The 70,248-nt window shown below is 51.1% G+C and overlaps 4 protein-coding genes and 2 pseudogenes across 4 annotated transcripts; 2 read left to right on the forward strand and 4 right to left on the reverse strand.

The window, feature by feature from the left end:
• Positions 1-3,030: 3,030 nt before the first annotated feature.
• Positions 3,031-3,957, reverse strand: LOC135999700 (olfactory receptor 14A16-like). The gene has a single exon (XM_065653258.1). It carries the CDS (start codon positions 3,955-3,957, stop codon positions 3,031-3,033), a length of 927 nt encoding a protein of 308 aa, XP_065509330.1.
• A 14,946-nt stretch (positions 3,958-18,903) lies between these two features.
• On the reverse strand, positions 18,904-19,834 carry LOC135999701 (olfactory receptor 14A16-like; annotated as a pseudogene).
• Positions 19,835-31,645: 11,811 nt separating this feature from the next.
• LOC135999608 (olfactory receptor 14J1-like) lies at positions 31,646-32,560 on the forward strand. Its single transcript, XM_065653171.1, has one exon. The coding sequence runs from the start codon at positions 31,646-31,648 to the stop codon at positions 32,558-32,560; it is 915 nt and encodes a 304-aa protein (XP_065509243.1).
• Positions 32,561-34,706: 2,146 nt separating this feature from the next.
• On the reverse strand, positions 34,707-44,081 carry LOC135999702 (olfactory receptor 14C36-like; annotated as a pseudogene).
• A 10,239-nt stretch (positions 44,082-54,320) lies between these two features.
• On the forward strand, positions 54,321-56,349 carry LOC135999597 (olfactory receptor 14A16-like). Its single transcript, XM_065653160.1, has 2 exons — positions 54,321-55,231; positions 56,307-56,349. Exons 1-2 carry the CDS (start codon positions 54,321-54,323, stop codon positions 56,347-56,349), a joined length of 954 nt encoding a protein of 317 aa, XP_065509232.1.
• Positions 56,350-62,395: 6,046 nt separating this feature from the next.
• Positions 62,396-63,184, reverse strand: LOC135999703 (olfactory receptor 14A16-like). Its single transcript, XM_065653259.1, has one exon. It carries the CDS (start codon positions 63,182-63,184, stop codon positions 62,396-62,398), a length of 789 nt encoding a protein of 262 aa, XP_065509331.1.
• Positions 63,185-70,248: the final 7,064 nt, after the last annotated feature.

Genomic DNA, 70,248 nt, shown 5'->3' on the forward strand with positions numbered 1-70,248 from the left:
ACCCTTTGCCATCTCCATCACAGGCTGTTCTACACCGTCCTACATCTGCCCCTCTTTCCCTGCAGGCTGCAGACACCCATCTCGCTTCCCCACCTGCTCTCACCCCAGCATTTCTGTCCCTTCACTGATGTGTCTGCACCCTCACTGGCTGTTCTTTGGAACACAAAGCCATGGGCTGATCCAGCTCCCTCTGCGTGACCTCTTGCACCACAGCCCTGCCCTTCCAGTCACATTTCTTCCTCCTGATATCCAGTCCTCACCTCCCAAGTTGCACTTTCTGACTCTTCCCTGCTTCTTCCCACTTCCAAGGAGAGCACGACCATCTAAGAAACTGCCCTTCATGCAGGGAACCCAACCTGTTAGGCTTCTTGTGGTTTTTTACCTGACCAGAGAGAAGTAATTTCACCACGATCTTCTAAATCCCGTGACTGCTGTTGGCCTTTCAGCTTCTCTGATAGACACGACCATGTTCCTGCTGCTGTCCCGTCATGTTCTCAGGTGGGATGGACATGACAAGCCATCTCCAAGGCCTCTTCCTGGGTAGGGCCTGTGGGTACCTTGGCAGAGATTCTTTCCCAGCCATGTCCCTACTGCTGGCCTGTCACCTCCAGAGACAGAACTGATCTCACTGTCCCCTTCACAGCCACACGCTTCTGACTGGATTATGAGATTCTGAGACACAACTGACCTCATAATACCAGCACCCATCCATCCCCCTCCTTAGCCAGGACCTGACCAAGACTGAAGCATGTTCTACGCAGTCCTACACCTGCCCCTCTTACCCTGCAGGCTGTAGACACCCATCTGGCTTCCTCACTTTGTTCAAATCCATCAAATAGATTTCCTACTAACAATGTGCATGAAAAGCACTCTTCTCTGGAACTGCTGTATTTCTGTTAACACCTTCTATATCTCCCCTTTTGCCTTTCTTTTTTTTCTACTATTCTTCTATGTATTCTCTCTCCAGAAACCTCTCCAAGGCAAAAAATCTTTCAAATCAGAGAATAACTCAGGTTTGAAGACAGCCCTTGTCTCACTCATCTTGTCTCACCCTCCTGCTCAAGGCAGGGTCAACCAGGTGAGGTTGCTCAAGGCCTCCACCCGGCTTTGCATCATCCTCAAAGGTGCTGAAAGTGCACTCTGTTACATCTTAGAGGGGGGAAAATAAAGATGTTCAATAGTGTTGGCCCAAGTGCCAGTCACTGAGAGATGACACTAGCAACTGGTTGCATGGAGAACTTTGTACCACTCATGATATTTGGGCTTAATGGTTCAGCATCCCACCCAGCATCCACTTCTTGAGCCCCATCGGCACCACCAAGGCTGAGGCCTTGCAAGCACCCTGTACACAACATGCCTTTCTTTCCCCTGTCCATTTGGGTCAAGCAATCCCTTCCTTCGCCTTCACATTCCAGGAAATGGGTGTAGGAGGACATGTCCCATCCCCTTCCCAGGGAGGGAGGTAGGGTGTCCAGCCTGTAACTCTCCCAGTTCCTTTTCCTGCTCTTCTTGAAGATGGGTTTGAGGTCTGCGTTTTCTAAGGACCCCAGAACCATTCTGGTTTCTATGGCACTTTTGAGAGCACAATCCGGAATCATGGGAAGGGTGACGTAGCAGACAAGAACACGTGCAATGAGCCTGTCCAAGGCAGCTGAGATGAATTTCACTGGTCAAATGGGGTTTGTTCCTGTAGTCAAACACAGAAATGTCCGGGTTCTGTCAGGTGTCAACATCTGAGCTGGCCTCATGGACTCCTTATGCACCCAGGGATGCTCAGAGACAGAGTCTGTCCCTTTTACACAAAGAGGCAGGTGTCACAGAGTCCCTCTCGACCTCCTGTTGCCACTCCCAAAGGGCAGGAGACACCTGAGCCCTGTGGTGTGTCACCCTGCTCTGCACTCATCTGACTTGTCCCATGGCAGGAAGAATGGACACAAGGAGCTCGCCTGAAGGAAGCACATCCCAGTGCTGCATTCAGGCAGTTAACAATGGGATGTTACTTCCAACACCAAGTGACCTCAAGATCTTGTCTGTCCCACAGGCCTTCATGGAACCCTAAGGAATAGTTGATGGTGTTTGTGATCACTCGGCTTCATGTCACCTCAAGTACATGACGTGCATGCTCACAATTCATCTGCACAAAGCTAACACAAACAGCTGAACTACTCATTCAGTGTCCATCCATGGAGGGAAGAACAACCTCTGTGGGTGAGAGGCCAGTGCAGGAAATGGTGGTTGTGAGGGGCCAGTGCATGATGATTGACCTGAGGCTCCTTCCGAAGGGGTGTCCAGTGCACAGGGGCACAGCCCAGCCCCTGCTCTGCTGGTCCTGCAGGTCTCTGGCAGGAGGCCTGGCTGTGAGAGGACACTGCTGTGTGCCCAGCCCTGCACACACACACTGTGCAGCTGCACAATGGTGTCTCATCTGTGGGCCACATTCTTTTGAAACTTTTCAAAAAGACCTAAGCCTCCAGGCACTGCCCTAAAAAGATCACTTTTCTTCATAGAAGCACTGTTACGGAGGCCAGCTCTGTCACAGCAGTGCCCACTGCCTGTCCCTGCCTGCGCTTACAGGACTGACACACAGCAGGACGGTGACCAAGCTGCCAGAGCACTCAGGCCTTGCACCAACACAAGGGATGAGAAGGAGAGTGTGGGAGTGGAACGAGAACAGCTCTGGAAGACCAAGGGCTGCTGCTCCCTGGCAGCGCTGCCAGGCTGGGACTCTGCTCCCCTCCACTACTGCAGACAGAAACTGTCCCTGCAGCTCCAAAAAGGCCTTAATAGAAGATCTCAGGGGAAAAATAAAACAAAATAAAACACTGCAGGGCCTTTTATTCTTTTTTTTAAAAAATAGAGAAAAGGGTTCCTCATTTCCATAGACACTTGGTCAGAAAAAAAGGCAGACAGTGAATTAGGAAAGGAATGACATTATCACCAAACAAAACCACAACCACAAGAAGAAATGTTGAGTCTGCAATGAGTTACACTCTAACTGCTATGCAGAGGGTGACACTTTGTTGCTGTTTCTTATTGAAAATGTCCAGTGATCAGTTTCCACAGGGCATCCTTGAGCTCCTGGTTCCTCATGCTGTAGATGAGGGGGTTCACTGCTGGAGGCATCACCGAGTACAGAACAGACACCACCAGGTCCATGGATGGGGATGAGATGGAGGGGGGTTTCAGGCAGGCAAAAATGCCAGTGATGATGAAAAGAGAGACCACGGCCAGGTGAGGGAGGCATGTGGAAAAGGCTTTGTGCCGTCCCTGCTCAGAGGGGATCCTCAGCACTGCCCTCAAGATCTGCACATAGGAGAAAAAAATGAAAATAAAACACCCAAATGTTAAACAGGCAGTGACCATAAGAAGCCCAGCTTCCCTAAGGTAGGAGTGTGAGCAGGAGAGCTTGAGGATCTGGGGGATTTCACAGAAGAACTGACCCACAGCATTGCCCTCGCACAGTGGCAGTGAAAATGTATTGGCCGTGTGCAGCAGAGCATGAAGAAACCCAGTGGCCCAGGCAGCTGCTGCCATGTGGACACAAGCTCTGCTGCCCAGGAGGGTCCCGTAGTGCAGGGGTTTGCAGATGGCAACAAAGCGGTCATAGGACATGATGGTGAGCAGAGAATACTCTGCTGAAATGAAAAAGAGAAACATAAAGACTTGTGCAGCACATCCCAAAAAGGAGATGGCCCTGGTGTTCCAGAGGGAGTTGGCCATGGATTTGGGGAGAGTGGTGGAGATGACACCCAGGTCAAGGAGGGAGAGGTTGAGGAGGAAGAAGTACATGGGGGTGTGGAGGTGCTGGTCACAGGCTACGGTGGTGATAATGAGGCTGTTGCCCAGTAGAGCAGCCAGGTAGATGCCCAGGAAGAGCCAGAAGTGCAAGAGCTGCAGCTCCCGTGTGTCTGCGAATGGCAGGAGGAGGAACTGGGTGATGGAGCTGCTGTTGGACATTTGCTGGTTTTTTGCATGTAGGCTCTGTTCAAAAAAAAGAAAAAGCAACATAAAATTAGGACAGACTCCTCTTAGCAAAGCCACACCATTTTTATAGATATCATCCCAACAGAAATGCATTTCCTTTCTCTGTTGTGTGCTGGCTGAGTGTGCTGTGAAGAGCAGGACCTCTGCCCATGTGCTGCCAAGCAGCCAGCTTTGCTCTGCTGCAGTAGGGACATGGGAGCTCATTCATGACAGCTCCAATGTTCGCTAGGTATGTCAGATGTAAATGAGCTTTAATGGAAATGTTCAATATCTGCACTCATGATTCTGTAGAGAGTGGGCTGCAGAGGAGAGACATAGCATGTCTTTACAAATATTTTATCTGTGTCCTTTATTTTCCACAACCATTTCTGGTGAGGGGGAGAAATCCTCATTTTAATAAGGGAATATGTGAAAAGTCTTGAGAGACGATAGGCAAAATGGCTCAGTTTGCTGTGGCTCAAAGCAGAGTCAGGAGAGCAGCAGTGTCCATCAGGATTGGACTCATCTGCATAGTGCTTTTGCTTGTGCTACCTTTAAAATGGTTTCAGACACAAATTAATCTTGGAAAACACCCAAACAACTGGACTCACACTGGAGAAGGAGAGCCCTGTTTGAAAGGGCAGATCTGCAAACTCTTCCCTGCCCCAGCCCAGAGGTGGAGATGTGATGGAGAGAGCAGGACACGACCCCTCACAGAGACAAGCAAAGGACCCTGGCAGGAGAGTGCGGACCCCAAGGAAAGGCTCAGCACTCCTGGCATCCTACAGCAGAGCTGGGCCTTTCTGGGGGCAGCTGGTGAGCCCAGCAGGACAGGCAGAGCAGAGTCAGGGCTCCTGGAGATGGGATGTGCTAAAGGGACAGTCCGATCATTGCCCAGCAGACAACCCCCAGCAGCCACCTGCAGAGCAGGAGCAAAAGAGCTCCTGACCAGCCCCTGCTCTGCTGCCTGGAGCTGTCCCTGCCTGCAGCTGTGTCTCTGTGCCCAGGTCTCCTCCTGTCAGTGTCACAGACCCCATCCCAGCCGCTGTGTGCTCAGCTCTGCCCTGCAGACCCCTCCCAGCAGCCGGGCACTGCCCAGGGGCAGCTCTGTGTGGGCCGGCTCTGATGGGAACATCAGACCAACAATAATGAGCATGGAAAAGTCATCCTGATACTGTCTATAAGCCACAGTGTGTTGATTTCTGGTAGAAACAGGCTTATTCACCCCAAAGAGTAACAGATTTGGAATTTCAGTTCATCCTCCTGAACTGAGATATTAATTTCTGTTTCCCATTGGCCACATAGACAACCCAGAGTATGAGACTGATTGAACAGGATTCTTCCTTTTCACAAAGCCCCTCTCTTGCTGTGCTTCTTTAAACTCCTCCTGGACAGGACATAAAGTGATCTGGAGCTGTGAGCAGCCCTGACACACACAACACCGACTTCATAGCAGGACCCTGCCCAGCTAGAGGTGGCTCCTTCCCCCCACAGCTTCTCCCCACGGCACCGTGGGGATCTCCCTGGGCAGGCTGAGCGCTGACCCTGGCAGGCGGCAGAGTCCCTGCCCCGAAACATCCCTGGGGTGCAGGGACCCTGCTCTGCAGGACAGCCCTGGGCACCCCTGGGTGCTCACCCGGCCTCACAGCTGTTCAACATTGCTTAAACAAGAGCCCCCTCCTTACAGATCCCACAAGCTGTGGCTGTGCCAGTTTTAGGAGACGCCTCCAGGAGCTACAGCTGCATTGCAGCACCCAGAGACTTACCATGTCAAGGGCTGCAAACAGTTCTCCTCCAGTGAGCTCTCAGTCATCCTCCCCATCCTGACCACCTTTAATCTCTCTCTGCCTTGCTCGTCTCCCTGAGATCCCCAGGCAGAGCCCTCAGCCCTGCTGCGCTTTGCAGAGGAGCTGCTCCTGGGCAGAGCTGTCTCTCTGCAGCGCTGCCGCTTGCCATGAGCTCCCTCTGTCCCAGGAGCCCAGCCCAGCTCAGCAGCACAGGAGCAGCCCCAGGCACTTTAATGACCCCTCTGGTGGCTTTGGTGCTGAGTCCATGAACCTCAGACCCTGAGAGGAATTGAAGAAACCTCTCAAGAAGTCAAACTCAGATTCAAACACCAATCTTTCTTGTAATGTTAATGGGTCCCATTGAGAAACACTACTGAGCAACCATCCGCAGGGTAAGTTAAGACAGAAAACTGAAAGCAGTGGTGACAGGTCAGGAAAAGCAAAGTACAGGTGGCTCTGCTGCTGTGTAAACCTGGATGTGTTTCATTAACCAAAGGCCCAAGCCCTGATCCCCAGACCCTGGGAAATCAGATCCCATCCCTCACACGTTGCCCAGGGCTCTTCCTGGGACACTGTGATGTGGGGCTGTGCAAGGCCAAGGGCAGGGCTATGGTCCAACACCTCCCAGGTTCCTGGCTGGGGACAAGGAGACCATGAGGCCCCTGTGCTGTAAGGACAAGGTGTCTCCTCACAGGCATCAGAGGTGGACACAACAGCCATCGCTAAGGGGAGAAGGAGCTCATGTCTCTTGGGGGCTTTCAGCCTTTTAACATCCCTTGGTCATCTCCATGACAGCCTGTCCTATGCTGTGGCATCGCCTGTACCTCTTTCCCTGCAGGCTGGAGACATCCCCCCTGCTGCCCCACCTTGCACTTGTCTGAGCATCTTCCTTCCTTTGCTGATCTCTCTCCATCCTCCCCAGCTGTTCCTTGAAGCACAAAGCCTTGGGCTGATGCAGACTCCCTCTGGGTGACCTGCTCCACCACAGCACTGCCCTTCCACTCACATTCCTTGCTGCTTATGTCCGGCCTGGACCTCCCCAGCTGCATTGTGTGCCATTATTCCTTTCTCGTGCTGTTTCCCACCATCTCTGAAACCACCCTTCAAGCACTCTCAGGCTTCTCTCCTATTACTGCAGCCTCCCCAGCACTGCTCACTTCTCCTTGTTCAGTTTCAGAACTTTCTGATGGGCGAATCCCAGATTTTCTTAAGGTCTGGACTCTCCCTTGACTGAAGGTCCATTTGCTCAGCTGTTAATGTTTGCATGCGGATGGCTTATCCTGACGAGGGTGTCTCTCCTAAGACAAGAGCATGAAGAGTTACAGGACACAGAGAGTGGAATTTTGCCTTCATGTGGGAGAGCAGTTGGAATGCATGGAGACAATGTCAGCTGAACGTTGAGGAGTCAGCGTGAGAGGGCAGAACAAAATGGGCAATGTTGTGGTGACTGGACATCAGCTACAGGCTCCTTGATCAGGAAGAGGAATTAGATGAGGCCTCCTTCAGATAAATGAAAGAAGCGTCATGTTTCCAGGCCTCATGTTTCCTTGTTGCAGACCTAAGATATTCCAATATCTGCAAGGTACCACGCGTTCAGGAGGGTTTTGGAGCTCATTGACAACATCTTCCTGACACGGGTGACTGAGGGGTCAGTGAGGTGAGGTGCCCTGTGGGACTTCACACCTACAAACCAGAAAGAGTTGGTCAGGGATGTAACAGTCAGGGATGAGAAAGTGGAGCTGAGGCTCCTGGAAGATGATAACTGGAGGATGGTGGGTGAGGTGGTGACATCGAAGTAGGTGTGAAGGGTGAAGGACCTCAGGAAATCTGATCGGCCTTACAGAACAGCCTGCTCCAAGCACAAGAATGATGTCTCCAAGTACTCATGAAAAGAAGCATTTATCTCGTGAGGCTGCTTGTCTGAACTGATGGAGCTCCAGGGCTAAAAGGCAGCACACAGGAGGTGGAAGCAGGGGAAGCTGCAAAGGGGGAATTTAGAAACCTTGTCTATAGATGTAGGGAGTGATGCCAAAGCTGCCCTGGATTTCATACCTGCAGGGGAGGCTGAGGGCAGCAAGGTGAGCTGACACAGCTTCCTTACAGTAAAAGAAGAGACAGGGCGATCATGAGCCTGATGCTGAACTTCCTAAGAGTAGAATCAGACAGGACTGAGGTACTTCATGGCTTCTTTGTCTCCATCTTCACCAGCAAGGTCTCCCAGGACATTGTTCCTGAAGGCAGGAGTCTGGAGAACACCCAGGAGTGGATGGGGCTCAAGTCAGGGGTTACCTGAGTAAACTCAAACACGATTACAGAAAAGGAGATGGATCATTTGACCAGCTCCCTGAACACAGGTATAGCTGTGCTGTGGCATCTGAGATTCCCAGGAGCACCCACCTTTTGGTCCAGAGGATGTGACTCCTCTTGAGGTGGCCTGGACTATCTCCTCACTCACGTGGTGATTTAGGCACCCACTTTTCTGACATATTCAGTCTTTATCAGGAGATGCTCCACATCCATATGAACTGGAGGCTGCTGATACCACCTGTTCTGGAAAGGGAGGGAAGGGCGAGCAGGGAAGGAAATAGAAGAAATGTGGCTTTATTGCTATTTATTATGGAAATGCTCTCTGTTTGGCTATTCCTGAAATCTCCGCAATCATTAACACCAGGCTTGAAGCCTTTAGGAAAATGATGCACAGAGCCTTGGCTGGTAAGGGCATTTTGGATGTTAATGAGCCCTCTGCTGCCATGATCCTGAACTGCAGCTGCTGAATGAATGAACAAACCTCTAATGAAGTGAAAGGCAGAAACAAACTGAAGTGTGTGAGGGTGTTTGGGACCCCACGAAGGGCCATCACTGACCCAGCGCTGAAGGAAACAAGCAGTCGAGGTCCCTGTCCCTGGAGGATGGTGAAGCAAAAGCCTTGAGACACTGGCTACAGGTGGTAAAGGTGATGTGCAGGTCGCTCTGATGCCAGGTGAGCCCTTCATGGCTGTTCATCATCAGAATGGTGTGGGGGACTACAGTGGGTCCGTGGATTCCCTGATGGAGGGCATGGGAACAGAGATCAGCCTTGATGATATTAAGGCTTACCCATGAGAAAGATGGGAGTAAAGGAGTATCCGGACATATTAATGTGTACCCGTGAGAGAGAAGGGAGTAGAAGAGTAACATTGATGACAGCAAAAGTAGCCAATGAGATGTTACTGCTGTAACTTGTAACCGATAGTAACGAGACACAGGAATTGCTAAAACTGTATAAAAATGCACTTGTGGCAATAAATGGCATCTACTACTTTCATCCTGGAAGAACTTGGTCGATGTCGTTTGTCTGTCTCAACCAGGACAGCAAGGCTGAGCCCTGACCCCAGGACCAGCCAAACGATATCATTTCTCTGATATTTCTCAGGCTCAGCCTGTGGTCATTGTGAAGGTATTTGTGTTTTGGATGTGGGTTTGGTGCCAGGTGCTGTTGCTTTATCCACAAGGCTCTGGTTTTCTGAGGATTTGGCAATGCCTGTGAGGTCCTCAAAACCCATTCAGCTTCTTTCATAGACCTGGCGATGGTTCTCGATCACCTAAGCTGTCCCAGTCCCAAACTTGCTTGAATCCTCAATTTGGATCCATGCCCCAGCACTGAAATGCACGTGTTCCTTCTGCTGCTGCCCTAAAATTAAAACCAAAGGCAGTCGATTCCACATTAACATGACCAGCCCATGCTCTTCAGGTCTTCTTCTTGCCTTTAACACACTCACTGCTACGCATAGACCACTCTCATCCTGCACTCCCATGTGTCTCACAAACCTTTCGCTCTTGTCATCCAGCAACAGGCCAACACTCCAGGAGGTTGGTGCTTCCTCCAGGCTCATGGATGATTCCTGAGGACCATCCAAGTGTGGGCAGTGCAAGAGAGGAGCAGAGCGAGGTCAGCTCATGGGCCATGACTGAGCACAGCCAGCCCCAGCAGCAGCCATTCCCATCTCCCAGGCACAGCCATGCCCACAGCATGCAAATGTCACTGCCTTATATGATTAGCCCAAGAGAAGCCTGCCTTCTTTCCATAACCCCCTAAAAATCTTGCTCCTCTTCCCCCACGACCCACAATCATCAACCGCATTCCACTTGCAGGCTCAGACATGGTTGTAAGGATCTACTAACATAGTCAGCCATCACCCTTTTCTACCTCACATCCCCTGACCCTCTCCCACACCACACATGGGCGGTCACTGCTGCTCAGGGCCTCTCGCTCTTCAGAAGATGACTTGAACTTCTTGGTTCCTCCTGGTGCTTGTTATAATCTTTCTTGCTCCCTGCAGACCTCATGGTGAGTTTCCTTGTTCATGTCAGGGCCTTCATAACCAGCTCTTATGGAATGCTTGTCTTTATGTGATCATCCGTGCAGGTGTTATCCCAGAAAAGTACCAAATATATCAAATCTGATGCTGAGTGAAATGCAATAAAACCTTGTTGAGCCACCTCCATAGCTGTGCCTTTCCAGCAAGGAGTTTCTCCTGAGAAAGGGATCCAGCCTCTGCCGCTCTCTGGAGAGGAACATGAGCAGTGTCCGTGCACCTGGGGATGCAAAGGGTGACTTTTGCAAGACCACCCTTTATCTGAACCACAGAGATATGTACGTATGGATGGGGTATCAAGCCTCTTAGTGCAGCAGAGATTGGAGTTCTGATCTCCCTTCATCTGCCCTGTGTGACAGCGTTTAAAATCAACTACCCCGGTCAAAAAGTTGCTTTTGATTCTCTTCACAGTCTGAAGCACCACATGGGTCAGGAGATGAGCCGAGATACTCAGCGAGGACTCACGCTTCTGTGTTCTTAAACTTTAGGTGTTCCCGGGAATCTCAAGACACAAGGCGTGTTGATTCCTGGGTTCAAGGAGCTGGTCGAGTTCCTCGTCTCCATTTCTGTAATGGTGCCTTTTATGCCTGGCTGATGTGCAGAATCTGTACATGGACGTTGACAGCTGTTGAACAACCTGCTCTGAAAGGATTAACAAGGTGGCCTGTTCTTTCTGGAAGGGTATTAGCACAGAAAAAAAGAAGAAGCTGGGTTGGGGCAAATGAAAAGGGATGCAAAAGTTGTGGTCAGGACTGTTTCTGGTTACTTGTAAAGCAGCCCTGTGCCTCATGTGAATGATTTCTGTGACCAGAGAGAAACTGAGAGTGTTCTCTTAATAGAAAACCTGAAGGGAAAGGAAGGCCAGCGTCATCCCGACTGGATAGGTCCTCAGAAGGTGTCTTGTCCAACCTCCTGCTCAAAGCAGGGTCAGACCAGATTACTCAGAGCTTTATCCAAACACATTTTGGTCACTTTCTGGGACAGAGTGAGTGTTAGTTCCAGTGATCCCTGACTTCATCCCCACCCACTGCTGGTTGTTCTGCTCCAGATTCCTGCCTCGAGTCACAGAGGCTTGGGAGACAGCAATTCCTCAGAAGAAAGACTCTTCCTTTGAGAATGCTGGTAGGAAATGTATTTTGCTGAGTAACTGGCAACACTTATATATTTACCAACACATAAATATATATTTTTCCTTATGATCACATAGAAAGACAGATAACACAGGTCTGTTGAGATCACTGCCAACATGGCCATCTTAAAAAAGAACAGTTCAATTAACCTTTTTCTCCTTCTTTCCTGCATCAGGCAAGAGTGGCCAAGAGCTTTGAGCACGACTCACTCTGTGCCAAGGGTAAAAAGGGGCATTGACAGTCCAGGGCAGTGGAGTTTTTGGTGCCTTTCACTCTGTGCAAGATACAAGGATTATCTCTCTTAATGCTGTAGGCTTTGGTAGGATAGAAATCTAGAGAACATTTTTTAAAAATGGAGGGAAAAAGAAACCAAATGAAAGACGTAGAGTGAAGGAAACGTCTTCTTGCAACTTTAAGCATCAAACATTGTTGGTGTTATAATTATTTTTCTTTGTTTTGAATACTTTAAATGTCAGTTTTTTTCCCATGACATCAAAATGAGACTTTTCGGGATGTGCATTAATAGCTAGAGGAGAATTTCTGATCTTCCACAAGATTTCCCTTCTCAGCACTCTCTGTCTTAGGCTGTGCATTCGATCTCCCTCATCTTTTATGTATTTTTTCCTGCCCTAACTAAACTGACCATGTCTGAAGATCCATTTCCAGCAGCTGATCTACACACAAGCACTTGCGATTGCTCTCTGGATTTCCCTTCCTCTTACTCTTTGATCACTCAGACATCTCTCAACAATCCAGTTGCTGCTTTTAGCTTCAAGGAGGTAAAAGCTTCCTTGTCTTTCGGTAGTCTGTCTAATTCTGTCTTTAGCCAACTCTTTTATTGTGTTTATTTTGTAATTCATTTCTGCCTAAAATATTTTCTCATGGTTATGCCTTGTGAATGGTGAATCTCATTGGTGGCAGTTTGTCCTTGGCACACAGTTGAGGAGTGGGTTTTCTTTTAATTACGAATCTTATCAGTTTTATTTTGTTTGTTCAAAAGGAAAGAAAAGTCTCTCTTTGCCTGTGTGCAGCCAGGTCTCCAAGGAGAGCAGGTGGGAGCTGGTGCAAAGGAGCTGGAACATCCAGCTGCAGACTGCAGTGGAGAAGTCTGGGGTAAGGAAAAGGGATGCAAGTGCCAGGTGGCCAATGAGAGAAATGATGGGGTTGGGGAGGTGAGGAGCAAGGTTGTCCACACAGTGTCAGACCTCAAGTGTCAGACCTTCTCCAACCAGTCCAGACCTCCACAGGAGAGACCCTGGATCGATATAATACTGATAGAATATTTTCTTTAAACGGAAAAATTAATGAAGTACACCCTTTAAAATAGAAAGACGCTTTTATTAGAAGCTTTTTGAAATCTTTCTACATAGTTACACCAAGAAAACTCTCTAATTCACTGTACAAGGGTAGAAGACAATTACAAGAAGAGCCATGGTTTCTTAGAGCTTTCTTCAGTGTAATGAGCCCCATGGTGCATTTGGTGCTGAGTCCTTGAAACTCACTGAGGTGCTGAGAGGAGATTGCACAAACCTTGCCAGAAGTCAAAGTCAGAAGAAAAAAGTACTGAGTACCTTGAAGTATTAATGAGTTCCACTGAGGGCAAGTACCAGCAAAGCCTCCCCAGGGACTCGTTAGAGCAGAGAATTGGAGGCCATGATGGCAGATAAACAAAGGGTAATGTGCAGGCAGCTGAGGTGCTGAGAAAAGCCTGGTTTTGTTGGATGAAGCAGAGAGGCCAAGGCCTGACCCCCAGCCCCTGGGAAGGCAGATCCTGTCCCTCACCCATTGCTCAGGGCTCCTCCTGGGGCAGGGGGATGTGGGCTGTGTGATGCTGAGTGAAGGACAATGGTGTGACAGTTCCCAGCCTTCCTGGGGGTGTGCAAGGAGGCCATGAGGTGCCCCCAGTGCCTGAGGACAACATGTCTCCTCATAGGCCTTGGTGGCAGAGATGATTGCCATAGCCAAGGGGACAAAGACTTGGGTTCCCTTGGTGACATCCAGCTTTGCCAGTGCCCTTTGCCATCTCCACCACAGGTTGTCCTACACTGTCCCACAGCTGCTTCTGTTTCCCTGCAGGCTGCAGACACCCATCTCGCTTCCTCCCCTTGCTCTCGCCCTGGTACTTCCATACATTCCCTGATGTGTCTCCACTCTCATGCTCTGTTCCTCGAAACACAAGGAGGTGGACTGATCTCATGCTCTTTCTGGATGATTTCTCGTACCACGGTGCTGCTCTTGAATGACATTTCTTCCTCCTCATGTCCAGTCTCCACCTTCCAACCTGCACTGTGTAGCAGTGGCTGTCTCTTCTGCTGTGGAAAGGAGGCCCTTGAAAACTACTGACCTGTCAGCCTCTGGCATGTGCTTGGGAAGCACATGGAACAGATCCTCGTAGAAGCTGTGCTAAGCACAAGGAGGACAGGGAGCTACAGCCAGCACGGCTTCACCAAGGTCAAGTCCTGCCTGACTAACCTAGTGGCCTTCTCTGATGGAGTAACTACATCAGTGGACAAAGGAAGGGCTATGGATGTCACCTCTCTGGACTTCTGTAAAGATTTCACATGGTCTCTCACAACATCCTTCTCTGTGAATTGGAGAGATATGGATTTGATGGCTGGACTGAGGACCTTTCTCAATGGTTGCACCCAGAGAGTGGTGGTCAATAGCACAATGTCTGGATGGCCACTGGTGACAAGTGGTGTCCCTCAGAGGTCCATACTGGGATCAGTACTGTTTAATATCTTCATCAATGACATAACGGGATCAAGTGCACCCTCAGCGAGTTTGCGGATGACACCAAACTGAGTGCTGTCGCTTATATGCCTGAGGGACAGAAGGCCATCTAGAGGGATCTGGATAAACTCAAGAGTTGGACCCATGTGAGTCTCCTGACATGCAACAAGGCCAAATGCAAGGTCCTGCACCTGGGTTGAGGCAATCCCCACTATCAGTACTGGCTGGGGATGGAGGGATTGAGAGTAGCCCCGATGAGAAGGACTTGGGGATACTGGTGGGTGAAAGACTGGACAGGAGCCCACAATGCACGCTTGCAGCCCAGATGGCCAAACATATCTTGGGCTGCATCTAAAGGCGCATGACCAGTAGATCAAGGGAGGGGATTCTGCCCCACCGTGGTGAGACCCCACCTGGAGTCCTGCATGCAGTTCTGGATCCTCAGTACAGGAAAGACATGGATCTGTTGGAGAGGGTCCAGAGCAAGGTCACCAAGATGATCAGAGGGATGGAAGAGCTCTGCTGCGAGGATAGGCTGAGAGAGTTGGTGTAGTTAAGCCTTCAGAAGAGAAGGCTCCAGGGAGACCTTATCAACGCCTTTCTTTACTGAAGAGAGGCCAATAATAATGATGTGGACAGACTTTTTAGCAGGGCATGTTGTGATAGGACAAGGGGTGGTGGTTTTGAATTAGAAGAGGAGTAATTCAGGTCAGACGTGAGGAGGATATTTTTTACAATGAGGGTGATGAAACATGAGCACTTGTTGCTCAGAGAGGTGGTGGGTGCCCCATCCCTGAAGACATTCAAGGCCAGGCTGGATGGGACTCTGAGCAACGTGAGCTGGGTGAAGATGTCCCTGCTCCTGGCAGGGGCGTTGGACTAGATGACTTTTGAAGCTCCCTTCCAACTCTCTCTATGAATCTATGATTCATAACTCCAAGGAAAGCTCTAGGAAATAACACTTCAAGCACACAATCATAGAATCATTTGAGTTGGAAGAGACCATTAAGGTCATCAAGTCCAACCATAATCTAACTAGCACTAAACCATTTCCCAGAGAACCTCATCTATGCATTTTTTAGACACCTCCAGGAATGGTGACTCAGTCACTTCTGTGGGCAGCCTGTTCCACTGCTTCACAACCTTTTCCATGAAGAAATGTTTCCTAATATTAATTATGAACCTTCTCTGGCAGAAGCTGAGGCCCGAAACTGAACTGAGGATTCAAGTTGTGGCCTCACCAGCACGGAGTACAAGGGGATGATCGTTGCCCTGGTTCTGCCCACTACGCTATTCTTGAAGCACGCCAGGAGGCCATTGGCCTTTTTGGCCACCTGGGCACACGCTGGCTCATGTTCAGGTGCTGTCGATCAACGCCCCTGTGGGTGAAGAACCTTTCCCTCATGTCCAACCTAAACTTCCCCTGGCACATCTTTCTTCCATTCCTTCCATTTCTGTCATTGGTCACCACAGGGAAGAGATCAGTACCTTCCCTTCCTTCTCCCCTTGTGAGGAAGCTGTTGCCAGCATGAGGTCTCCTTTTAGTCTTTTCTTCAGCTCTGATGCTGAGAAACCCCTTGGCTTGCTTTCTAAATCAGAAAGGAGAAGCCATGACCTCCAGGCAAAGGGAAGGGGGATCCTGTCCCTCACACACGGCTCAGGGCTCTTCCTGGGACCGTGGGATGTGGGTGTGCAAGGCCGAGGGAAGGACAACACTGGTACAACAACTTCCAGCTTCCCCATGGGGCTGCAAGGAGGGAACGAGGCCCCAGTGCCACGAGGACAACATGTCTTCTCCTAGGCCTCAGTGGCAGAGACAGCTGCCATGGCCAAGGGGACAGAGACCTGGGTTCTGTTGGTCCCTTCCAGCCTTGCCAGCACCCTTGGCCATCTCCATCACAGGCTGTTCTACACCATCATATCCCTGCCCCTCTTTCCCTGCAGGCTGCAGACACCCATCTGGCTTCCCCACCTGCTCTCACCCCAGCATTTCTGGACCTTCACTGATGTGTCTGCACCCTCACTGGCTGTTCTTTGGAACACAAAGCCATGGGCTGATCCAGCTCCCTCTGCGTGACCTCTTGCACCACAGCCCTGCCCTTCCAGTCACATTTCTTCCTCCTGATATCCAGTCCTCACCTCCCAAGTTGCACTTTCTGACTCTTCCCTGCTTCTTCCCACTTCCAAGGAGAGCACGACCATCTAAGAAACTGCCCTTCATGCAGGGAACCCAACCTGTTAGGCATCTTGTGGTTTTTTACCTGACCAGAGAGAAGTAATTTCACCACGATCTTCTAAATCCCGTGACTGCTGTTGGCCTTTCAGCTTCTCTGATAGACACGACCATGTTCCTGCTGCTGTCCCGTCATGTTCTCAGGTGGGATGGACGTGACAACCCGTCTCCAAGGCCTCTTCCTGGGTAGGGCCTGTGGGTACCTTGGCAGAGGTTCTTTCCCAGCCATGTCCCTGCTGCTGGCCTGTCACCTCCAGAGACAGAACTGATCTCACATTCCCCTTCACAGCCACACACTTCTGAGTGGATTATGAGTTTCTGAGACACAACTGACCTCATAATACCAGCACCCATCCATCCCCCTCCTTAGCACCCAGGACCTGACCAAGACTGAAGCATGTTCTACGCAGTCCTACACCTGCCCCTCTTTCCCTGCAGGCTGTAGACACCCATCTGGCTTCCTCACCTTGTTCAAATTCATCAAATATATTTCCTACTAACAATGTGGATGAAAAGCACTCTTCTCTGGAACAGGTGTATTTCCGTTAACACCTTCTATATCTCCTCTTTTGACTTTTTTTTTTACTATTCTTCTACCTATTCTTTCTCCAGAAACCTCTCCAAGGCAAAAATTCTTTCAAATTACAGAATAACTCAGGTTTGAAGAGAGCCCTTGTCTCACTCGTCTTGTCTCACCCTCCTGCTCAGGGCAGGGTCAACCAAGTGAGGTTGCTCAAGGCCTCCACCCAGCTTTGCATCATCCTCAAAGGTGCTGAAAGTGCACTCTGTTACATCTTAGAGGGGGAGAATAAAGATGTTCAACAGTGTTGGCCCAAGTGCCAGTCACTGAGAGATGACACTAGTAACTGGTTGCATGGAGGACTTTGTACCACTCATGATATTTGGGCTTAATGGTTCAGCATCCCACCCAGCATCCACTTCTTGAGCCCCATCAGCACCACTCGGCCCAGAAGGACACCATGGCTGAGGCCTTGCAAGCACCCTGTACACAACATGCCTTTCTTTCCCCTGTCCATTTGGGTTCCGCAATCCTTCCTTTGCCTTCACATTCCAGGAAATGGGTGTAGGAGGACATGTCCCATCCCTTTCCCAGGGAGGGAGGTAGGGTGACCAGCCTGTAACTCTCCCAGTTCCTATTCCTGCTCTTCTTGAAGATGGGTTTGAGGTCTGCGTTTTCTAAGGACCCCAGAACCATTCTGGTTTCTATGGCAATTTTGAGAGCACAATCCGGAATCATGGGAAGGGTGACGTAGCAGACAAGAACACGTGCAATGAGCCTGTCCAAGGCAGCTGAGATGAATCTCACTGGTCAAATGGGGTTTGTTCCTGTAGTCAAACACAGAAATGTCCGGGTTCTGTCAGGTGTCAACATCTGAGCTGGCCTCATGGACTCCTTATGCACCCAGGGCTGCTCAGAGACAGAGTCTGTCCCTTTTACACAAAGAGGCAGGTGTCACAGAGTCCCTCTCGACCTCCTGTTGCCAATCCCAAAGGGCGGGAGACACCTGAGCCCTGTGGTGTGTCACCCTGCTCTGCACTCATCTGACTTGTGCCGTGGCAGGAAGAATGGACACAAGGAGCTCGCTTGAAGGAAGCACATCCCAGTGCTGCATTCCGGCAGTTAACAATGGGATGTTACTTCCAACACCAAGTGACCTCAAGATCTTGTCTGTCCCACAGGCCTTCATGGAACCCTAAGGAATAGTTGATGGTGTTTGTGATCACTCGGGTTCATGTCACCTCAAGTACATGATGTGCGTGCTCACAATTCATCTGTACAAAGCAAACACGAACTGCTGAACTACTCATTCAGTGTCCATCCACGGAGGGAAGAACAACCTCTGTGGGTGAGAGGCCAGTGCAGGAAAAGGTGGTTGTGAGGGGCCAGTGCATGATGATTGACCTGAGGCTCCTTCCGAAGGGGTGTCCAGTGCACAGGGGCACAGCCCAGACCCTGCTCTGCTGGTCCTGCAGGTCTCTGGCAGGAGGCCTGGCTGTGAGAGGACACTGCTGTGTGCCCAGCCCTGCACACACACACTGTGCAGCTGCACAATGGTGTTTCATCTGTGGGCCACATTCTTGTACATGTTCTTGACAGAAACTTTGCAAGAAGACCTAAGCCTCCAGGCACTGCCCTAAAAAGATCACTTTTCTTCATAGAAGCACTGTTACGGAGGCCAGCTCTGTCACAGCAGTGCCCATTGCCTGTCCCTGCCTGCGCTCACAGGACTGACACACAGCAGGACGGTGACCAAGCTGCCAGAGCACTCAGGCCTTGCACCAACACAAGGGATGAGAAGGAGAGTGTGGGAGTGGAACGAGAACAGCTCTGGAAGACCAAGGGCTGCTGCTCCCTGGCAGCGCTGCCAGACTGGGACTCTGCTCCCCTCCACTACTGCAGACAGAAACTGTCCCTGCAGCTCCAAAAAGGCCTTAATAGAAGATCTCAGGGGAGAAATAAATCAAAACGAAACACTGCAGGGCCTTTTATTCTTTTTTTAATAAAAATAGAAAAAAGGGCTCCTCATTTCCATAGACACGTGGTCAGAAAAAAAGGCAGACAGTGAATTAGGAAAGGAATGACAACATTATGACAAAACACAACCATAACAACAAGAAACGCTGAGAATGTAATGAGTTACACTATAACTGCTATGCAGAGGGCGAGAGTTTATTGCTGTTTATAATTGTAAAAGTGCAGTTATCAATTTCCACACTGAATCCTGGAGCTCCTGGTTCCTCATGCTGTAGATGAGGGGGTTCACTGCTGGAGGAACCACCGAGTACAGAACAGACACCACCAGGTCCAGGGAAGGGGATGAGATGGAGGGGGGTTTCAGGTAGGCAAAAATGCCAGTGCTGATGAAAAGAGAGACCACAGCCAGGTGAGGGAGGCACGTGGAAAAGGCTTTGTGCCGTCCCTGCTCAGAGGGGATCCTCAGCACAACCCTCAAGATCTGCACATAGGAGAAAAGAATGAAAATAAAACATCCCTCAAAAAAAAAAAGCACTAAACATGAGAAGCCCAACTTCCCTGTGGTGGGCATCTGAGCAGGAAAGCTTGAGGATCTGGGGGATTTCACAGAAGAACTGGTTCACAGCATTGCCCTTGCACAGTGGCAGTGAAAATGTATTGGCCGTGTGCAGCAGAGCATAGAGAAACCCAGTGGCCCAGGCAGCTGCTGCCATGTGGACACAAGCTCTGCTGCCCAGGAGGGTCCCATAGTGCAGGGGTTTGCAGATGGCAACAAAGCGGTCATAGGACATGATGGTGAGCAGAGAATACTCTGCTGAAATGAAAAAGAGAAACATAAAGACTTGTGCAGCACATCCCAAAAAGGAGATGGCCCTGGTGTTCCAGAGGGAATTGGCCATGGATTTGGGGAGAGTGGTGGAGATGCAGCCCAGGTCGAGGAGGGAGAGGTTGAGGAGGAAAAAGTACATGGGGGTGTGGAGGTGCTGGTCACAGGCTATGGTGGTGATGATGAGGCCGTTGCCCAGGAGGGCAGCCAGGTAGATGCCCAGGAAGAGCCAGAAGTGCAAGAGCTGCAGCTCCCGTGTGTCTGTGAACGGCAGGAGGAGGAACTGGGTGATGGAGCTGCTGTTGGACATTTGCTGTTTCTCAGCCTGGGGCTCTGTTCAAAGAAAGGAAACAATAACTTAACATGAGATATAGACTCCTGTGAGTAAAGCCACTCCATTTTTCACAGAAATCATCATACTGAAATGCATTTCGTTTCTCTGTTGTGTGCTGGCTGAGTGTGCTGTGAGGAGCAGAACCTCTGCCCATGTGCTACCAAATAACCAGCTTTGCTCTGCTGCAGTGGGAAAATGGGACCTCCTTCATGACAGCTCCAATGTTCACAAGGAATGTCAGATGTAATCCAGCTTCTTGGAAATGTTCAATATCTGCACTCATGATTCTGTAAAGAGTGGGCTGCAGAGGAGAGACATAGCATGACTTTATAAATATTTTATCTGTGTCCTTTATTTGTCACCACCATATCTGGTGAGGGAGAAAAATCCTCATTTTCATGAGGGAAAATGTGAAGAGTCTTGAGAGAGGACAGGCGAAAAGCCTCAGTTTTCTGTGGCTCAATGCAGAGTCAGGAGAGCAGTGGTGTCCATCAGTCTTTTACTCATCTGCCCTGTGCTTTTTCTTGTTCAACCCAGAAAATGAGTACAGACTCATACTGGAGAAGGAGAGCCCTGCTTAAAAGGGCAGAACTGCAAACTCTTCTCTATCCCAGCCCAGAGGTGGAGATGTGATGGAGAGAGCAGGACACAACCCCTCACCCAGAGAAGCAAAGGACTCTGGCAGGAGAGTGCGGACCCCAAGGAAAGGCTCAGCACTCCTGGCATCCTACAGCAGAGCTGGGCCTTTCTGGGGGCAGCTGGTGAGCCCAGCAGGACAGGCAGAGCAGAGTCAGGGCTCCTGGAGATGGGATGTGCTACAGGGACAGTCCGATCATTGCCCAGCAGACAACCCCCAGCAGCCACCTGCAGAGCAGGAGCAAAAGAGCTCCTGACCAGCCCCTGCTCTGCTGCCTGGAGCTGTCCCTGCCTGCAGCTGTGTCTCTGTGCCCAGGTCTCCTCCTGTCAGTGTCACAGACCCCATCCCAGCCGCTGTGTGCTCAGCTCTGCCCTGCAGACCCCTCCCAGCAGCCGGGCACTGCCCAGGGGCAGCTCTGTGTGGGCCGGCTCTGGTGGGAACATCAGACCAACAATAATGAGCCTGGAAAAGTCATCCTGATGCCATCTGTATGCCAGGGTGTGTTGATTTCTGATACTCACACTTTTATTCACCTCTCAGAGCAAGATTTCTGGAATTTCTGTGCCTCCTCCTGAACTGAGATATTAATTTCTGTGTCCCCTTGACCACACAGACAACCCTGGAGTATGAGAATGATAGAATAAGATCCTTTGCTTTCACAAAGCCCCTGTCTTGCTGTGCTTCTTTAAAAGCCTCCTGGGAATGTCCTGAAGTGATTTGGAGCTGCGAGCAGCCCTTACACACACAGCACCCACTCCATAGCAGGACCCTGCCCAGCCAGAGGTCGCTCCTTCCCCCCACAGCTTCTCCCCTCAGTGTTGTTGGGATCTCCCCGGGCAGGCTGAGCGCTGACCCTGGCAGGCGGCAGAGTCCCTGCCCCGGCACAGCCCTGGGGTGCAGGGACCCTGCTCTGCAGGACAGCCCTGGGCACCCCTGGGTGCTCACCCGGCCTGACAGCTGTTCAACATTGCTTGAACAAGAGCCCCCTCCATACAGATCCCACAAGCTGTGCCTGTGATAACTTGAGGAGACACCTCCAGGAGCTACAACTGCATTGCCCTGGACCCAGAGACTTACCATGTCAAGGGCTGCAAAGTTTTCTCCCCCAGTGAGCTCTCAGTCATCCTCCCAATCCTGACCACCTTTAATCTCTCTCTGACTTGCTCGTCTCCCTGAGATCCCCAGGCAGAGCCCTCAGCCCTGCTGCGCTTTGCAGAGGAGCTGCTCCTGGGCAGAGCTGTCTCTCTGCAGCGCTGCCGCTTGCCATGAGCTCCCTCTGTCCCAGGAGCCCAGCCCAGCTCAGCAGCACAGGAGCAGCCCCAGGCACTTTAATGACCCCTCTGGTGGCTTTGGTGCTGAGTCCATGAGCCTCAGACCCTGAGAGGCAGTTGAATATACCTCTCAAGAAGTCAAACTCAGATGCAAACTCCAAAGTTTCTTGTAATGTTAATGGGTCCCAATGAGGGACACAACTGAGAAACCATCCCCAGGGACACTTAGAGCAGAAAACTGGAGTCAATGATGAAAGGTCAGGAAAAGCAAAGTAAAGGTCTCTCTGATGCTGAGTAAACCTGGATGTGTTTCATTAACCAAAGGGCCAATCCCTGACCCCCAGACCCTGGGAAATCAGATCCCGTCCCTCCCACGTTGCCCAGGGCTCTTCCTGGGACAGTGTGATGTGGGGCTGTGCAAGGCCAAGGGCAGGACTATGGTCCCACACCTCCCAGGTTCCTGGCTGGGGACAAGGAGGCCATGAGGCCCCTGTGCTGTAAGGACAAGGTGTCTCCTCACAGGCATCAGAGGTGGACACAACAGCCATAGCTGAGGGGAGAAGGAGCTCATGTCTGTTGGGGGCTTTCAGCCTTTTTACATCCCTTGACCATCTCCACGACAGCCTGTCCTATGCTGTGGCATCACCTGCACCTCTTTCCCTGCAGGCTGGAGACATCCCCCCTGCTGCCCCACCTTGCTCTTGTCTGAGCATCTTCCTTCCTTTGCTGATATCTCTCTGTCCTCCCCAGCTGTTCCTTGAAGCACAAAGCCTTGGGCTGATGCAGACTCCCTCTGGGTGACCTGCTCCACCACAGCACTGCCCTTCCACTCACATTCCTTTCTCCTCATGTCCAGCCTGGTCCTCCCCAGCTGCATTTTGTGCCATTATTTCTTTCTTATTCTGTTTCCCACTATGAAGAAAACCTCCACCCTCTCTGAAACCACCCTTCCAGCACTCTCAGGCTACTCCTACACTGCTGCAGCCTCCCCAGCGCTGCTGGGCCAAAGCAGCCCAGGTCCCTCAGCATCCCACACCATGGGCACAAGGTCCTGAACCCTGCCTTGGCACAGCCCTGCACTCTCCAGTTCCTCCCTGCTTCTCCAAACTGGGAGCCGCACACTGGCACACACCCGTGTGTGTGGGGTCACACCAGTGCTGAACCGAATGGGATGAGAACTCCAGGTGTCTGGGTGCCCACGCTCCTCCTCATGCAGCCCCGTGTGCAGCTGCCTTGTTCATGGTGAGCGTGCAGCACGGGCTTGTGTGGCGGCCCTTGTAGTGCCCAGGCCCTTCTCCTCAGGGTCACTGCTCAGCGTGTCAGGTCCTGGTCTGTCCTGATGGATGGGGTTATTCTCCTGCCCTGATACAGAACTGGCCACTTCTTTTAAAACTTAAGAGATTCCTTATGCTGTAACTCCAATTTTCTCCAGGTTTGGACTCTCCCTGGACTGCTGCAGTCTCAGCCCCTCAACTTCTGGCCGAGGCAGAGACCAGTCACCTCAGGAGCCCCCGGTGACCCCAAAGTAAAGGGTCCCTGGCCTCCAGGGCTCTCAGAACTTTCTGATAGGCAACCCCAATGTTTCTCCAGGTCTGGACTCTCCCTGGGCTGAAGCTCCGTTTGCTCAACTGTTAATGTTTCCATGCAGATGGCTTATCTGGATGAAAGTGTCTCTCCCAAGATAATAGCATGAGGAGTTACAGGACACCACATATAGCCCCTCCTGGAGAAAGTGCGGAGTCTTGGGGGACTGATACTCATAATGCCAGAGGTCTGGACTTAGAGGGGAGGTTCTCTTTCATGTGGGAGAGCAGCAGGAATGCGTAGAGCTCTGCCTGGGGATAGATAATGTCAGATGAAGGTTGAAGAGTCAGCATGAGAGGGCAGAAAAACATGGGCAATGTTGTGGTGGGTGGACATCAGCTACAGGCTCCCTGATCAGGAAGAGGAATTAGATGAGACCTCTTTCAGACAAAGGAAAGAAGCCTCATGTTTTCCGGGCCTGTGTCCTTGTGGCAGATCTAAGATATTCCAATAGCTGCAAGGTACCAGCCATCCAGGAGAGTTTTGCAGCTCATTGACAACATCTTCCTGAAATGGATGACTGAGGAGTCAGTGAACTGAGGTGCCCTGTGGGACTTGACACTTACAAACCAGAAAGAGTTGGTCAGGGAAGTAACAGTCGGGGATGAGAAAGTGGAGTTGAGGCTTCTGGAAGATGATAACAAGGCAAAGAGCAGGATTTCAGGAGAGCAGACTTTGGCCTGCTGAGGGATCTACTTGGGTCCTGTGGGATGTGACCTTGGTGTCTGCAGTGCCTTTTCTCTCCCATTTTTTCCCTCCTCTCTCCCACCTGCTGTTGTGTAGCATTTTTTACCCTTTCTCAAATACAATATTGCAGAGGTGCTGCCAGCATCACTGAGTGGCTCAGATTTGGCAAGGAGTGGGTCCATCTTGGAGCCAGCTGAAATCGGCTCTGTCTGACATGGGTCAAACTTCTGTTGTCTTCTCAGAGAGGTGACAACTGTAGCACACCCACACTCACTCCCAGTTCCAAGACTTCGCCATGTAAATCCAGCACAGGGTGACATCATGTTGGGTGTTACAAACTACTTGATCATGGAGAAGAAATGGAAAAGATCTTCTGTCAGCAACACGAGGAAGTCTCCAGTCAATGAGCAGGTTCCTATGGGGAACTGAAATCCCCCTGACATTCACTGGCCAGGCAAAGCTGTGGATACCAACAGTCCAAAGGATCTTGGGCTGACTTCTTAACATGTCTACCTGGTGGGCCAACAAGGGTGATGCTCACCTGGATCTGGCACTGGGAAACAAGGAAGAGCTGGTGAGGGCTGCGAACATCAGTGTCCACCTTGGCTGTGGTGACCAGGAAACTGTGGGGTGCCAGGCACCAGAGGGGAGGGAGGAAGGGCAGCAGCAGAGCACAGGCTGGTGGACTCCAGAGAAGACTTTGACATACTAGGAGACAGCAGCCGATAGAGGTGGTGACATGGAAGTCTGTCTGATGGGTGAAGGAGCTCAGGAAATCTGAGAAGCCTTGCAGGACAGCCTTGTGCTCCAGAGGAGTGTGATTCCTCTTGAGCTGCCCTGCATCAGGCACCCACTTTCCTACACTTGTTATTTGTCTTCATCAGAAAATGCTCCAGATCAATAAGATACCACCTCTTCAGGAAATGGGGAGGAGGGTGAGGGGGGAAGGCAATAGAAGAAATACTGATGTATTGCTATTTATTATGGAAATGCTCTCTGTTTGGCTATTCCTGAAATCTCCCTAATCATCAACACCAGACTTGAAGCCTTTAGGAAAATGATGTACAGAGCCTTGGCTTGTAAGGGCATTTTGGATGTTAATGGGCCCTCTGCTGCCATGATCCTGAACTGCACCTACTGAAAGAATGAACAAACCTCTGATGAAGTAAAAGGCAGAAGCAAAGCCCAAGTTTCTGAGGGCGTTTGGGACCCCATGAAGGGCCAGCACTGACACGGCTGTGAGGGAAACAAGCAGTCGAGATCCCTGTCCCTGGAGGCTGGTGAAGGAAAGACTTGGAGACACTGGTTACAGGTGGTGAGGGCAATGTGGAGGTGGCTCTGATGCCATGTCAGCCCTTGATGCTTGTTTATCACCAGAATGGCTGAGCCCTGACCCCTGGGGCTTGGTAAGTATTTCTCAAATGTTTTTCAGGGATTTGCCTGTGGTCAGGGTGAGTGTTTTGTGTTTTGGGGGTGGGTTTTATGTCAAGTGCTGTTGCTTTAACTGCAAGGCTCTGGTTTTCTGTGGAGTTGGAAATGCCTGGGAGTTGCTTCACAGCTTCTTTCATACACCTGGCAATGGTCACCAATCACCTCAATGTCCCAGTGTCAAACTTGCTTGGATCCTCTATTTGGATCCATATCCCATCACTGCAGGAGGTTCATGCCTCCACCAGTTTCATGGATGTTTCCTGAGGTCCGTGCAAGTGTGGGCAGTGTAAGAGAGGAGCAGAGCAGGGTCAGCTCACGGGCCATGGCTGAGCACAGCCACCCCAGCAGCAGCCATTCCCTATCTCCCAGGCACAGCCATGCCCACAAGATGGCAATGTCACTACCATATATGATTAGCTCAAGAGAGGCCTTTCTTCCTTCCATATTCCCAGGAAAATCTTCCTGCTGTTCCTCCTCCACGTGCAGTCATCAACTGCTTTCCGTTTCTGGGCTCAGACATGGCTGTAAGGGTTCACTAAACCATCAGCCATCTCATTGCTTCTCCCTGACTTGCCCTGACCCTCTCCCACACCTACACGTGGCCAATCGCAGCTGCTCAGGGGCTCCCGCTCTCCAGAAGAGACCTTGAGCTTCTTGGTTCTTCCTGCTGCTTATTATAAACTTCCTCGCTCTCTCCAGAGTTCATGGTGAACTTTCTTGTCCTAACAGCCCCTTTATGACCATGGCTTACTAAACGGTTGTCTTTTAATGATCGTTGGTGCAGAAAGGGTAGTCATGGGAAAGCACCCAATATGTCAAAACTGATGCTGAGTGAAATGCCATGAAGACCTGATGAGTTACCCCCATTGCTGTGTCTCTCCTGGACGGAGTCTGTCCTGAGAAGGGGATCCAGCTTCTGCCCCTCTCTGCAGAGGCACATGAGCAGTGTCCGTGCACCTGGGGACACAAAGGGTGACTTTTGCCAGACCACCCTTCATCTGAACCACTTAGATGTGTACTTATAGATGGGGTATCATGCTTTATACTGCAAACAGCTATTTAATTTGCACTGCCAGTGGGGCTACCACTGATGCAGAGTGAAATGTGGGAGATAATTATATTGAGGCAGATTAATATTTCTTCAAATTTTATTTTGTACTGACACTCTTAGAGAAATTACACAAACACTTGAAGGATTATTCATGCCTTTTAACATGATTATCCACAGAAGACCCAGCAGATTTGCATCTCAAGAAACTGGATGCCAGAGTCGAAGGGAAGGATGGCTTAGGCTCTGTCCTGGGATCTGGGAAACTGAAACATGCTCCCATCTCCCCAACACCCTGCCCTCCTCACTGAGGGGTTCTGAGACATTCTGCCAATGAGGTCTGAACTCTCAGGCATGACAAGTATCTTATGTCTAACTGCGCTTAATGGTGTCCTGCCAGCTCAGGATTTTATCTTCCATCCCTGGAAGTATTTAAAAGATGTGGAGAGGTGTTGCTTAGGGATATGGCTTAGTGGTGGCCTTGGCAGTGTTTGATTTACGGTTGCACTCCATGTTCTTAAGGGTCTTTTCCAGCCTAAATGATTCTATGATCCTATGATTCTATGATTCTATGATTTGGGTTGAAACCATTTCAATTCCCATCACGTGCATCTTCCCTCAGAGGCTGCTGTTGTGTGGCACAACTGTCCTGGCTCTCCAGGCAGGTTAGGCACTGGTTTGGTGCCTGCATTGGAAGTCTTCCCCTTCCTGGGGTAAAAGACTCTTGATGGTGACTTTGATGTCTGGCTGATGTGCAGACTCCGTACATGGATGCTGACACCTCTTGAGCAACCTGCTCTAAAAGGATTAAGGAGTTGGACATGAGGAGAGCAAAAAAGAGGAGACCCTGGGTTGGGGCAAATGAAAAGGGATGCAAAAGTTGTGGTCCGGCATGCTTCGGGTACTTGTAAAGCAGCCCTGCACCTCATGTGAATTATTTCTGTGGTCAGGGAGAACTTGAGAGCTCTCCCTAAATGGAAAATACAAAGGGGAAGGAAGGACAGCATCAGCCAGGCTCAAAGGGAGCTTGGGAGGTGTCTTGACCAACCTCCTGCGCAAAGGAGGGTCAGACCAGATGACTCAGGGCTTTATCCAAACACATCTTGGACACTTTCTGGGACAGAGTGAGTGCACATGCCTGGGAAACAGCTTCCAGTGCTTGACTGTCCTCATGACTGCAAAGTTTCTCCCTTCCTATAGCACCTTTCCAAGTCCAACCATCCAGATTGCTTTTTACCCATCGACTTACACACTGACACAGACCATAATATCCTAACTTGGACACTCTAATATTGCAGGGGATGATGATGAATGTCTTCCTGACTTCCAGGTAACAGACCATCAGTGTTCTCCCTGCAACCAACAATCCTGTCCTTTCCTCACAGAAAGCAAAGAGGATGAACAGGCACAATGGACCCTGGGTAAACCCCATCACCTTCTCTTTCAGACACCCAGAAATGGGGTCCCAGTGGACATGCTCTGGTGCACAGTTTTGAGTTCCCCTGCTCATCTGTTGGCCATTTTTGAAAAGTGCACACACTGCGTGAGAGGTGCCAGTGGTCAGGGAGTCCCCCCAGTGTCCATGAGCTTTCAGAGATGGTGGAGAGTGGCCTCCCTGTGACATGGTCCTGCTGTCTCAGCTCCTGGGATGCTGCCCCTCCTGTCCCATAGACTGGTCAGGATTGTGTTAGTTCCAGTGACCCCTGACTTGATCCCCATCCACTGCTGATTGTTTTCCTCCAGATTCCTGTCTCATGTCACAGTGGCCTGAGAGAACATGCTGGTGAAGATGGAGGACAAGAGGACACAGAGACTCTCACCTCTTTCTCTTATTAAATTCATCAGTGGCCACACGGTGTCTTTGTTTCTCCTTTAACTGTTCCTGAAGTAGGAACAGATCATTATGGGGCCCTTGAATGTCCTTACAGGTCTAGACTGAGTTTTGTTCTGGACTGTTGCTGTGCTTGGAGGCTGCTGTCCTTGAAGACCAGATGAACTAACTTCTGCCACCCTGCCTTGGCAGTTTATTCCATCCGTGTCACAGCTCTGTCTGCAACACTGACAGCTCCAGCTCCCCCAGTCAGGTCCCTGGCTGAGGACATTGCCTCACATCTGGGCTGAACCACCCCAGCTGTGGCACCAGGAAACCTCTGACCGCCACAAGGAAGCCTGGTACCAAGTGTCCAAGAGCCCATGTGAGCAAAGGATTTGCTTCAGAGCAGAGGCATGACATGGCCATAAGATTGCTGAATGTCTTTCTAGCCCTAGGACAACAAACACAGAATAAAATGCCTAAATTCATTCAACTGGAGATATTCTTCCCTCTAGCTTGGAAAATTTAGATCTTTGCTGGTGTCCTGTCTAATGATGGGTCAAGAAAAGATGACTGTCATGCGCAAATTCTAATATGAAGAATACTACTCCAGGAAGGAACTGTCTCTGTAGAGGTAAGAGAAGAAACATCACTGATTACTTCACACTGTTTCATGGGATGCTCCCCTGGAGCCCCAGGAACACCACAAGGGAGCCCAGAGCAGACAGAGAAAGTGCCACCTTGGGCTGCTCCTGTGCTGCTGAGCTGGGCTGGGCTCCTGGGACAGAGGGAGCTCATGGCAAGCGGCAGCGCTGCAGAGAGACAGCTCTGCCCAGGAGCAGCTCCTCTGCAAAGCGCAGCAGGGCTGAGGGCTCTGCCTGCAGCACCGAGGGGATGGAGCCAGGCAGAGAAAGTTTATAGACAGTCTGGGGTGGGAGGACAAAGCTCTCGCTCACTTGGAGAAAAATCTTCACAGCCCTTAGCACGGTAAGTCTCTGGCTCCAGGGCAATGCAGCTGCAGTTCCTGGAAAGATCTCCTAAGCTGGTACGTCTAACAGTTTATGAGACTTTTCAGGAGGAGTCTCTCAGTGTCTCTAATATTGAGGAGGACGTGCTTCAGAGCTTCCCTGCTGCACTATCAGAGGGACAGGACATGACGGCTGCCTTCTCCCAGGGATGGTTGTAGAGATGGTGAGCACCCAGGGGTGCCCAGGGCTGTCCTGCAGAGCAGGGTCCCTGCACCCCAGGGCTGTGCCGGGGCAGGGACTCTGCCAGCTGCCAGGGTCAGCGCTCAGCCTGCCCGGGGAGATCCCCACGGTGCTGTGGGGAGAAGCTGTTGGGGGAAGGAGCAATATCTGATAGGGCAGGGTCCTGCTGTGGAGAGGGTGCTGTGTGGGTCAGGGCTGCTCACAGCTCTAGATCACCCCCAGCATTTTGGCAAGCAGATGCCTCAAGGACAAGATCAATGCAAGGATTACCAGAAAGATAAGGAGCTTTCCTGCACCTGTCTTTTTAGTTTCCTATCCCAAGGAGTGGGGGGGGGTGCAGGAAAGGATAAAATGAAAATTAGCCCTCATGCTTATAAAAGTCACTGAGATTCCTGAACTGCAGCTTCGAGTGATCAGTACATCTGCCAGAAGGCTCATAACATCCCTTCACCACCCCCCTGCCTGTGGACAGCACCTGCATCACCTTTGCTGGACCCATCAGCTTCAATCTGACCTGTCCTGTTTTCCAACCTGCAAACAGGAAGATGCCCCCAGGCAGTGCCCTGCAAACAGGCAGGTTTCTGTAAGGCCAGGGTGAGGGCACAGAGGGTGGAATGGGGTCTGTGAGCACTGACAGGGCGAAGACATCAATAGGGAAACACCTCCCAGCGGGAGGATCTCCAAGCAGCAGGGAAATGATCAGAAATGTGAGGAAACTAAACCTGGAATTGTTATGGGAGGGAGAACAGAGAAAACTCCGTATGATCCCCTGCAGTGCAGATCCCTCCTGTGAGCAGCCCCCTCGCCTCCTCTCCCACCCAGCAAAGCCTCTGCCCTCACGGCCGGGGGCTCCAAGGCATGAAGCAGCTCCTGTGCAGCCAGAGCTCCAGTTCCCTCTGCAGAGCACAGGGGCTGAGAGCAGCTGCCCGGCAATGCTGGTGTGTGGGAGGTGGCTGCACAGCTGGGGAAGGGTGACGCTGTCTGAGTGCCCGGCTGCCTCTGCCCTGGCCTCTCTCACACCCACCCTCACCGCAGTTTCCTTCTTGCTCCACTGCTCTGGGTCACTGCTGTTGTGATCTGGTTCTTGCTGTCAGGCTCTCTGGGGATGGGAGTTTCAGCTGCAGAGTCACAGCCTGACCTTGTGGGTCCTTTCCTGCAGCTGTGTCCACGGGAACACGTGTCCCAGCTTTCCTCTGACCTGTGGGGTGTGGGCAATGCAGTCTGTGGGTCTGGGGAATGAGCTGAGTCTCCCTTAATCAAATGCCATTATTAGGACACTTCACTATGTCCTTGAGGTTTCCATCCAAGCTGTGAGCTCCCCACCAGGATGCAAACCTGTGCTGTAACACCTTAGTGTTATCTTAAGCCCCATGGAGAAACACAGAGATGCTACAACAGCGAAAATGCCGTTGGGTTTGTGAAATGAGCCATGTGTGTCCTGGGCTAAACGTGGGGTGCTGAGACCTTAGGAAAGGGTGAGACATGTCGTGGTCTGATGTGGATCCCTCTGCTCTCAGCAGTGCCTGGTGGCTTTTCAGGGTAACGTGGCAGTGTGATCAGCCTCCATCTCAGGAAGGTGCCAGCCCAGGGCAGCTGGAGCAAGACAGAGGGACAGACCAGGTCCCCTTAATCTGCACTGACCCACAGACATGGAGCAGAAATGCTGAGGGTTTCTGAGATAGAAGAACATTCTCCAGGGCAATTGCAGGAAGCTGTAAAAACCCCAAAATCTCAAACTGCCTTGTGTAATCCTGGTTCCTTATCACTGGGAGAGCAGATGCTGACAGGCCCTTCTGTACCAGGAACGAGTCCATCCGACACAGCTGAACCCCAGGTCTGGCCCCTGCCCCCGTTCTCATGACCCCTGCTGCAGAGCAGGGCTGACTTCTGGGCAGCCAGCGGGCACAGGTCCTGCTCCTCACGGCACCTCCAGCCAGCACCACCCAGGGCTCAGCCACGGAGCTGAAGGAAGGTCTGGAAAAGGACAAGGGGGTGTGGAGCAGGGGGAGGGTGCATAAGCAATGGCTTTGATTTTGCTCAGAGAAGTCTCCCCTAACTTGTCACTGTCTTTTGCTCCTGTGACAGTGCCCCATGCTCATCAGCAACAAATGTCCAACAGCAGCTCCATCACCCAGTTCCTCCTCCTGCCATTCGCAGACACACGGGAGCTGCAGCTCTTGCACTTCTGGCTCTTCCTGGGCATCTACCTGGCTGCCCTCCTGGGCAACGGCCTCATCATCACCACCATAGCCTGTGACCAGCACCTCCACACCCCCATGTACTTCTTCCTCCTCAACCTCTCCCTCCTCGACCTGGGCTCCATCTCCACCACTCTCCCCAAATCCATGGCCAACTCTCTCTGGAACACCAGGGCCATCTCCTTTTTGGGATGTGCTGCACAAGTCTTTATGTTTCTCTTTTTCATTTCAGCAGAGTATTCTCTGCTAACCATCATGTCCTATGACCGCTTTGTTGCCATCTGCAAACCCCTGCACTACGGGACCCTCCTGGGCAGCAGAGCTTGTGTCCACATGGCAGCAGCTGCCTGGGCCACTGGGTTTCTCTATGCTCTGCTGCACACGGCCAATACATTTTCACTGCCACTGTGCAAGGGCAGTGCTGTGGACCAGTTCTTCTGTGAAATCCCCCAGATCCTCAAGCTCTCCTGCTCAAACTCCTACCTCAGGGAACTTGGGCTTATGGTGGTCACTGTTTCTTTAGCTTTTATGTGTTTTGTCTTCATTGTGCTGTCCTATGTGCAGATTTTCAGGGCCGTGCTGAGGATCCCCTCTGAGCAGGGACGGCACAAAGCCTTTTCCACATGCCTCCCTCATCTTGCTGTGGTCTCTCTGTTCATCAGCACTGGTTCATTTGCCTACCTGAAGCCCCCCTCCATTTCCTCCTCATCCATGGACCTGGTGGTGTCTGTTCTGTACTCAGTGGTGCCTCCAGCAGTGAACCCCCTCATCTACAGCATGAGGAACCAGGAGCTCAAGGATGCCCTGAGGAAACTCATATCTTAGTGTTTTCTGAAGCAATAAACTGTCGATCTGCTTGTACAAAGGAGTTTTAATGGAGCTAATAACAGGCCCAGCCTGTCATCTGGATTTTCTGTTGTTATTGGTTGTTTTTTTGTTGTGATAATTTTGTCATCCCCTTTCTAATCCACTGTCGGCTTTTCTTTTATAACTATTGGTTGTGTAAATGTGGCACAGTACTCTCCTTCTCTCCAAACAAAATAAAGGTTCCTGCAGTGATTTGTTTTTTGCTATGTCCTTCCTGCAAGGCCTTTTGGGAGCTGCAGCGATTGTTCCTTTGTGCATGGGAGGACGGGAAAAGAGTCCAGCATTGCAGCACTGCCAGGGAACACCAGCACTTCATTTTCCAGAGCTGTTCTCCTTCCACTCCCACACTCTCCTTCTCATCCCATGATGTTGGTGCAAGGCCTGAGTGCTCTGGCAGCTTGGTCACCGTCCTGCTGTGTGTCAGTCCTGTGAGCGCAGGCAGGGACAGGCAATGGGCACTGCTGTGACAGAGCTGGCCTCGGAACAGCATTCCATGAAGAACGCTGATCTCCTGAGGGCAGTGCTGGAAGGTTTAGGTCTTCTTGAAAAGCTTTTCTCAAGAACATGCCCAAGGAAGCAGCCCACAGATGAAACACCATTGTGCAGCTGCACAGTGTGTGTGTGCAGGGCTGGGCACACAGCAGTGTCCTCTCACAGCCAGGCCTCCTGCCAGGGACTTCAAGACCAGCAAAGCAGGGTCCATTCTGTGCCCATGTTCATTGGACACCCCACAGAAGATGCCCCAGGGCATCATCATGCGCTGGCCCTCCACAACCACTATTTCCAACCCTGGCCTCTCACCCCAGCTCACAGAGGCTCTTCTTCCCTCCATGGATGGACACTCAATGTTTACGTTGTATTGATGAGATGTGAACATGCACATCATTCACGTGAGTTGACATGAACCCGAGTGAGCACAAACACTATCAGTTGTTCCAGGGGATTCCTGAAAGCCCGTGGGACAGTGTCCTAACATCACTTCATGTTGGGAGTAACATCCCATGGGAAAACACGTGAACGCAGCATTGGGATGTGCTTTCTTGAACCGAAATCCCTGTGTCCGTTCCACATGACGTGGGACATTTCAGATGAAGACAGAGCAGGGGACACACTTTAGGGCTGAGGTACCTCCCGTCGCTTGGGAGTGGCAACAGGAGGTTTTCGTTGAACAGATGAGCCGTTAGGATGCACATCATGTGTGTGAGGTTACAGGAACCCGAGGTAAGATGAGCCCAAGTGAAAAATTACCAGACATTCCTTGAGCTTCCATGAAGGCCTGTGGGGCAGACGGTGTCTAGATGTCACTTCACGTTGGATGTTACATACCAGAGGAATCTGCCTGGATGCAGCACTGGGATGTTTATGTGCTCAAATTGTTAGTAGGATTTACATTTGATAACTTCCATAATACAAGCATACATTCATCTGGTCAGGTCCTGGGCCATAGGAGGTTGATGGATGGGCATGGTGTGTTATGACATCAGCTGTGTGTCAGTGTCTCCTAATCCAGTCAGAAGCGTGTGGCTGTGAAGGGGACTGTGAGGTCAGTTCTGTCTCTGGAGGTGACAGGCCAGCAGCAGGGACACGGCTGGGAAAGAACCTCTGCCTAAGTACCTACAGGTCCCACCCAGGAAGAGGCCTTGGAGATGGATTGTCATGTTCATCTCATCTGAGTACATGATGGGACAGCAGCAGGGACATGGTCGTGTCTATCAGAGAAGCTGAAAGGCCAGCAGCGGTCTTGGGATTTAGAAGATCATTGTGAGATTACTTCCCTCTGTTCGAGTGCAAGATGACAAGAAGACTAACAGGTTGGGTTCTCTGTTTGATGGGCAGTTACTCAGGTGGCTGAGCTTTCCTTGGTAATGGGGAAAACAAAGAAGAGGGAAAAAAAGTCATGAAGTGCAGTTTGGAAGGCGAGAACTGGATATCAGGAGGAAGAAATGTCACTGGTAGGGCAGTGCTGTGGTGCAAGAGGTCACCCAGAGGGAGCTGGATCAGCCCATGGCTTTGTGTTCCAAAGAACAGCCAGTGAGGGTGCAGACACATCAGTGAAGGGACAGAAATGCTGGGCTGAGAGCAGGTGGGGAAGCGAGATGGGTGTCTACAGCCTGCAGGGAAAGAGGGGCAGGGATATGACGGTGTAGAACAGCCTGTGATGGAGATGGCAAAGGGCGCTGGCAAGACTGGAAGGCACCCACAGAACCCAGGTCTCTGTCCCCTTGGCCATGGCAGTTGTCTGTGCCACTGAGGCCTAGGAGAAGACATGTTGTCCTCATGGCACTGGGGCCTCGTTGCCTCCATGGAGGCCCAATGAGGAAGCTGGAAGTTGTTGTACCAGTGTTGTCCTTCCCTCGGCCTTGCACACCCACATCCCACGGTCCCAGGTAGACCCCTGAGCCGTGTATGAGTGACAGGATTCCCCTTCCCATTGCCTGGAGGTCATGGCTTCTCCTTTCTGCTTTAGAAAGCAAAGCAAGGGGTTTCTCAGCATCAGAGCTTAAGAAAGGACTAAAACGAGACCTCATGTTAGCTAGAGCTTCTTCACAAGAGGAGAAGGACGGGCAGGGTAGAGCTCTTCTCTTTAGTGACTAATGACAGAACCCCAGGAATGGCGGAAGATGTGCGAGGGGAGGGTCAGGTTGGACATGAGGAAAAGTTTCTTCACCCAGAGGTTGCTGGAGCACTGGAACAGGCTCCTCAGGGAGGTGTCAGGGCCCCAAACCTGACAATGTTCAAGAAGAGACTGGACAACGTCCTCAGATACATGGTGTGAACTGTGGAGTTGTCCTGTGCAGGGACAGGAGTTGGATTCAATGTTCCTTGCGGGTTCCTTCCAACTTAGGACATTCTGCGATTCTGTGAAATACTAGGTAAAAAGTCCATATATTCATTGTACAGATGAGTTGTAAACATACATATCTTGTGCATGTCCATTGTGTGCATGTGGTGAGATGAACCCAAGTGAGCACAAATGCTTTCAGCTCTTCCTTGGGGTGCCATAAATATCAGTTGAATAGAGATGGTGTTCAGGGGTCTCTTCCAACCTGCATTATTGTACGATTTCATTAATCTTTTCCTTGGAGAACTCTTTTGAGACAGAATACACAGAGGAAGAAGAAAAAAAAAATTGAGATAGAAGCAGAGATATAAAATGCAACAGTGTAAATAGAGCAGCTCCTCTGAGGAACGTTTCTCCGCTCAAACCCTTGATAGGAAATCTATTAGATGAATTTGATGAAAGCAGCTTAGTTTTATCTGCTCACACACTGCACCACAAGGAGGGTGATGGCTGGGTACGCTGCCATGTGCTCAGCTGTGTCTCAGGAACTCCTAATCCAGTAGGAAGCCAATGGCTGTGGAGGGGACTGTGAGGTCCCTTCTGCCTCTCCATGGGATAGGAAAACAGCAGAAACATGGCTGGGAAAAGGACTGTGAGGTCACACATAGGAGACAAGCAATCGGGCCCAATCAGCATGATTTATGAAAGGCAGATCCTGCTTGACCAGTCTGATCTCCTTCTATGACACGGTGACCGGCTTAGCAGATGAGGGAAAGTCTGTCGTGGGGGAGTGAATCCACCACACAGGCTGTGGATGTTGTGTGCTTAGAGTTGAGCAAAGTCTTTGACACAGTATCCCACAGCATTCTCCTAGAGAAACTGCAGGTCATGGCCTGGATGGGTGTATCTGTGATGGGTAAAGAACTGGCTGGAGTCCCGGGCCCACAGAGTTGTGGTGAACGGAGCCAATCCAGTTGGTGGCCAGTCACGAGTGGTGTTCCCCAGGGCTCAGTATTGGGGCCAGTTCTGTATAATCTCTTTATCAATGATCTAGATGAGGGGATCAAGTGCACCCTCAGTAAGTTTGGAGATGACACCAAATTGGGAGGGAGTGTTGATCTGCTGGAGGGTAGGAAGGCTCTACAGCGGGATCTGGACCAGATGAAATGATGGGCTGAGTGTAGTTGTTTGAGGTTTAACAAGCCCAAGTGCCAGGTCCTGCACTTGGGTCTCAAGAACCCCAGGCAGCGGTACAGGCTGAAGGGAAGCGTGGCTGGAAAGCTGCCTGTCAGAGAGGGATCTGGGGGTGTTGATTCACAGCAGCTGAACATGAGCCAGCATGTGCCTGGGTGGACAAAATGCCACCAGCATCCTGGCATGCATCAAGAGTAGCGCAGCCAGCAGGACCAGGGTAGTTATCATCCACTTGTAGTTGGCGCTTGTGAGGCCCCCACCTTGAATCCTGAGGTCAGATTTGCGTCCCTCACTATAGGAAAGACCTTGAGGTGCTGGAGCAAGTTCAGAGAAGGGCAATGGAGCTGGTGAAGGGGCTGGAGCAAAAGTCTGATGAGGAGCAGCTGAGGGAACTGGGGCTGTTTAGTCTGAAGAAAAGAAAGCGGAGGGGAGGCCTTCTCACTCTCTACAACTGCCTGAAAGGAGATTGGAGTATGGAGGGTGTTGGTCTCTCCATGTCTGTCCTGTACTGAGGACCCCAGAGCTGGATGCAGGACTCCAGGTGGGACCTCACCGGAGTGGGGCAGAATCCCCTCCCTTGACCTGCTCGTCATGCTCCTTTGGATGCAGCCCAAGATATGTTTGGCCATCTGGGCTGCAAGAGCACATTCCCAGCTCCTGTCCAGTCTTTCACCCACCTGTATCCCCAAGTCCTTCTCATCAGGGCTGCTCTCCATCCCTTCATCCCCCAGCCTGTAATGATAGCGAGGGGGTTGCCCCAACCCAGGTGCAGGACCTTGCGTATGGCCTTGTTCAACCTTAGGAGATTCAAATGGGCCCACTTCTCGAGCTTATCCAGGTCCCTCTGGATGGCCTTCTGTCCCACAGTCATATCAGCAACACCACTCAGTTTGGTGTCATCCGCAAACTTGCTGAGGGTGCACTTGATCCCACTATGTCATTGATGAAGATATTAAACAGTACTGATCCCGGTATGGACCCCTGAGGGACGTCACTTGTCACCAGTGTCCATCGTGCCATTGATCACTGCTTTTTGGGTGTGAACATTGAGACAGTACCTCACCCACGGAACAGTCCAGCCATCAAATCCATATCTCTCCAGTGTAGAGAGAAGGATGTTGTGAGGGACCATGTAAAAGGCTTTACAGAAGTCCAGAGAGATGACATCCATAGCCCTTCCTTTGTCCACTGATGTAGTTACTCCATTGTAGAACGCCACTGGATTAGTCAGGCAGAACTTGCCCTTGGTGAAGCCATTCTGGCTGTCTCAAATCACCTCCCTGTCCTCCTTGTGCCTTAGCACAGCTTCTGGGAGGATCTGTTCCATGATCTTCCCAGGCACAGGTAAGGGGCTGACAGGTCAGTAGTTTTCAGGGTCCTCCTGTCTACAGCAGAGGAGAGAAACACTGCCACACAGCGCAGCTTGGAACATAAGGAGGAAGAAATATCACTCAAAGAGTAGTGTTGTTGTACAAGAAATCATCCAGAAAGAGCGTGAGATCAGTCCACCACCTTGTGTTTCGAGGAAGAGAGCATGAGAGTGGAGACACATCAGGCAATGTATGGAAACTCCAGGGTGAGAGCAGGGGGAGAAAGCGAGATGGGTGTCTGCAGCCTGCAGGGAAACAGAAGCAGCTGTGGGACAGTGTAGGACAACCTGTGGTGGAGATGGCAAAGGGCACTGGCAAGGCTGGATGTAACCAAGAGAACCCAAGTCTTTGTCCCCTTGGCTATGGCAATCATCATGTTGTCCTCAGGCACTGGGGCACCTCATGGCCTCCTTGCACACCCCAGTAAGGCTGGGAACTGTCACACCATTGTCCTTCACTCAGCATCACACAGCCCACATCCCCCTGCCCCAGGAAGAGCCCTGAGCAATGGGTGAGGGACAGGATCTGCCTTCCCAGGGGCTGGGGGTCAGGCCTTGGCCTCTCTGCTTCATCCAACAAAACCAGGCTTTTCTCAGCACCTCAGCTGCCTGCACATGACCCTTTGTTTATCTGCCATCATGGCCTCCAATTCTCTGCTCTAACGAGTCCCTGGGGAGGCTTTGCTGGTACTTGCCCTCAGTGGAACTCATTAATACTTCAAGGTACTTAATACCTTCTTCTTCTGACTTTGACTTCTGGCAAGGTTTGTGCAATCTCCTCTCAGCACCTGAGGTTCAAGGACTCATCACCAAATACACCATGGGGCTCATTATACTGAAAAAAGCTCTAACAAACCATGTCTCTTCTTGTAGTTTCCTTCTAGTCTTGTACAGTTGATTAGAGAGGTTTCCTGGTGTAGTCACAGAGAATGATTTCAAAGCCTTGTAATAAAAATTACTTTGTTTTTTGGTTAAAGTTATAGTTTATTATTTTTGAGTTTGTAGATGAGGTGATTGCAGCATTATCTCATTGGTGCTGATCCAGTGTCTCTCCTATGGTCTAGAGTCTTCTCCTGCAGCCTCACCTGGAGCACTGTTTGCAGTTCTGGATGCCACAGTATAAAAAAGATAATAGGCTGCTAGAGAGTGTCCAGAAGAGGCTATAAAATTGGTGAAACGTTTGCAGGGGAAGATGTATAACAAGCAGCTGAACTCATTTGGTTTTTCAGCTTGGAGAGAGGAGACTGAGAGGACACCTCATCGTGGTCTACAGCTTCATCAAATGGGGAGGAGGAAGGGAAGGCACCGAACTCACCTCTTTAGTGAACAATGACAGAATCAGAGGGAATGGCAGGAAGATGTGCCAGGAGAGGTTTAGGCTGGACATGAGGGAAAGGTTCTTCACCCAGAGGGTACTGGACACTGGAACAGGCTCCCCAGGAAGGTGTCACAGCCCCAAGCCTGACAGTGTTCAAGAAGAGACTGGACAACGTCCTCAGACACACGGTGTGAACTGTGGGGTTGTCCTGTGCAGGGACAGGAGTTGGACTCCAGAAGGGTGGTCAGCAGAATTTCTACTTGGCCTTCCGAAGGGCAGACTTTGGTCTGTTTAGAGGCTGGTTGGCAGAGTCCCTTGGGAGGCAGTTCTGAAGGACAAAGCAGTCCAGGAAGCTGGGCTCTCTTCAAGAAGGTGATCTCAGAGGCGCAGGAGCAGCTGTCCCTGTGTGCCGGAAGGCGAGCCGTCGGGGAAGAAGGCCGGCCTGGAACTTGGGAATAAAAGGAGAATTTATAACCTTTGGAAGGAGGGGCAGGAGACTCAAGAGGAATACAAGGATGCTTTGGCCAGGCCCAAAGCGTTGTGGTGAATGGAGCCAAATCCAGTTGGTGGCCAGTCACGAGTGGTGTTCTCCAGGGCTTGGTATTGAGGCCTGTTGTGTTTAGTTTCTTTATCAATGATCTGGATGAGGGGATCAAGTGCACCCTCAGTAAGTTTGCAGATGACACCAAATTGGGTGGGAGTGTTGATCTGCTGGAGGGTAGGAAGGCTCTACAGTGGGATTTAGACCAGCTGGATGGTTGGGCTGAGGCAAATTGTATGAGGTTTAACAAGGCCAAGTGTTGGGTCCTGTACATGGGTCACAACAACCACATGAATGCTCTAGGCTCAGGGAAGAGCGTCTGGAAAGGAAAAGAACCAGGGGGTCTTGGCGACAATGGCTGAACATGAGCCAGTGTGTGCCCAGGTGCCCAAAAAGGCCAACAGCATCCTGGCTTGTACCAGGAATATTGTGGCCAGCAGGACTAGAGAAGTGATCATCCCCTTGCACTGTGGTCAGTTTTAGGCCCCTCATGACAAGGAAGACATCGAGGAGCTGGAGAGAGATCAGAGGACGGTGACAAGGCTCATGAGGGTCTGGAGCACAAGTCTTATGAGGAGCAGCTGAGGGACCTTGGGGGATTCAGTTTGGAGAAAAGGAGGCTGAGCAGAGACTTTATCACTCTCTGCAACTGCCTGAAAGGAGGTTGGAGCATGGAGGGTGTTGGTCTCTTCTCCCAAGTACCAAGAGACAGGACAAGAGGAAATGGCCTTGAGTTCTGCCAGGGGAGGTTCAGATTGGATATTAGGAAATATTTCTTCACAGAAAGGGTTTAGAAACAGCAGAACAGACTGCCCAGTGAGGTGGAGGAGTCACCATCCCTGAAGGTGTTTAAAAGACAGATAGATGAGACTCTTAGGAACATGGTTTAGTGCCAGATTTAGGTCATGGTTGGACTCGATGATTGTAAGGGTCTCTTCCAGCCACAGTTATTCTGGGATTCTATGATAAGTCTGTTTTGATATTTTCTTCCTCAGAGGACCATGCAACTTCCCTGAGAGCCATGACTTTTCTGAGGTGTTTGAGAGATGTCTCATGGTGATACCAGCCAGTTCCACCAGCACCCGTCTGCCCCTTCCTGCACCAAAAGTTTTCTCCATAACCCAACCTTCCAGGAGAGTTTCTGGGACACAGCAAATGCTCTCCAGGTCCTCTGGGCCTTTCCAGAAGAGAGCAGCAGGCCAACATGTTGATGGGCTCTCTGTGCACCTCCAAGCTTTCCTGACCATTTTTCTCAGTGCCCCACTTCTGCCCAACCTTTCTGGTCCTTAAGCTGTGGGTGAGGGGATTGAGCAGGGATGTGAGGATGGTGCAGAAAAAAGGCTTTGTCAAACTGTCTCAGGAGGGCTGTTCTGGGCACCCCACAGTCAATTATGAGGGTGCTGTAGAAAACAGTGGCACTGGTGAGGTGAGAGGAGCTGGTGGAGAAGGACTTGTGCCCGTCTACACTGGGGTAGAGAGCAGCAATGCATTCATGGGATGCCCATGTGAACAGGAAGGGGACAAATGGCTCTAAAATACAACCACAGAACTGTATCTGGGGCAAGAATGAAGTGATGACTGTAGGGGAGAGAAATCCCCATAGCCAAGGTGCAGCTGCCTTCTGGAGACAGACCGTCCAGCCTATAACTCTTGCAAAATGCAGTGGGTGCCTTAGGGCCCAGCACTGGTCGCAGGATGTGGCCGCCAGAAAACAAAAAAACAAAAAAAACAACACCAAGGCACTCAGTACATGCAAGAGTTGCAGGAAATAGTAGTGACAGTGCTGCAAGCAGAGATGGTGCCGCTGTCAGTCACAAAGCTGGGCAGCAACTGTTTCTGGGTGGTGGAGCTGATGCAGGTCTCCAGGGAGGTCACACTGACCTCAGTTCAAGGAAGCACATCCCTGTGCTGCATTCAGGTGGTTTCTTGGGGAAGTTACTCCCAGCATGAAGTGACCTCAATACACTGTCCCACAGGCCTCCATGGCACCCACAGGAACAGCTGATGGCATTTGTGCTCATTTGGGTTCATTTCCCCCCACACAGGATGTGCATGCTCACATGTCCCCTCAGTGCACACCTGGACTTCTGACCTACTCATCAGGTGTCCTTCCATGTGGGGAAGAAAAAGCTCTTTGAGCCATGGTGAGAGGACAGTGATCAAGATGGTGGCTGCAAGAGACAACAGCCCCAAGCTGGCACCCAGCAGCACGACAGACTGTTTCCATGTCTCTCTTGCACACACACTGTGTCCTGCTCTTCTCCTGGGACATCCCATCTCCCCACAAAGCCTTTCCCTAGGGAGAGCACACCTGCACTGGCCTGGCTGCCGTTCCTGCACCCTGTCCCCACGCTCCCCACAGCCCCCGAGCTGGGGGTTTTGCTCTGTAGATCAAGTGGGCTGTGGTGCCCGGGCTGTGGTGACTCTGCGGGGCCATACTGGTCAGACTGGGAGGCAGCCCCAGCTGATGGTGGTCACTGCCACTGACCGCCTCCCACACAAACTCTTGGGTGGCCATGGCGGGTGCTCAGAGGGACCCTGCCTTATTCACCATCTGTGTGGGTGCTGGTCACCAACAAGCAACACCTGAACAACCAGCCCGAAGTCCCTCGAAAGCCACACTGGACCCTGATCTCATCACACTGAGCCCACAGAGAAACACGCAAATCAATGAGCCTCTTGAGAGTCTGTTCCTTAGGAATGTTCTTCAAGGAACTTTGGAAGAAGACCTAAACGTTCAGGCACTGTGCTCAGGAGACGCCCTTGCTGATGGAGATGCTGTTCCGAGGCCAGCTCTGTCACAAAAGTGCCCATTGCCTGTCCCTGCCTGCGCTCACAGGACTGACACACAGCAGGACGGTGACCAAGCCTTGGGAGCGCTCAGGCCTTGCACCAACACAAGGGCTGAGAAGGAGAGTGGGGAAGTGGAAAGAGAAGGACTCCGGAAAGAGCAAGGCTGGTGCTCCCTGGCAGAGCTGCTCTGCTGGGGCTGTTTCTTCCATCTTTGCCCACAGACAGCTTGTATTGAGCTTCCCAAGGGCTGCAGAGGAAAGACTTCAGACAAACAGTTCACTGCAGGGTCATTTATTTTGTTTAAATCCACAGAGAGCATGACTTCTTATTTACAAGATTGATGACTTGAAGTATAAAGGTGTACAGAGAATTAGAAGCGGGATGAATAATAACATTTCTTTGTGGGCAATATTATCATAGTTAAAAAAGTAAAACCAAACAAGCCTTCCCCCAACTCCAAACAATCATCCACAATTACATAATATAAAAAAGACAGGGTCGGGCCTGTCATGAGATATGTCATGAGTGATATGCAGAACATGGGAAGTTTAATGCCTTTGACAAGAATCCAGCCATGAGTTTCCTCAGGGCATCCTTGAGCTCCTGGTTCCTCATGCTGTAGATGAGGGGGTTCACTACCGGAGGCACCACCGAGTAGAGAACAGACACCACCAGGTCCAGGGATGGGGAAGAGATGGCGGGGGGTTTCAGGTACGTAAACATGCAAGTGCTGACAAACAGGGAGACCACGGCCAGGTGAGGGAGGCACGTGGAAAAGGCTTTGTGCCGTCCCTGCTCAGAGGGGATCCTCAGCACAGCCCTGAAGATCTGCACATAGGAGAAAAGAGTGAGGATAAAACACCCAAATGCTAAACAGGCACTGACCACCACAAGCCCAACTTCCCTGAGGTAGGAGTTTGAGCAGGAGAGTTTGAGGATCTGGGGGATTTCACAGAAGAACTGGTCCACAGCATTGCCCTTGCACAGTGGCAGTGAAAATGTATTGGCTGTGTGCAGCAGAGCATGAAGAAACCCAGTGGCCCAGGCAGCTGCTGCCATGTGGACACAAGCTCTGCTGCCCAGGAGGGTCCCGTAGTGCAGGGGTTTGCAGATGGCAACGTAGCGGTCGTAGGACATGATGGTGAGCAGAGAATACTCTGCTACTATAAAGAAGGTAAACGAAAAGAGCTGTGCAGCACATCCTGCGTAGGAGATGGCCCTGGTGTCCCACATGGAGTTGCCCATGGATTTGGGTACAGTGGTGGAGATGAAGCCCAGGTCGAGGAGGGAGAGGTTGAGGAGGAAGAAGTACATGGGGGTGTGGAGGTGCTGGTCACAGGCTACGGTGGTGATGATGAGGCCGTTGCCCAGGAGGGCAGCCAGGTAGATGCCCAGGAAGAGCCAGAAGTGCAAGAGCTGCAGCTCCCGTGTGTCTGTGAATGGAAGGAGAAGGAACTGGGTGATGGAGCTGCTGTTGGACATTTACTGCCTGTGAGCATGAGGACCTGTGCAAGGAGGAAGACAATGACACATCAGGGGAGACTTCTCTGAGGAAAATAAACATGCTGTTTCTCATGGAAAATCCCCTCCCTGATGGAGGGATGTTTCAGCTCATTCTCTCTTTCTATCAAGTGTGAAAAACAGTTCATCACAGCTTAAAATGCAGCTTGGGCATCTAGTTTTCATGAACACACCTCTGGGGCAGGACCCCCTGTGTTGGTGTCAGAACAACAACTGACCCACATGCTCACCCAACCCCAGAGAGCAAGAGCACCAGGGACAGGTAGAGGAACAGGGAAGAACACTGCAGTGCTCCTGAGAAATAAAGCAAGGACAGGAAGGCAGACAGGCATGCTGTGAAACCTTCTCCTTACCTGGCTGTGCTGCTGCCACTCACAGAATGACACTGTAGAGCAAGTACTTTTAGCACCTTTTTTGAGTACCACGTTCCAGGAACCCTTCATCTGGAGGTCCAGCCACTGAGGTGGAGACTCATGACTTGGACCCCATGGCTTTGGGGCAGAGGTTCTGCTGGGGAGAAGGGGAGACCAGGGGGTTGCACTGGGAAATGTGTCTGCACTGCAGGGGATGGCAGGGGGGCTCCTAATACCCATCCCCAGCATTTCTGGTTGCAGCTCCCTCTCTCTGCCATGTCTCTGCTGCTGCAGCTGTGTCTCTGTCCCTGGGTCTGCTCCCTGTCAGTGTCACAGACCCCGTCCCACCCGCTGTGTGCTCAGCTCTGTCCTGCTCACACCTCCTGGCACTGCCCAGGGGCAGCTCTGTGTGTGCAGGGGCTCAGGAGCACCTCAGACAAGTCCTAACAAGAATTGGGGTCTCAGCGTCTTCTCCAAAGACGAGAAACAAATCCCCATCTCCCACTGCACACCCAGACAACCAAGAGTGGAAAGCTGAAAGCGCAGACTCCTTCCCTTGCAGCTGTTGCTGTCTTGATGTCGTTGTTCAGAAGGACCCTCTGCAATGTCTGTGGGGGTGATCTGGAGCTCTGAGCAGCCCTGACCCACACAACACCCTTCAGCCCCACAAACTCCCTGCCTGCCCTGCCGGGGGTCGCTCCTTCCACCCACAGCTGCTGCCATGGGATCTCCCCGGGCAGGCTGAGCGCTGACCCTGGCAGGCGGCAGAGTCCCTGCCCCGGCACAGCCCTGGGGTGCAGGGACCCTGCTCTGCACGACAGCCCTGGGCACCCCTGGCTGCTCCCCCTGCACCCATCCCCGTCACAGCCAGCCCTCTGATGGTGCAGTGGGGAGTCCCTGCTCTGGACCTCAGAGTTTCCCGACACGTTCTGTAAGCTGCAGCATGTGCCAGCTTTAGGAGATCTTTCCAGGAACTACAGCTGCGCTGCCCTGCACTGAGGGACTCACTGTAGTAAGAGCTGTGGTGATTTCTCTCCTAGTAAACATTAAGCTGTCCTCCCACTCCAAATTGCCGTCTCACTCTCTGCCTGGCTCCTCTGCCCTGGGTGCTGCAGGCAGAGCACTCAGCCCTGCTGCGCTTTGCAGAGGAGCTGCTCCTGGGCAGAGCTGTCTCTCTGCAGCGCTGCCGCTTGCCATGAGCTCCCTCTGTCCCAGGAGCCCAGCCCAGCTCAGCAGCACAGGAGCAGCCCATGATGTCCCTTTCTTGTCCCCTCTGGGCTCCCTCCAGGTGTCCCTGGGGCTCCAGGGGCACATCCTTTGAAACAACCTGAAGTAATCAGAGATGTTGATTATCTATCTACTGCAGAGACACTTCTTACCAGCATTGTATTCTTCATATTAAAAAATAAATCGGTATGAGAATCATCTTTACTTGTTCCATCATTAGACAGGACACCAGGAATGTTACAGCAAAGGATCTAATCTCTCCAAGCTAGGGGAGAAATATCTTCAGTTGAATGAAGTTAGGCATTTCATTCTGGTTTTATACTCCTAGGTCTAGAAAGACATTCAGCAATCTTTTGGCCACGTCATGTCTCTGCTCTGAAGCAAATCCTTTGCTCACATAGGCTCTTGGACCCTTGGTACCAGGTTTCCGTGTGGCAGGTCAGAGCTGGGCTGGTGCCACAGCTGGGGGGGTTCAGCCCAGATGTGAGGCAATGTCCTCAGCCAGGGACCTGACTGGGGGAGCTGGAGCTGTCAGTGTTGCAGACAGAGCTGTGACACGGATGGAATAAACTGCCAAGGCAGGGTGGCAGAAGTTAGTTCATCTGGTCTTCAAGGACAGCAGCCTCCAAGCACAGCAACAGTCCAGATCAAATCTCAGTCTAGACCTGTAAGGACATTCAAGGGCCCCATAATGAGCTGTTCCTACTTCAGGAACAGTTAAAGGAGAAACAAAGACACAGTGTGGCCACTGATGAATTTAATAAGAGAAAGAGGTGAGAATCTCTGTGTCTTCTTGTCCTCCATCTTCACCAGCATGTTCTCCCAGGCCACTGTGACTGGAGGCAGGAATCTGGAGGAGAACAACCAGCAGTGGATGGAGGTCAAGTCAGGGCTCACTGGAACTAACACAATCCTGACCAGTCTATGGGACAGGAGGGGCAGCATCCCAGGAGCTGAGACAGCAGGACCATGTCACAGGGAGGCCACTCTCCACCATCTCTGAAAGCTCATGGACACTGGGGGGACTCCCTGACCACTGGCAGCTCTCACAAATTGTGTGTGTGCTTTTCAAAAATGGCCAACAGATGAGCAGGGGAACTCAAGGCTGTGCACCAGAGCATGTGCACCCTGACCCCATTTCTGGGTGTCTGAAAGAGAAGGTGATGGGGTTTACCCAGGGTATATTGTGTCTGTTCCTCCTCTTTGCTTTTTGTGAGGAAAGGACAGGGTTGCTGGACGTGGGGAGAACATTGATGGTCTGTTACCTGGAAGTCAGCAGGGCATTCAGCGTCATCCCCTGCAACATTCTTGTGTCCAAGGTAGTGTATTATGGTCTGCATTGGTGTGCAAGTCGATGGGTAAAAAGCAATCTGGATGGTTGGGCTTAGAAGGACACGAGATAAAAGGAGAAACTTTTTGATCATGAGCATAGTCAAGCACTGGAAGCTGTTTCCGAGGAGTGCGCACTCACTCTGTCCCAGAAAGCAACCAAGATGTGTTTGGATAAATCTCTGAGTAATCTGGTCTGATCCTGCTTTGAGCAGGAGGTTGGACAAGACACCTTCTGAGGACCTATCCAGTCTGGATGACGCTGTCCTTCCTTTCCCTTCAGGTTTTCTATTAAGAGAGCACTCTCAGTTTCTCTCTGATCACAGAAATAATTCACATGAGGCACAGGGCTGCTTTACAAGTAGCCATAAACAGTCCTGACCACAACTTTTGCATCCCTTTTCATTTGCCCCAACCCAGCTTCTTCTTTTTTTCTGTGCTAATACCCTTCCAGAAAGAACAGGCCACCTTGTCAATCCTTTCAGAGCAGGTTGTTCAACAGCTGTCAACGTCCATGTACAGATTCTGCACATCAGCCAGGCATAAAGGCACCATTACAGAAATGGAGACGAGGAACTCGACCAGCTCCTTGAACCCAGGAATCAACACGCCTTGTCTCCTGAGATTCCCGGGAACACCTAAAGTTTAAGAACACAGAAGCGTGAGTCCTCGCTGAGTATCTCGGCTCATCTCCTGACCCATGTGGTGCTTCAGACTGTGAAGAGAATCAAAAGCAACTTTTTGACTGGGGTAGTTGATTTTAAACACTGTCACACAGGGCAGATGAAGGGAGATCAGAACTCCAATCTCTGCTGCACTAAGAGGCTTGATACCCCATCCATACGTACGTATCTCTGTGGTTCAGATAAAGGGTGGTCTTGCAAAAGTCACCCTTTGCATCCCCAGGTGCACAGACACTGCTCATGTTCCTCTCCAGAGAGTGGCAGAGGCTGGATCCCTTTCTCAGGAGAAACTCCTTGCTGGAAAGGCACAGCTATGGAGGTGGCTCAACAAGGTTTTATTGCATTTCACTCAGCATCAGATTTGATATATTTGGTACTTTTCTGGGATAACACCTGCACGGATGATCACATAAAGACAAGCATTCCATAAGAGCTGGTTATGAAGACCCTGACATGAACAAGAAAACTCACCATGAGGTCTGCAGGGAGCAAGAAAGATTATAACAAGCACCAGGAGGAACCAAGAAGTTCAAGTCATCTTCTGAAGAGCGAGAGGCCCTGAGCAGCAGTGACCGCCCATGTGTGGTGTGGGAGAGGGTCAGGGGATGTGAGGTAGAAAAGGGTGATGGCTGACGATGTTAGTAAATCCTTACAACCATGTCTGAGCCTGCAAGTGGAATGCGGTTGATGTTTGTGGGTGGAGGGGGAACAGGAGGAAGGTTTTTAGGGGGTTATGGAAAGAAGGCAGGCTTCTCTTGGACTAATCATATAAGGCAGTGACATTTGCATGCTGTGGGCATGGCTGTGCCTGGGAGATGGGGAATGGCTGCTGCTGGGGCTGGCTGTGCTCCATCATGGCCCATGAGCTGACCTCGCTCTGCTCCTCTCTTACACTCCCCACACTTGGATGGTCCTCAGGAATCATCCATGAGCCTGGAGGAAGCACCAACCTCCTGGAGTGTTGGCCTATTGCTGGATGACAAGAGCGAAAGGTTTGTGAGACACATGGGAGTGCAGGATGAGAGTGGTCTATGCATAGCAGTGAGTGTGTTAAAGGCAAGAAGAAGACCTGAAGAGCATGGGCTGGTCATGTTAATGTGGAATCGACTGACTTTGGTTTTAATTTTAGGGCAGCAGAAGAAGGAACATGTGCATTTCAGTGCTGGGGCATGGATCCAAATTGAGGATTCAAGCAAGATTGGGACTGGGACGGCTTAGGTGATTGAGAACCATCGCCAGGTCTATGAAAGAAGCTGAATGGGTTTTGAGGACCTCACAGGCATTGCCAAATCATCAGAACACCAGAGCCTTGTGGATAAAGCAACAGCACCTGGCACCAAACCCACACCCAAAACACAAATACCTTCACAATGACCACAGGCTGAGCCTGAGAAATATCAGAGAGAAATGATCTCCTTTGGCTGGTCCTGGGGTCAGGGCTCAGCCTTTCTGTCCTGGTTGAGACAGACAAATGACATAGACCAAGTTCTTCCAGGATGAAAGTAGTAGATGCCATTTATTGCCACAAGTGCATTTTTATACAGTTTTACCAATTCCTGTGTCTCTTCACTATCGGTTACAAGTTACAGCAGTAACATCTCATTGGCTGATTTTGCTATCATCAATGTTACTCTTCTACTCCCTTCTCTCTCACGGGTACACATTAATATGTCCGGACACTCCTTTACTCCCATCTTTCTCATGGGTAGGCCTTAATATCTTCAAGGCTGATCTCTGTTCCCATGCCCTCCGTCAGGGAATCCATGGACCCACTGTAGTCCCCCACACCATTCTGATGATGAACAGACATGAAGGGCTCACATGGCATCAGAGCGACCTGCACATCACCTTTACCACCTGTAGCCAGTGTCTCAAGGCTTTTGCTTCACCAGCCTCCAGGGACAGGGACCTCGACTGCTTGTTTCCTTCAGCGCTGGGTCAGTGATGGCCCTTCGTGGGGTCCCAAACACCCTCACACACTTCAGTTTGTTTCTGCCTTTCACTTCATTAGAGGTTTGTTCATTCTTTCAGCATCTGCAGTTCAGGATCATGGCAGCAGAGGGCTCATTAACATCCAAAATGCTCTTACCAGCCAAGGCTCTGTGCAGCATTTTCCTGAAGGCTTCAAGTCTGGTGTGGATGATTAGGGAGATTTCAGGAATAGCCAAACAGAGAGCATTTCCATAATAAATAGGAATAAAGCCACATTTCTTCTGTTTCCTTCCCTGCTCACCCTTCCCTTCCTTTCCAGAACAGGTGGTATCAGCAGCCTCCAGTTCATATGGATGTGGAGCATCTCCTGATAAAGACTGAATATGTCAGAAAAGTGGGTGCCTAAATCACCATGTGAGTGAGGAGATAGTCCAGGCCACCTCAAGAGGAGTCACATCCTCTGGACCAAAAGGTGGGTGCTCCTGGGAATCTCAGATGCCACAGCACAGCTATACCTGTGTTCAGGGAGCTGGTCAAATGACCCATCTCCTTTTCTGTAATTGTGTTTGAGTTTACTCAGGTAACCCCTGACTTGAGCCCCATCCACTCCTGGGTGTTCTCCAGACTCCTGCCTTCAGGAACAAAGTCCTGGGAGACCTTGCTGGTGAAGATGGAGACAAAGAAGCCATGAAGTCCCTCAGTCCTGTCTGATTCTACTCTTAGGAAGTTCAGCAGCAGGCCCATAATCGCCCTGTCTCTTCTTTTACTGTAAGGAAGCTGTGTCAGCTCATCTTGCTGCCCTCAGCCTCCCCTGCAGGTATGAAATCCAGGGCAGCTTTGGCATCACTCCCTACATCTATAGACAAGGTTTCTAAATTCCCCCTTTGCAGCTTCCCCTGCTTCCACCTCCTGTGTGCTGCCTTTTAGCCCTGGAGCTCCATCAGTTCAGACAAGCAGCCTCACGAGATAAATGCTTCTTTTCATGGGTACTTGGAGAGATCATTCTTGTGCTTGGAGCAGGCTGTTCTGTAAGGCCGATCAGATTTCCTGAGCTCCTTCACCCTTCACACCTACTTCGATGTCACCATCTCACCCACCATCCTCCAGTTATCATCTTCCAGGGGCCTCAGCTCCAATTTCTCATCCCTGACTGTTACATCCCTGACCAAATCTTTCTGGTTTGTAGGTGTGAAGTCCCACAGGGCACCTCACCTCACTGACCCCTCAGTCACCCGTGTCAGGAAGATGTTGTCAATGAGCTCCAAAACCCTCCTGGACGCCTGGTACCTTGCAGATATTGGAATATTTTAGGTCTGCAACAAGGAAACCTGAGGCCTGGAAACATGACGCTTCTTTCATTTATCTGAAGGAGGCCTCATCTAATTCCTCTTCCTCATCAGGGAGCCTGTAGCTGATGTCCAGTCACCACAACATAGCCCATGTTGTTCTGCCCTCTCACGCTGACTCCTCAACGTTCAGCTGACATTGTCTCCATGCATTCCAAATGCTCTCCCACATGAAGGCAAAATTCCACTCTCTGTGTCCTGTAACTCTTCATGCTCTTGTCTTAGGAGAGACACCCTCATCAGGATAAGCCATCCGCATGCAAACATTAACAGCTGAGCAAATGGACCTTCAGTCAAGGGAGAGTCCAGACCTTGAGAAAATCTGGCAGTCGCCCATCAGAAAGTTCTGAAACTGAACAAGGGGAAGTGAGCAGTGCTGGGGAGGCGGCAGTAATAGGAGAGAAGCCTGAGAGTGCTTGAAGGGTGGTTTCAGAGATGGTGGGAAACAGCACGAGAAAGAAATAATGGCACACAATGCAGCTGGGGAGGTCCAGGCCGGACATAAGCAGCAAGGAATGTGAGTGGAAGGGCAGTGCTGTGGTGGAGCAGGTCACCCAGAGGGAGTCTGCATCAGCCCAAGGCTTTGTGCTTCAAGGAACAGCTGGGGAGGACAGAGAGATATCAGCAAAGAAAGGAAGATGCTCAGACAAGAGCAAGGTGGGGCAGCAGGGGGGATGTCTCCAGCCTGCAGGGAAAGAGGTGCAGGTGATGCCACAGCATAGGACAGGCTGTCGTGGAGATGACCAAGGCATGTAAAAAGGCTGAAAGCCCCCAACAGACATGAGCTCCTTCTCCCCTTAGCGATGGCTGTTGTCTCCACCTCTGATGCCTGTGAGGAGACACCTTGTCCTTACAGCACAGGGGCCTCATGGCCTCCTTGTCCCCAGCCAGGAACCTGGGAGGTGTGGGACCATAGTCCTGCCCTTGGCCTTGCACAGCCCCACATCACACTGTCCGAGGAAGAGCCCTGGAAAACGTGGGAGGGACAGGATCTGATTTCCCAGGGCATGGGGGTCAGGGCTTGGGCCTTTGGTTAATGAAACACATCCAGGTTTACACAGCAGCAGAGCCACCTGTACTTTGCTTTTCCTGACCTGTCACCACTGCTTTCAGTTTTCTGTCTTAACTTACCCTGCGGATGGTTGCTCAGTAGTGTTTCTCAGTGGGACCCATTAACATTACAAGAAAGATTGGTGTTTGAATCTGACTTTGACTTCTTGAGAGGTTTCTTCAACTTCTTCTCAGGGTCTGAGGTTCATGGACTCAGCACCAAAGCCACCAGAGGGGTCATTAAAGTGCCTGGGGCTGCTCCTGTGCTGCTGAGCTGGGCTGGGCTCCTGGGACAGAGGGAGCTCATGGCAAGCGGCAGCGCTGCAGAGAGACAGCTCTGCCCAGGAGCAGCTCCTCTGCAAAGCGCAGCAGGGCTGAGGGCTCTGCCTGGGGATCTCAGGGAGACGAGCAAGGCAGAGAGAGATTAAAGGTGGTCAGGATGGGGAGGATGACTGAGAGCTCACTGGAGGAGAACTCTTTGCAGCCCCTTGACATGGTAAGTCTCTGGGTCCAGGGCAATGCAGCTGTAGCTCCTGGAGGCATCTCCTAAAGCTGGAACAGCCACAGCTTGTGGGATCCCTATGGAGAGGACTCTTGTTCAGCAGTTTGGGAAATCTGAGAAGTCGATTGTGCAGCCAAGGGTGCCCAGCGCTGTCCTGCAGAGCAGGGTCCCTGCACCCCAGGGCTGTGCCGGGGCAGGGACTCTGCCGCCTGCCAGGGTCAGCGCTCAGCCTGCCCGGGGAGATCCCCATGGTGCTGTGGGGAGAAGCTGTGGGGGGAAGGAGCAACCTCTGGCTGGGCAGGGTCCTGCTATGGAGTTGGTGTTGTGTGTGTCAGGGCTGTTCACAGCTCCAGTTCACTGAAGGACATTCCCAGGGGGCTTTTAAAAAGCACAGCAAGACAGGGGCTCTGTGAAAGAGAAGGATCCTGTTTTATCAGTCTCATACTCTGGGTTGTCTATGAGCCCAATGGAACACAGAAATTAATGTCTCAGTTCAGGAGGATGAAGTGAAATTCCAAATCTGTGAGTCTTAGAAGTGAATAAACTTGGGAGTATCAGAAATCAACACATCCTGGCTTCCAGACAGCATCAGGATGACTTTTCCAGGCTCATTATTGTTGGTCTGATGTTCCCATCAGAGCCGGCCCACACAGAGCTGCCCCTGGGCAGTGCCCGGCTGCTGGGAGGGGTCTGCAGGGCAGAGCTGAGCACACAGCGGCTGGGATGGGGTCTGTGACACTGACAGGAGGAGACCTGGGCACAGAGACACAGCTGCAGGCAGGGACAGCTCCAGGCAGCAGAGCAGGGGCTGGTCAGGAGCTCTTTTGCTCCTGCTCTGCAGGTGGCTGCTGGGGGTTGTCTGCTGGGCAATGATCGGACTGTCCCTTTAGCACATCCCATCTCCAGGAGCCCTGACTCTGCTCTGCCTGTCCTGCTGGGCTCACCAGCTGCCCCCAGAAAGGCCCAGCTCTGCTGTAGGATGCCAGGAGTGCTGAGCCTTTCCTTGGGGTCCGCACTCTCCTGCCAGGGTCCTTTGCTTCTCTGGGTGAGGGGTCGTGTCCTGCTCTCTCCAGCACGTCTCCACCTCTGGGCTGGGACAGAGAAGAGTTTGCAGATCTGCCCTTTCAAGCAGGGCTCTCCTTCTCCAGTGTGAGTCCAGTTGTTTGGATTAATTAGATTAATTTGTTTCTGAAGTGATTTTCAAGGCAGCACAAACTGAAGCACAGACAGATGAGTAAAATCCTGATGGAGACTTCTGCTGTGTGACTCAATAAAGCACCAGAGAAAGCTGAGCCTTTTTGCCTCTCCTGTCTCTAGATTCATCACATTTTCAATCACAAAAATTAGGATTTCTACCCCTAAAAAAACAGCACTCACCTGAAGTGGTGATGGAAAACAAAAAAAAAACCAGATAAAATATTTATAAAAATATGGAAATTGTCTCCTTTGCAGCCCAAGCCCTTGACAGCCATGAGGACAGATATTAAACTTTTTCATTGCAGGTGGATTACATCTGCCATTCCTTGTGAATGTCAGAGCTGTCACAAACCAGGTCCCACGTCCCTGCTGCAGCAGAGCAAAGCTGGCTGCTGGGCAGCACACGGGCAGAGGTCCTGCTCCTCACAGCACACTCAGCCAGCACACAACAGAGAAATGAAATGCATTTCTATTGGGGTGATATCTATAAAAAATGATGTGGCTTTGCTAAGAGGAGTTTGTCCTAATTTTAAGTTGTTTTTTTTTTTTTTGAACAGAGTCCACATTCCAAGAAACAGCAAATGTCCAACAGCAGCTCCATCACCCAGTTCCTCCTCCTGCCATTCGCAGACACACGGGAGCTGCAGCTCTTGCACTTCTGGCTCTTCCTGGGCATCTACCTGGCTGCCCTCCTGGGCAACGGCCTCATCATCACCACCATAGCCTGTGACCAGCACCTCCACACCCCCATGTACTTCTTCCTGCTCAACCTCTCCCTCCTTGACCTGGGCTGCATCTCCACCACTCTCCCCAAATCCATGGCAAATTCTTTATGGGACACCAGGGTTATTTCCTACACAGGATGTGCTGCACAGCTCTTTTCATTTACCTTCTTGATAGTAGGAGAGTATTCTATGCTCACCATCATGTCCTATGACCGCTACGTTGCCATCTGCAAACCCCTGCACTACGGGACCCTCCTGGGCAGCAGAGCTTGTGTCCACATGGCAGCAGCTGCCTGGGCCACTGGATTTCTCTATGCTCTGCTGCACACGGCCAATACATTTTCACTGCCACTGTGCAAGGACAATGCTGTTGACCAGTTCTTCTGTGAAATCCCCCAGATCCTCAAGCTTTCCTGCTCACACTCCTACCTCAGGGAAGCTGGGCTTCTTGTGGTTGGTGTCTTTTTAGCTTTCATCTGTTTTATTTTCATTCTTTTCTCCTATGTGCAGATCTTCAGGGCTGTGCTGAGGATCCCCTCTGAGCAGGGACGGCACAAAGCCTTTTCCACCTGCCTCCCTCACCTGGCCGTGGTCTCTCTTTTCATCAGCACTGGCATTTTCGCCTACCTGAAACCCCTCTCCATCTCATCCCCTTCACTGGACCTGGTGGTGTCTGTTCTGTACTCAGTGCTGCCTCCAGCAGCGAACCCCCTCATCTACAGCATGAGGAACCAGGAGCTCCAGGATTCAGTGTGGAAATTGATAACTGCACTTTTTCAATAAGAAACAGCAACAAACTCTCACCCTCTGCATAGCAGTTATAGGCTAACTCATTACATTCAATGTGTTTCTTGTTGTTGTGGTTGTGTTTTGTCATAAAGTTGTCATTCCTTTCCTAATTCACTGTCTGCCTTTTTTTCTGACCAAGTGTCTATGGAAATGAGGAGCCCTTTTCTCTACTTTTTTAAAAAAATGTATAAAAGGCCCTGCAGTGTTTCATTTTGTTTTATTTTTCCCCTGAGATCTTCTTTTAAGGCCTTTTTGGAGCTGCAGGGACAGTTTCTGTCTGCATTAGTGGAGGGGAGCAGAGTCCCAGCCTGGCAGCACTAACAGGGAGCAGCAGCCCTTGGTCTTCCAGAGCTGTTCTCGTTCCACTCCCACACTCTCCTTCTCATCCCTTGTGTTGGTGCAAGGCCTGAGTGCTCTGGCAGCTTGGTCACCGTCCTGCTGTGTGTCAGTCCTGTGAGCGCAGGCAGGGACAGGCAATGGGCACTGCTGTGACAGAGCTGGCCTCAGAACAGCGTTCCATGAAGAATGGTGATCTGCTGAGTGCAGTCCTGGAAGTTTTAGGTCTTCTTTCATAGCTTTTCTCAAGAACATGCCCAAGAAAGTGGCCCACAGATGAAACACCATTGTGCAGCTGCACAGTGTGTGTGTGCAGGGCTGGGCACACAGCAGTGTCCTCTCACAGCCAGGCCTCCTGCCAGAGACCTGCAGGACCAGCAGAGCAGGGGCTGGGCTGTGCCCCTGTGCACTGGACACCCCTTCGGAAGGAGCCTCAGGCCAATATACCATGGACTGGCCCCTCACAACCACCTTTTCCAGCACTGGCCTCCCACCCACAGAGGTTGTTCTTCCCTCCATGGATGGACACTGAATGAGTAGTTCAGCAGTCCGTGTTTGTATTGTACAAATGAGATATGAGCACGCACATCATGTACATGAGTTGACATGAACCCTAGTGAGCAAAAACACCATCAGCTATTCCAGGGTTTTCCGTGAAGGACTGGGGGACAGACAGTGTCTCAAGGTCACTTCATGTTGGGAGGAACATCCCACGGGAAAACACATGAATGCAGCACTGGGTTGTCCTTCCTTGAACTGAGATCTCTGTGCCCATTCCACATGACGTGGGACATCTCAGATGAAGACAGAGCAGGGGGACAAACCTTAAGGCTGAGGTACCTCCCATCCCTTGGGAGTGGCAACAGGAGGTTTTCATTGAACAGATGAGCCGTTAGCACGCACATCATGTGTGTGAGGTGACAGGAACCCGAGGTGAGATGAGCCCAAGTGAAAAATAACCAGACATTCCTTGAGCTTCCATGAAGGCCTGTGGGGCAGACAGTGTCTAGAGGTCACTTCACGTTGGATGTTACATACCAGAGGAATCTGCCTGGATGCAGCACTGGGATGTTTATGTGCTCAAATCGTTAGTAGGATATACATTTGATAACTTCCATAATACAAGCATACATTCATCTGGTCAGGTCCTGGGCCATAGGAGGTTGATGGATGGGTATGGTGTGTTATGACATCAGCTGTGTGTCAGTGTCTCCTAATCCAGTCAGAAGCATGTGGCTGTGAAGGGGACTGTGAGGTCAGTTCTGTCTCTGGAGGTGACAGGCCAGCAGCAGGGACACGGCTGGGAAAGAACCTCTGCCTAAGTACCTACAGGTCCCACCCAGGAAGAGGCCTTGGAGACGGATTGTCATGTTCATCTCATCTGAGTACATGATGGGACAGCAGCAGGGACATGGTCGTGTCTATCAGAGAAGCTGAAAGGCCAGCAGCGGTCCTGGGATTTAGAAGATCATTGTGAGATTACTTCTCTCTGTTCGAGTGCAAGATGACAAGAAGACTAACAGGTTGGGTTCTCTGTTTGATGGGCAGTTACTCAGGTGGCTGAGCTTTCCTTGGTAATGGGGAAAACAAAGAAGAGGGAAAAAAAAGAAGAGGGAAAAAAAAGTCATGAAGTGCAGTTTGGAAGGTGAGAACTGGATATCAGGAGGAAGAAATGTCACTGGAAGGGCAGGGCTGTGGTGCAAGAGGTCACCCAGAGGGAGCTGGATCAGCCCATGGTTTGTGTTCCAAAGAACAGCCAGTGAGGGTGCAGACACATCAGTGAAGGGACAGAAATGCTGGGGTGAGAGCAGGTGGGGAAGCGAGATGGGTGTGTGCAGCCTGCAGGGAAAGAGGGGCAGGGATAGGATGGTGTAGAACAGCCTGTGATGGAGATGGCAAAGGGTGTTGGCAAGGCTGGAAGGGACCAACAGATCCCAGGTCTCTGTCCCCTTGGCCATGGCAGTTGTCTGTGCCACTGAGGCCTAGGAGAAGACATGTTGTCCTCATGGCACTGGGGCCTCGTTGCCTCCTTGGAGGCCCAATGAGGAAGCTGGAAGTTGTTGTACCAGTGTTGTCCTTCCCTCGGCCTTGCACACCCACATCCCACGGTCCCAGGTAGACCCCTGAGCCGTGTGTGAGGGACAGGATTCCCCTTCCCATTGCCTGGAGGTCATGGCTTCTCCTTTCTGCTTCAGAAAGCAAAGCAAGGGGTTTCTCAGCATCAGAGCTTAAGAAAGGACTAAAACGAGACCTCATGTTAACTAGAGCTTCTTCACAAGAGGAGAAGGACGGGCAGGGTAGAGCTCTTCTCTTTAGTGACTAATGACAGAACCCCAGGAATGGCGGAAGATGTGCCAGGGGAGGGTCAGGTTGGACATGAGGAAAAGGTTCTTCACCCAGAGGTTGCTGGAGCACTGGAACAGGCTCCTCAGGGAGATGTCACGGCCCCAAGCCTGACAATGTTCAAGAAGAGACTGGACAACGTCCTCAGATACATGGTGTGAACTGTGGGGTTGTCCTGTGCAGGGACAGGAGTTGGATTCAATGTTCCTTGCGGGTTCCTTCCAACTTAAGACATTCTACGATTCTATGAAATACTAGGTCAAAAGTCCACATATTCATTGTACAGATGAGTTGTAAACATACATATCTTGTGCATGTCCATTGCTTTCATCAAATTTATCTAATAGATTTCCTATCAAGGGTTTGAGTGGAGAAACTTTCCTCAGAGGAGGTGCTCTGTTTACACTGGTACACTTATATCTCTGCTTCTGCCTTTTTTTTTTTCTTCTTTCTCTGTCTATTCTGTCTTGAAAGAGCTCTCCAAGGCGAAGATTCATGGAATCATACAATAACTCAGGTTGGAATTGACCCCCAAACACTATCTCTATCCCTCTGACCTTTATGGCACCCCAAGGAATAGCTGATAGCATTTGTGCTGTCTTTGGTTCATCTCACCACATGCACACAATGGACATGTACATGATGTGTATGTTTACAACTCAGCTGTACAATGAAAATATGGAATTTTGAACCAGTATTTCATAGAATCATAGAATGTCCTGAGTTGGAAGGGACCCACAAGGAATCATTGTATCAAACTCCTGTCCCTGCACAGGACAACCCCAAAGTTCACACCATGTATCTGAGGACGTTGTCCAGTCTCTTCTTCAACACTGTCAGTCTTGGGGCTGTGACACCTCCCTGGGGAGCCTGCTCCAGTGTCCAGCACCCTCTACGTGAAGAACCTTTTCCTCATCTCCAACCTAAACTTTCCCTGGCACATCTATCTTCCATTCCCTTGGGTTCTATCATTGGTCACTAAAGAGAAGACATCAGTACCTTTCCTTCTCCCCTTGTGAGGAAGCTGTAGCCACCATGAGGTCTCCTTTTTAGTCTTTTCTTCAGCTCTGATGCTGAGAAACCCTTTGGCTTGCTTTCTGAAGCAGAAAGGAAAACCCATGACCTCCAGGCAATGGGAAGGGGGATCCTGTCCCTCACACAGGGCTCAGGGCTCTTCCTGGGACCGTGGGATGTGGGTGTGCAAGGCCGAGGGAAGGACAGCACTGGTACAACAACTTCCAGCTTCCCCATGGAGCTGCAAGGAGGCAACAAGGCCCCAGTGCTATGAGGACAACATGTCTTCTCCTAGGCCTCAGTGGCACAGACAACTGCCATGGCCAAGGGGACAGAGACCCGGGTTCTGTTGGTCCCTTCCAGCCTTCCCAGCTCCCTTTGCCATCTCCATCACAGGCTGTTCTACACCGTCCTATCCCTGCCCCTCTTTCCCTGCAGGCTGCACACACCCATCTCGCTTCCCCACCTGCTCTCACCCCAGCATTTCTGGACCTTCACTGATGTGTCTGCACCCTCACTGGCTGTTCTTTGGAACACAAAGCCATGGGCTGATCCAGCTCCCTCTGCGTGACCTCTTGCACCACAGCCCTGCCCTTCCAGTCACATTTCTTCCTCCTGATATCCAGTCCTCACCTTCCAAGTTGCACTTTCTGACTCTTCCCTGCTTCTTCCCACTTCCAAGGAGAGCACGACCATCTAAGAAACTGCCCTTCATGCAGGGAACCCAACCTGTTAGGCTTCTTGTGGTTTTTTACCTGACCAGAGAGAAGTAATTTCAACACAATCTTCTAAATCCCATGACTGCTGTTGGCCTTTCAGCTTCTCTGATAGACACGAACTTGTTCCTGCTGCTGTCCCGTCATGTTCTCAGATGGGATGGACGTAACAACCCATCTCCAAGCCCTCTTCCTGGGTAGGGCCTGTGGGTACCTTGGCAGAGATTCTTTCCCAGCCATGTCCCTGCTGCTGGCCTGTCACCTCCAGAGACAGAACTGATCTCACATTCCCCTTCACAGCCACACGCTTCTGACTGGATTATGAGTTTCTGAGACACAATCGACCTCATAATACCAGCACCCATCCATCCCCCTCCTTAGCACCCAGGACCTGACCAAGACTGAAGCATGTTCTACGCAGTCCTACACCTGCCCCTCTTTCCCTGCAGGCTGTAGACACCCATCTGGCTTCCTCACCTTGTTCAAATTCATCAAATATATTTCCTACTAACAATGTGCATGAAAAGCACTCTTCTCTGGAACTGCTGTATTTCTGTTAACACCTTCTATATCTCCCCTTTTGCCTTTCTTTTTTTTCTACTATTCTTCTACGTATTCTCTCTCCAGAAACCTCTCCAAGGCAAAAAATCTTTCAAATCAGAGAATAACTCAAGTTTGAAGAGAGCCCTTGTCTCACTCATCTTGTCTCACCCTCCTGCTCAGGGCAGGGTCAACCAGGTGAGGTTGCTCAAGGCCTCCACCCGGCTTTGCATCATCCTCAAAGGTGCTGAAAGTGCACTCTCTTACATCTTAGAGGGGGGAAAATAAAGATGTTCAATAGTGTTGGCCCAAGTGCCAGTCACTGAGAGATGACACTAGCAACTGGTTGCATGGAGGACTTTGTACCACTCATGATATTTGGGCTTAATGGTTCAGCATCCCACCCAGCATCCACTTCTTGAGCCCCATCAGCACCACTCTGCCCAGAAGGACACCATGGCTGAGGGCTTTCAAGCACCCTGTACACAACATGCCTTTCTTTCCCCTGTCCATTTGGGTCAAGCAATCCCTTCCTTCGCCTTCACATTCCAGGAAATGGGTGTAGGAGGACATGTCCCATCCCCTTCCCAGGGAGGGAGGTAGGGTGTCCAGCCTGTAACTGTCCCAGTTCCTATTCCTGCTCTTCTTGAAGATGGGTTTGAGGTCTGCGTTTTCTAAGGACCCCAGAACCATTCTGGTTTCTATGGCACTTTCGAGAGCACAATCCGGAATCATGGGAAGGGTGACGTAGCAGAAAGGAGCACTTGCAATGAGCCTGTCCAAGGCAGCTGAGATGAATCTCACTGGTCAAATGGGGTTTCTTCCTGTAGTCAAACACAGAAATGTCCGGGTTCTGTCAGGTGTCAACATCTGAGTTGGCCTCATGGACTCCTTATGCACCCAGGGATGCTCAGAGACAGAGTCTGTCCCTTTTACACAAAGAGGCAGGTGTCACAGAGTCCCTCTCGACCTCCTGTTGCCACTCCCAAAGGGCAGGAGACACCTGAGCCCTGTGGTGTGTCACCCTGCTCTGCACTCATCTGACTTGTGCCGTGGCAGGAAGAATGGACACAAGGAGCTCGCTTGAAGGAAGCACATCCCAGTGCTGCATTCAGGCAGTTAACAATGGGATGTTACTTCCAACACCAAGTGACCTCAAGATCTTGTCTGTCCCACAGGCCTTCATGGAACCCTAAGGAATAGTTGATGGGGTTTGTGATCACTCGGGTTTATGTCACCTCAAGTACATGATGTGCGTGCTCACAATTCATCTGTACAAAGCAAACACGAACTGCTGAACTACTCATTCAGTGTCCATCCATGGAGGGAAGAACATCCTCTGTGGGTGAGAGGCCAGTGCTGGAAAAGGTGGTTGTGAGGGGCCAGTGCATGATGATTGTCCTGAGGCTCCTTCCGAAGGGGTGTCCAGTGCACACGGGCACAGCCCAGCCCCTGCTCTGCTGGTCCTGCAGGTCTCTGGCAGGAGGCCTGGCTGTGAGAGGACACTGCTGTGTGCCCAGCCCTGCACACACACACTGTGCAGCTGCACAATGGTGTTTCATCTGTGGGCCACTTTCTCGTACATGTTCTTGAGAGAAACTTTGCAAGAAGACCTAAGCCTTCAGGCACTGCCTTAAGAAGATCACTTTTCTTTATAGAAGCACTGTTACGGAGGCCAGCTCTGTCACAGCAGTGCCCATTGCCTGTCCCTGCCTGCGCTCACAGGACTGACACACAGCAGGACGGTGACCAAGCTGCCAGAGCACTCAGGCCTTGCACCAACATCATGGAATCAGAAGGAGAGTGTGGAATTGGAAAAAAACCACTCCTGCAAGATCCAGAGATGATGCTCCCCAGCAGTGCTGCCGTGCCTTGCCTTTATTCCCTTCCATACATATACAGGAACTTTCCCTGCAGCTCCAAAAAGACCTTGGAGAAAGGATCTCAGGAAGAAAACCAAATTGCACTGGCCTTTGTCATGGTTAAACACATAAAGACAACAACTCTTTATTTAAAAAAACACTCAGACAGAAAAGCACATAAGGGAGTGAATTAGAAAGGGGATGACAATATTCTAGTGACTAAAAATAAACCACCACCACTACAAAAAAAAAAAAGAAAAAACCCCCTACAAACAAAGAAAAACAAAACACACCAAAAAAGATGTAATATAATGAATTCTTTTTATAACTGCTATGCAGAAACTGATGAGAAGTTTACTGCTTTAGAAAAATATCCAGTCATCAGTTTCCACAGGGCATCCTTGAGCTCCTGGTTCCTCATGCTGTAGATGAGGGGGTTCACTGCTGGAGGCACCACCGAGTACAGAACAGACACCACCAGGTCCAGGGATGGGGAAGAGATGGAGGGGGGTTTCAGGTAGGCAAATGCTGCAGTGCTGACATACAGGGAGACCACAGCCAGGTGAGGGAGGCACGTGGAAAAGGCTTTGTGCCGTCCCTGCTCAGAGGGGATCCTCAGCACAGCCCTCAAGATCTGCACATAGGAGAAAAGAATGAAAATAAAACAGCCAAATGCTAAACAGGCACTGACCACAAGAAGCCCATCTTCCCTGAGGTAGGAGTGTGAGCAGGAAAGCTTGAGGATCTGGGGGATTTCACAGAAGAACTGACCCACAGCATTGCCCTTGCACAGTGGCAGTGAAAATGTATTGGCCGTGTGCAGCAGAGCATTGAGAAACCCAGTGGCCCAGGCAGCTGCTGCCATGTGGACACAAGCTCTGCTGCCCAGGAGGGTCCCATAGTGCAGGGGTTTGCAAATGGCAAGAAAGCGATCATAGGACATGATGGTGAGGAGATAATACTCAGCTGAAATGAAAAAGAGAAACATAAAGACTTGTGCAGCACATCCCAAAAAGGAGATGGCCCTGGTGTTCCAGAGGGAGTTGGTCATGGATTTGGGGAGAGTGGTGGAGATGGAGCCCAGGTCAAGGAGGGAGAGGTTGAGGAGGAAGAAGTACATGGGGGTGTGGAGGTGCTGGTCACAGGCTATGGTGGTGATGACGAGGCCGTTGCCCAGGAGGGCAGCCAGGTAGATGCCCAGGAAGAGCCAGAAGTGCAAGAGCTGCAGCTCCCGTGTGTCTGTGAACGGCAGGAGGAGGAACTGGGTGATGGAGCTGCTGTTGGACATTTGTTGATGATCAGCATGGAGCACTGTCACAGGAGCAAAAGACAGTGGCAAGTTAGGGGAGACTTCTCTGAGCAAAATGAAAGCCATTTGTTATACACCCTCCCCTGCTCCACGCCCCCTTGTCCTTTTCCAGACCTTCCTTCGGGTCCGTGGCTGAGCCCTGGGTGGTGCTGGCTGGAGGTGCCGTGAGGAGCAGGATCTGTGCCCGCTGGCTGCCCAGGAGTCAGCCCTGCTCTGCAGCAGGGGGTCATGGGAACGGGGGCAGGGGCCAGACCTGGGGTTCAGCTGTGTCAGATGGAACCATTCCTGTTGCAGAAGGACCTGTGATAAGGCTCTCCCAGTGATAAGGAACCAGGATGGCACAAAGCTGTTTGAGAGTTTTGGCTTTTTAGAGCTTCCCGTAATTGCCTTGGAGAGTGTTCTTGTATCTCAGAAACCCTCAGCATTTCTGCTGGACTCAGGTAGAACTGAGAAAGTTCTGCAAGACAAGAAGATGTCTGTGTGTCAATGCAGAGTGAGGGCAGCTGCTCTGTCCCTCTGTCTTGCTCCAGCTGCCCTGGGCTGGCACCTTCCTGAGATGGAGGCTGATCACACTGCCATGTTACCCTGAACAGCCACCAGGTCCTGCTGAGAGCAGGGGGATCCACATCAGACCACGACATGTCTCACCCTTTCCTAAGGTGTCAGCACCCCACATTTAGCCCAGGACAGACACGGCTCATTTCACAAGCCCAATGGCAGATTCTCTGTTGTAGCATCTCTGTGTCTCTCCATGGGGCTTAAGATAACACTAAGGTGTTATAGCACAGGTTTGCATCCTGGTGGGGAGCTCACAGCTTGGATGGAAACCTCAAGGAGATAGCAAATGTCCTAATAATGGCATTTGACTAAGGGAGACTCAGCTCATTCCCCAGACCCACAGACTGCATTGCCCACACCCCACATGTCAGAGGAAAGCTGGGACAGGTGTTCCCATGGACACAGCTGCAGGAAAGGACCCACAAGATCAGGCTGTGACTCTGCAGCTGAAACTCCCATCCCCAGAGAGCCTGACAGCAAGAACAAGATCACAACAACAGTGACCCAGAGCAGTGGAGCAAGAAGGAAACTGCGGTGAGGGTGGGTGTGAGAGAGGCCAGGGCAGAGGCAGCCGGGCACTCAGACAGCGTCACCCTTCCCCAGCTGTGCAGCCACCTCCCACACACCAGCATTGCCGGGCAGCTGCTCTCAGCCCCTGTGCTCTGCAGAGGGAACTGGAGCTCTGGCTGCACAGGAGCTGCTTCATGCCTTGGAGCCCCCGGCCCTGAGGGCAGAGGCTTTGCTGGGTGGGAGAGGAGGCGAGGGGGCTGCTCACAGGAGGGATCTGCACTGCAGGGGATCATCCAGAGTTTTCTCTGTTCTCCCTCCCATAACAGTTCTGGGTTTAGTTTCCTCTCATTTCTGATCATTTCCCTGCTGCTTGGAGATCCTCCCCCCGGGGAGGTGTTTCCCTGTCCATGTCTTTTCCTTGTCAGCACTCACACACCCCATCCCACCCTCTGTGCCCTCACCCTGGCCCTACAGAAACCTGCCTGTTTGCAGGGCACAGCCTGGGGGCATCTTCCTGTTTGCAAGTTGGGAAACAGCACAGGTCAGATTAAGGCTGATGGGTCCAGCAAAGGTGATGCAGGTGCTGTCCACAGGCAGAGGGGTGGTGAAGGGATGTTATGAGCCTTCTGGGAGACGTACTGATCACTCAAAGTTGCAGTTCAGGAGTCTCAGTGACTTTTATAAGCATGAGGGCTCACTTTCATTTTATCCTTTCCTGCACCCCCCCACCCCTTGGGATAGGAAACTGAAAAGACAGGGTCAGGAAAGCTCATTATCTTTCTGGTAGTCCTCGCATTGATCTTGTCCTTAGGGCATCCTCTTGGAAAAACGCTGGGGGTGATCTGGAGCTGTGAGTAGCCCTGACCCACAGAGGACTCTCCACAGCAGAAGCACCTTTCCTGCCCTGATACGGGTCGCTTCTTCTGCCCACAGCTTCTCCCCACAGCACCGTGGGGATCTCTCCGGGCAGGCTGAGCGCTGACCCTGGCAGGTGGCAGAGTCCCTGCCCCGGCACAGCCCTGGGGTGCAGGGACCCTGCTCTGCAGGACAGCCCTGGGCACCCCTGGGTGCTCCCCCCTGCACTCACCCTCAGCAGAAGGTGCCGTCATGCCCCATCCCTCTGACAGTGCAGCAGGGAAGCCCTGCTCTGGAGCATGTTCTTCTCTACAACTGATACACTGTGAGAAACACCTGACAGATCCTGTAAACTGTGAGATGTACCACCTTTAGGAGATCCATCCAGGAAATGCAGCTGCATTGTCCTACAGACAAAGACTTACCATGTCAGGACTCTGAAGATTTGTCTCTCATCAAATCCTCAGCAACCTACCACTCCACATTGCCTTTAATCTCTCTCTGCCTGGCTGCTCTCCAGCATCTCCAGGCAGAGCCCTCAGCCCTGCTGCACTTAGCAGAGGAGCTGCTCCTGGGCAGAGCTGTCTCTCTGCAGCGCTGCTGCTTGCCATGAGCTCCCTCTGTCCCAGGAGCCCAGACCAGCTCAGCAGCACAGGAGCAGCCCATGATGTCCCTTTCTCTGTTCCCTGTGGGCTCCTCCAGGTGTCTCTGGGGCTCCAAGGGCTCAACTTTAAAACAACCTGAAGTAATCAGTGATGTTGATTCTCTCTCCTCTGCACAGACACTTCTTTCCGGCATTGTATTCTTCATATTAAAAAATAATCGGTACGAGAATCATCTTTTCTTGTCCCATCATTAGACAGGGCATCAGTAATATTACAGCCATGTATCTAATTTCTGCAGGCCAGGAGAGGAATATCTTCAGATGAATGAATTTATGCATTTTATTTTGGTTTGATATTCCTTTGTCTAGCGAGACATTCAGCAATCTTTTGACCATGTCATGTCTCTGCTCTGAGGCAAAGCCTTTGCACAGACAAGACCTTGCACACTTGGTACCAGGTTTTCTTGTGGCAGGTCAGAGCTGGGCTGGTGCCACAGCTGGGGTGGTTCAGCCCAGATGGGAGGCAATGTCCTCAGCCAGGGACCTGACTGGGGGAGCTGGAGCTGTCAGTGTTGCAGACAGAGCTGTGACATGGATGGAATAAACTGCCAAGGCAGGGTGGCAGAAGTTAGTTCATCTGGTCTTCAAGGACAGCAGCCTCCAGGCACAGCAACAGTCCAGAACAAAACTCAGTCTAGACCTGTAAGGCAATTCAAGAGCCACATAATGAGCTGTTCCTACTTCAGGACCAGTTAAAGGAGAAACAAAGACACCGTGTGGCCACTGATGAATTTAATAAGAGAAAGCAGTGAGAGTCTCTGTGTCTTCTTGTCCTCCATCTTCACCAGCATGTTCTCCCAGGCCACTGTGACATGAGACAGGAATCTGGAGGAAAACAACCAGCAGTGGATGGGGATCAAGTCAGGGGTCACTGGAACTAACACAATCCTGACCAGTCTATGGGACAGGAGGGGCAGCATCCCAGGAGCTGAGACAGCAGGACCATGTCACAGGGAGGCCACTCTCCACCATCTCTGAAAGCTCATGGACATGGGGGGACTCCCTGACCACTGGCAGCTCTCACACAGTGTGTGCACTTTTCAAAAATGGCCAATGGGTGAGCAGGGGAACTCAAGGCTGTGCCCCAGAGCATGTCCACTGGGACCCCATTTATGGGTGTCTGAAAGAGAAGGTGATGGGGTTTACCCAGGGTAGGTAGTGCCCGTCCGCCCTCTTTGCTTTCTGTGAGGAAAGGACAGGGTTGCTGGACATGGGGAGAACATTGGTGGTCGGTTACCTGCAAGTCAGCAGGACATTCAGCATCATCCCCTGCAATATTCTTGTGTCCAAGGTAGTGTATTATGGTCTGTGTCAGTGTGTAAGTCGATGGGTAAAAAGCAATCTGGATGGTTGGGCTTAGAAGGACACTAGATAAAAGGAGAAACTTTTTGATCATGAGCATAGTCAAGCACTGGAAGCTGTTTCCCAGGCATGTGCACTCACTCTGTCCCAGAAAGCGACCAAGATGTGTTTGGATAAATCTCGGAGTAATCTGGTCTGATCCTGCTTTGAGCAGGAGGTTGGACAAGACACCTTCTGAGGACCTATCCAGTCTGGATGACGCTGTCCTTCCTTTCCCTTCAGGTTTTCTATTAGGGGAAAGCTCTCAGTTTCTCTCTGATCACAGAAATCATTCACATGAGGCACAGGGCTGCTTTACAAGTAACCATAAACAGTCCTGACCACAACTTTTGCATCCCTTTTCATTTGCCCCAACCCAGGTTCTCCTTTTTTTCTGTGCTAATACCCTTCCAGAAAGAACAGGCCACCTTGTCAATCCTTTCAGAGCAGGTTGTTCAACAGCTGTCAACGTCCATGTACAGATTCTGCACATCAGCCAGGCATAAAGGCACCATTACAGAAATGGAGACGAGGAACTCGACCAGCTCCTTGAACCCAGGAATCAACACGCCTTGTCTCTTGAGATTCCCGGGAACACCTAAAGTTTAAGAACACAGAAGCGTGAGTCCTCGCTGAGTATCTCGGCTCATCTCCTGACCCATGTGGTGCTTCAGACTGTGAAGAGAATCAAAAGCAACTTTTTGACTGGGGTAGTTGATTTTAAACACTGTCACACAGGGCAGATGAAGGGAGATCAGAACTCCAATCTCTGCTGCACTAAGAGGCTGCACACCCCATCCATACGTACATATCTCTGTGGTTCAGATAAAGGGTGGTCTTGCAAAAGTCACCCTTTGCATCCCCAGGTGCACGGACACTGCTCATGTTCCTCTCCAGAGAGTGGCAGAGGCTGGATCACTTTCTCAGGAGAAACTCCTTGCTGGAAAGGCACAGCTATGGAGGTGGCTCAACAAGGTTTTATTGCATTTCACTCAGCATCAGATTTGATATATTTGGTACTTTTCTGGGATAACACCTGCACGGATGATCACATAAAGACAAGCATTCCATAAGAGCTGGTTATGAAGACCCTGACATGAACAAGGAAACTCACCATGAGGTCTGCAGGGAGCAAGAAAGATTATAACAAGCATCAGGAAGAACCAAGAAGTTCAAGTCATCTTCTGAAGAGCGAGAGGCCCTGAGCAGCAGTGACCGCCCATGTGTGGTGTGGGAGAGGGTCAGGGGATGTGAGGTAGAAAAGGGTGATGGCTGACGATGTTAGTAAATCCTTACAACCATGTCTGAGCCTGCAAGTGGAATGTGGTTGATGTCTGTGGGTGGAGGGGGAACAGGAGGAAGATTTTTTGGGGGTTATGGAAAGAAGACGGGCCTCTCTTGGACTAATCGTATAAGGCAGTGACATTTGCATGCTGTGGGCATGGCTGTGCCTGGGAGATGGGAATGGCTGCTGCTGGGGCTGGCTGTGCTCAGTCATGGCCCATGAGCTGACCTCGCTCTGCTCCTCTCTTGCACTGCCCACACTTGGATGGTCCTCAGGAATCATCCATGAGCCTGGAGGAAGCACCAGCCTCCTGGAGTGTTGGCCTGTTGCTGGATGACAAGAGCGAAAGGTTTGTGAGACACATGGGAGTGCAGGATGAGAGTGGTCTATGCGTAGCAGTGAGTGTGTTAAAGGCAAGAAGAAGACCTGAAGAGCATGGGCTGGTCATGCTACTGTGGAATAGACTGCCTTTGGTTTTAATTTTAGGGCAGCAGAAGAAGGAACACGTGCATTTCAGTGCTGGGGCATGGATCCAAATTGAGGATTCAAGTGAGATTGGGACTGGGACAGCTTAGGTGCTTGAGAACCATCGCCAGATATGAAAGAAGCTGAATGGGTTTTGAGGACCTCACAGGCATTGCCAAATCCTCAGAAAACAGGAGCCTTGTGGTTAAAGGAACAGCACCTGGCACCAAACCCACACCCAAAACACAAATACCTTCACAATGACCACAGGCTGAGCCTGAGAAATATCAGAGAAATGATCTCGTTTGGCTGGTCCTGGGGTCAGGGCTCAGCCTTTCTGTCCTGGTTGAGACAGACAAACGACATAGACCAAGTTCTTCCAGGATGAAAGTAGTAGATGCCATTTATTGCCACAAGTGCATTTTTATACAGTTTTACCAATTCATGTGTCTCTTCACTGTTGGTTACAAGTTACAGCAGTAACATCTCATTGGCTAATTTTGCTGTCATCAATGTTACTCTTCTACTCCCTTCTCTCTCACGGGTACATCCCTCCTCTCTCATGGGTACACATTAATATGTCCGGATACTCCTTTACTCCCATCTTTCTCATGGGTAGGCCTTAATATCTTCAAGGCTGATCTTTGTTCCCATGCCCTCTGTCAGGGAATCCACGGACCCACTGTAGTCCCCCACACCATTCTGATGATGAACAGACATGAAGGGCTCACCTGGCATCAGAGCGACCTGCACATCACCTTTACCACCTGTAGCCGGTGTCTCAAGGCTTTTGCTTCCCCAGCCTCCAGGGACAGGGACCTCGACTGCTTGTTTCCTTCAGCGCTGGGTCAGTGATGGCCCTTCGTGGGGTCCCAAACACCCTCACAAACTTCAGTTTGTTTCTGCCTTTCACTTCATTAGAGGTTTGTTCATTCTTTCAGCATCTGCAGTTCAGGATCATGGCAGCAGAGGGCTCATTAACATCCAAAATGCTCTTACAAGCCAAGGCTCTGTGCAGCATTTTCCTGAAGGCTTCAAGTCTGGTGTGGATGATTAGGGAGATTTCAGGAATAGCCAAACAGAGAGCATTTCCATAATAAATAGCAATAAAGCCACATTTCTTCTATTTCCTTCCCTGCTCGCCCTTCCCTCCCTTTCCAGAACAGGTGGTATCAGCAGCCTCCAGTGCATATGGAT

Source organism: Caloenas nicobarica, chromosome 29, assembly GCF_036013445.1.
Source record: "Caloenas nicobarica isolate bCalNic1 chromosome 29, bCalNic1.hap1, whole genome shotgun sequence".
Taxonomy (NCBI): domain Eukaryota; kingdom Metazoa; phylum Chordata; class Aves; order Columbiformes; family Columbidae; genus Caloenas; species Caloenas nicobarica.

What these genes read in the sequence shown, in the direction of transcription:
- LOC135999700 (XM_065653258.1), bottom strand. Translation starts at nt 3,957, where the DNA reads ATGTCCAACAGCAGCTCCATCACCCAGTTCCTCCTCCTGCCATTCGCA.
- LOC135999597 (XM_065653160.1), top strand. Translation starts at nt 54,321, where the DNA reads ATGTCCAACAGCAGCTCCATCACCCAGTTCCTCCTCCTGCCATTCGCA. An exon ending in TCAGTGTGGAAATTGATAAC is followed by an intron (nt 55,232 to 56,306) that starts TGCACTTTTTCA and finishes ACATCCCACGGG; the next exon opens with AAAACACATGAATGCAGCAC.
- LOC135999703 (XM_065653259.1), bottom strand. Translation starts at nt 63,184, where the DNA reads ATGTACTTCTTCCTCCTCAACCTCTCCCTCCTTGACCTGGGCTCCATC.
- LOC135999608 (XM_065653171.1), top strand. Translation starts at nt 31,646, where the DNA reads ATGTCCAACAGCAGCTCCATCACCCAGTTCCTCCTCCTGCCATTCGCA.